General features: G+C 40.1%; 2 protein-coding genes across 2 annotated transcripts; both read left to right on the top strand.

Annotated features, from left to right (window-relative positions):
- Positions 1 to 14,392: 14,392 nt before the first annotated feature.
- Positions 14,393 to 15,757, top strand: LOC108328575 (uncharacterized). Its single transcript, XM_017562455.2, has one exon. The coding sequence runs from the start codon at positions 14,568 to 14,570 to the stop codon at positions 15,318 to 15,320; it is 753 nt and encodes a 250-aa protein (XP_017417944.1). The 5' UTR covers positions 14,393 to 14,567; the 3' UTR covers positions 15,321 to 15,757.
- Positions 15,758 to 22,749: 6,992 nt separating this feature from the next.
- LOC108327472 (phosphoglucan phosphatase LSF1, chloroplastic) lies at positions 22,750 to 54,638 on the top strand. The gene is made up of 10 exons (XM_017561168.2): positions 22,750 to 23,157; positions 23,331 to 23,437; positions 24,475 to 24,934; positions 25,031 to 25,102; positions 25,560 to 25,681; positions 44,387 to 44,602; positions 52,682 to 52,787; positions 53,103 to 53,215; positions 53,692 to 53,836; positions 54,173 to 54,638. The coding sequence occupies exons 1-10, from the start codon at positions 22,870 to 22,872 to the stop codon at positions 54,290 to 54,292; spliced, it is 1,749 nt and encodes a 582-aa protein (XP_017416657.2). The 5' UTR covers positions 22,750 to 22,869; the 3' UTR covers positions 54,293 to 54,638.
- The last annotated feature ends 5,277 nt before the right edge of the window (positions 54,639 to 59,915 follow it).

The following is a 59,915-nucleotide window of genomic DNA, read 5'->3' as shown; positions in this document are numbered from 1 at the left end:
TGAAAAGAGCTAAGTTTTAGAGTATTTTCTACATATACCATCCGAATAGCTCAAAACAATCAAAACACACAAAATAGAATATAGGAGTGATCCAAAGATCAAACATCAAGGAGTTAAGAATGTATGACCGGTCTGTAGAAATAATAATATAGAATGCAACTAATAGAAAGATTTAATAACAAATTATAATAATTACATGTGTTTAGATAAATTTTTCATATAATTTTTTTCAGTTGATAAAAACTAATAAAATGAAATTGTTTCGGATGTGAGGGGCTGTGCTGGTTCCACGTCTCCACGTCACTCTCTTCTCGCACTACAAAAAAAACATTTATTACTGACGGTCAAAATCCGTCGGAAACGTCAAAAATCCGTCGATAATGGTATTTTTTCGACGGATTACCGACGAACCTAATTTCGTCGGTAATAACGTTGTCGGTAACCGTTACCAACGGCTTTTTATGGCCGTCGGTAATTACCGAAGGATAAATTCGTCGGTAATGGCAAAAAAAATCCGTCGGTAAGTCCGTCGGTAAATATCTCGATCTGGTTCATCTTCTTCCTCTTTCCCCTTCGTCTGTTTCCTCAAATTTTTTTTTTATCAAACTTTCTTCATTCCTAAACCAAAACAACAATCCAATTCATTCCAAAACCAAAATCAAAGACTAAACTTAGGTTGTCCAATTGTTTTAGAAACCCTAAAATTTGGAAAATTCCTAAATTATTTTTTGAGCATCCATGGCAGCAGTGACGTTCTCCTAGGCAACGGTGGCGCTCTCCAACGACAGCGGTGGCGCTCTCCCACAGCAGCGGTGACGTTCCGTGTGGTTCACCAATGTGCTTTGGAAACTTGTTGGATGCTGCTTCTCACCATCTTCACATGTTGGACCATGCCTATTATGCTGCAGGCCGAGACACACTCCTGGCTGTGGTAACAGTAGCTCCATGTGCGTGCAGCTTTGCTTCTTCACCGTGCACTCCATTCCTTCTCGGTGGTGGCTCCTCTTGCCTCCAGCCGTGATACATTCAGCGTGTTGTTGTTGGATGGAAGCTGCTGGATCTTGAGCTTCTTCACGTGAGATAGTTTCACCCTTGCCGTGCTGCTGTACCGTGAGAAGGTGAAAAATGCTCTTAAAACGTAGTCTTCTTCGCACAGTGAGAGAGGAAAAATGGGCGGGAATTTTGCCGCTCTTTTTACCGACGGATATACCGACAGATTTTGATCTTCGGTAATTACCGAAGGCTTTACCGACGGATTTTGGTCGTCGGTAATTACCGAAGGCTTTACCGATGGATTTTGGCCGTCGGTAATTACCGAAGATCAAAAGCCGTCGGTAATCACTTTTTTTTTATCCGTCGATAAAATCCGTCGGTAATACATCGTTTACCGACAGAAATGGTTCCGTCGGTAAAGTTCCGTCGGTAATTCCATGTATTTTTGTAGTGTCGTATTCCGTACGTCGGGTCCTCTGTACTTACTCCTCAGTTCGCCTGTGGGAGACCTACAAAAGATTCTCTGATGCCAAAGTCAGTTGAGAGCTAAGGCGTTTTTCTCAGACAGTAATGAATGTGCAGTAAATGCAACCTATCTACCACTCACCCTGGATCTGTATTTATATTTTTTGCTATGGGCTTGGGATTAGTGAAAAGTTAATCACGGCCCAATTCAGCCCAAATAGCTTTTAAACCCTACTTACCTTAAACTAAGATGATTAGTAACACGGCCGGCCGCCCTCGCGGGTCTTATCCTCGAGACCGGCCGGTCCTGACGGGTCCACGGCCTGGGCGGCCGGCTTCGGGTGAGTCTTGAGTATGGGCGCACGGGTGTCCGCCCTGCCATACATAGCCTTTCACAATAGTGAGTCATCACGGGGCACACGGGCGTCCGCCCTTCAATACCTAACCCTTCCCAACAGTAAGTAGAAGTGTAGTTTCCTCGGTCTCATACGCTAATGTGGGCGGCCAGTCCGTTTGGTAGTCTGATGACGTGGATGTCCTTCCGTACGGCGTCCGGTCCTAGGGTCTCATACGGTGATGTGAGCGGCCGGTCCATTTAGCAGTCCAATGACGTGGATGTCCTTCCGTACGGCGTCCGGGCCTTGCTGGTACACAAGCCCCCCAAGCCCTAGTGCACGTAGTGCACGTAGGACTTTGAGTGTTGTGTGGCGTGGGCTAGCGATCCGTAGTTGGGCTGGATCTGGTGGGCTTGAGTTTGGACTTTTGGCGGGAAAACACGTGGTGCATCCACACTAGTGGAAGGGGAAACGTCTTCAAATCTGGGGCATTGGTTGCGTTGGATCTGGACAGCACGGATGCCTTCAACGGTCACCTAAATTTTTCTATAAATAGCGGATGGGAACGGTGTCATTTTCACTTCTCTCCGTTTCATTCAAGATTTGAAATTTTTTTTCCCTCAGGTAATAAATGGCCGTTGTCCATACTGAGTCTTCTGGTTCTGAGTCGTTGGGCGAAGTCCGGGGGGGGATCAGCAAGGAGCGGCGGCGATTCTCCAAGTTCGATTTCTTCTCGCTTCCTGGATGAGGCTGTCGAGTTCCCGGGGCCAGATCCGGAGGCGTCGAACACGGCGGGCGATCGGATATTCCACGGCGTGCCTCTCTTCTTGCTTCAGGGCGGCGTCCATGTAGAGGGTTCTCCTTTCGAGCCGGACGGTTATGGGATAGTGGTATCTGACTGGGCTCCTTACGTCCCCGGCCTGTATGCTTCCGCGTATGACTCCCGCAAGGATCTGGAGTGGAGGGTAAATCGTACACATATCGTCCGGGATATAGAGGACTCAAGATTGATTCGGGCGGGAGTTAGTATGAGAAACGAAAGGGTTTTCTATGAGAAGAGGTCGAGCCCGGACGATTTCTTCTACGTGTATGTGAATTTCTTTACTCATCTCTTCATCCGGGTGCCTTTTACCAAGTTTCAAATGGTCGTCCTCCGGGAGGTTAACGTGGCTCCCGCGCAACTGCATCCTAATTCTTGGGCGGCCGTGCAAGCTTTCTTGGCTATGTGTTTGGTCGTAGGCGTCACTCCCACGTCCCGTCTTCTTTCACTATTTTGAAGTCCGTCCGCCTCCCACCGACGGTTGGGTGTCCTTCACCTCCGTTCGGGAGAGGACACTCTTCCGCCCCTTCTCGGATTCATTCAAGAATTTCAAGCACCACTACTTTAAAATAATCATCGACGCCGCCGGCCACCATGAATTCCACGATGGCGAGGGGAACCCGTTGTTCCCTTTTTACTGGAGGAGGGAGCCCCGGAAAATAAAAGCGTTCCCTGTGGGAGCGTTGAGTCCATCCGACTTGGAGGCCGTACGCACCATCAATGCCCTCCCCCGCCGGATTTCCGCCCGTCACTTGGTCGAATGCCTTAGTCTTGAGGATTGTGGACAAAAGGCGTTCGGTATGGTATTATTATGTTGAGTTTGTTTGTATCTTGTACACTGATCTTTAACGTTTCTGAATTAGTTTGTTTCTTTCAGAACTTATGACGACTCCTGCTCTCCGTCAATCCAACTACATGGCTTCCCGAAAGCGAGGTGGAGCCAGCTCATCCTCAGCCCGGCCGAAGGTCACGCCGAACGCACCCCGTCCTCCGCCTTTGAGATCGTCGGGCGACCGCCTACCCCCAACTTCTGATCTTGCAGCCGTTCTTATGGATCCGTCTTCCAAGGCAGCCACTACTTCTGTCGCCCCTTTGGTGCGCAAGAGGAAGGATCCTGCGGTCGAAGGCCATAAGGACAAGGAAGGCTCTTCGTTGCGGTCAGCGTCGAAGAGAGCCCGCAAGGGCAAAGAGAAAGAGAAGGACAAGGAGAGGACCCCCGCGGTTCCACTACCGGGCGGCATATTTAGTCCAGCGTTCAGCATGAGCGACTGGACAAAATTCCATATGAGCTCCTCTCAGCGGGCACTCATTGAACCTCTTTCTGAGGTGGAACTTACCAACGCCATGCTGGAAATGTCAACCCGGGCAGCCTCCCTTGCGTGGTACTTAAAGGAGTTCGCCGACCGCCCGGGGGTGGAGGAAGTGCGTGCCGAGCTGCAGGAGGAGAAGAAGAACTCGTCCTCCCTCCAATTAGCAATGGAGCAGCTGATCCTGAATGAAGACGAGTATGACAAGAGGATCGAGCAGCTGGAGGCCGATCTCGAGAAATCAAAGAAGGAGGCCGGTGAAGCCAACGATCGTCTAGCAGTCGCCCGGGGCGATCGCGAACGGCTCTTGGAGGAATGCAGCCAACTGAAGGCCAAGGTTTCTCGCCAGCAGAACTCTGAGGCTGGACTCTAGAAGGCGAACCGGGCTCTGTCCGCCGATCTGGCGAAAGCCAACGAGAAGATCGCCGAGCTCGAGGCGACCATTATCTTCGAGCACGAGGAGGGTTTTAACAAAGCCCTCCGACAAGTGTCCCTTATGGCCGGTATTCAGGAACCGTACGCCCTAGGTTTCGACATTGAGAAGGACGTCTTTGATGGCGTCCTCGTAGATCTCAACACTGTGGACGACGAAGATCCAGCGGTCGAAGGGCCTTCCGGAGCTGTGGAAGCCGTCGAGGCCGGGCAGGCTGAGGAGGAGGTCGTTAGGGATACCTAGATTTTCTCTTTCATACTTAACTTTTTGTAACGTGTATTCTTGTGCCCGCCCGCCCAACATCTTGGGTTGTCGAGGTGTTGGCCAGGCGGTCCTTTTGTAAATGCTGGCACGTTTTGGTGCTCTTGCCAATTAGTACACAACTTTATTTTCTTTGCTTCTTTTAAGTTTTTTCGATGTACACTTATATTTCCTGTTTGAGGTAAACTAAACCAAAATGGACGTTATCCTTTCGTTAACCGCCCGCCCGATTTGACTTGGGCTTTTGAGGCGCGGACGGTCAGTGACTCTTCGGAAAAGAAATCTTCGTTGACCGTCCGGCCAAGTTGACAGTGGTTCCTGGGGAACTTCGTTCATCAACTTGGACTTTTAAGGCGCGGACGACAGTGGTTCTTCGGAAAGAACTCTCCGTTCACCGTCCGGCCAAGTTGACAGTAGTTCCTGGGGAACTCTCTGTTCATCAACTTGGACTTTTTAGGTGCGAACGGCAGTGGTTCTTTGGAAAGAACTCTGCGTTCACCATCCGGCCAAGCTGACAGTGGTTCCTGGGGAACTTCGTTCATCAACTTGGACTTTTTAAGGCGCGGACGGCAGTGGTTCTTCGGAAAGAACTCTCCGTTCACCGTCCGGCCAAGTTGACAGTGGTTCCTGGGGAACTCTCTGTTCATCAACTTGGACTTTTTAGGGCGCGGACGGCAGTGGTTCTTCGAAAAGAACTCCCCGTTCACCGTCCGGCCAAGTTGACAGTGGTTCCTGGGGAACTCTCCGTTCATCAACTTGGACTTTTTAGGGCGCGGACGACAGTGGTTCTCCGGAAAGAACTCCCCGTTCACCGTCCGGCCAAGTTGACAGTGGTTCCTGGGGAACTCTCCGTTCATCAACTTGGACTTTTGCTTTAATCTGAGACTTAATCTTGAGAGAAAACGGGCGTCCTGTCATTAAATTAATAATTGAACGATGAAAATACAAGTCATAATTCAACTGAAATAAAATTTCAAGTGTGTCGCGTTTCAGGTGTTTGGAACAGGACGTCCGTCCGGGTTTTGTAATCTGTACGCTCCATTCCCGAGCGCTTCGGTTACCCGGAAAGGTCCCTCCCATTTTGCTGCCAGCTTGCCATGCATAGCCACTCGGCGAGCTTCTCCGGCCTTTCTCCATACCAAGTCGCCTTCCTGAAAGCTTCTAGGCCGCACCTTGGAGTTGTATTTTCTTTCCACCATGCGTTTGCATGCCTCGGCTCTTAAGGCCGCCCGGTCTCGACGTTCGTCTAAGGAGTCCAACTCGATCCTTAGTTCCTGGCTATTCAGCTGCAGGCTCTCCCAGCTCAACCGGCAACATGGCATCAGTGTCGTATGTCAAGTTAAAGGGGGTCTCCCCGGTTGATCCGTGGGGCGTGCATCGATAGGCCCACAGGACTTCGGGTAGCTCGTCGACCCACGCTCCCTTTCTTTCTCCTAACCGCCGTTTCAGCTCAGCGACTATAGTCTTATTCATCGCTTATACCTGACCGCTCGTCTGAGGGTGTTCTACCGAGCTGGTGACATGTCTAATCCCCAACCCCTCAAAGAACTCGGCCAGCTTTCTATCGATGAACTGCCGGCCGTTATCCATGATGACCGTGCGCGGTAGCCCGAAGCGGCATATCAATTTCCAGCATAATTTCTGGACCTGGGCGTCCGTTATAGTCGCTAGGGGTTCAGCCTCTACCCACTTAGTGAAGTAGTCCACGGCTACCAACAGAAATTTCTTCTGGGCCCGGCCTATGGGGAACGGTCCTACGATATCCATCCCCCATTGGGCAAACGACCAAGGCGACATGATCGTGTGCAGAGTGTGAGGGTGCAGATGAGTGTTGTTGGCGTGCGCTTGGCAACTGAGGCATTTTTGGACGAACGTCTTTGTATCGGCTTCCATGGTCGGCCAATAGTAGCCGGCTCTTGTAACTCGGGCTTTTAGCGTCCGCCAACCAGTGTGAAAACCACATATGCCATTGTGGAGTTCGTCCATCACATAGCGTGCCTCTTGCTCCCCCAGGCACTTAAGAAGGGGGGTGGAGAACCCCCTCTTGTACAAACTATCCCCCACTAACAAGTAGCGTGCGATCCTCTTCGCTTCGCTGGGCTGGACAGGGCGTCCGTCGTCTTGTCGAGACATAATCTCTCTGATTTCGGATCGCCAATCCTCCTCCTCGGTAGACACCGCCAAACAGTCAATCGAGGGTTGGAACAACACTTGTCGCACGATAGTCGTTAGCTATCCCCTTTCTTTTCCTGAGCTGAGTTTGGACAACATATCCGCCCGGGTATTCTCCTCCCTTGGGATATGTTGGATGGCGATCTGGTCGAACGCCCTTGCCAGCTCTGACGCGCAGTGGAAGTATTGCATCAAGTGTTCCTCCTTCACTTGAAAGTCACCATTCATCTGGCCGACGACTAGTTGGGAGTCCGTCCGGCAGGTGATCCTTTTTGCCTCCATGTCCCTTGCCAACCCTAGGCCGGCCACCAGGGCTTCGTATTCTGCTTGATTATTGGAGGCCTTGAACTTAAATATCAAGGAGTGCTCCAACAGGAATCCGTTAGGGCCCTCCAACACGATGCTGGCCCCACAGACTAATCTGTCGGACGCCCCATCCACGTACAAATTCCACTCGTCCTGGCTGGTGGGAGGTAGCTCAACTGCGAAGTCGGCGAGGTGTTGGCCCCTGACCGACCCTCTCGGTTCGTAATGCAAGCCGAACTCAGACAGTTCTACCGCCCATGCCACCATGCGTCTCGCCAAGTCCGGCTTCCTTAGGATTTTTGAGATGGGGAAATCAGTTCTGAGGACGATTTGGTGGCTTTGGAAATATGGCCGGAGGCGTCTTGACGCATTTAATAAAGCGAGCGCCACCTTTTCCACTCGTTGGTAGCGAGTCTCTCGGTCTAGGAGCGTGCGGCTGACGAAGTACACCAGCTTTGGTTGGGGCTGTTCCTGCGTTAACACGGCGCTGATAGCCGATTCTGACACGCCCAGGAAGATATGCAAGTCCTCCCCTTGCGTCGGACGCTTCATGACGAGTGGGTTGAGCAGGATGGTTTTGACATCCTGGAACGCTCGTTCGCATTCGGCGTCCCATACCGAGCCGACCCCTTCTTCATTCTCCGTAGAACGGGTCTAACTCGTTCGACTAACTTTGGGATGAATCGAGACAATGTCGTGAGCCGTCCAACGAGTCTTTGTACTTCTTTAAGGGTGGCCGGGCTCTGCATCTGCAATACCGCTTCACACTTGTCGGGATTAGCTTCAATTCCCCTAGACGTAAGCATGAAGCCTAAGAATTTCTCGGCGGCTACCCCGAACGTACATTTGGCCGGGTTCAAGCGCATCCCGAATTTTCTGACTTGGTGAAAAACTTCCTCCAAGTCCTTTATGTGGCCACTACCGTCCGCCGATCGGACGACCATGTCATCTACATAGACGTCCATGCATCTGCCAATTTGTTCTTGGAAGATCCGGTCCATTAATCGCTGATAAGTGGCCCCGGCGTTCTTCAGGCCAAAGGGCATCACCTCGTAGCAAAAGTTTGCCCGCTCCGTCATGAAGGTCGTCTTCTCTCGGTCAGGCCCATACATTGGTATCTGGTTATACCCAAAATATGTGTCCAGGAAGCTTAGTATCCGGTGTCCGGACGCGTCGTCTACCAACGCGTCAATGCTAGGCAGGGGATGAGAGTCTTTCGGGCAGGTTTTGTTTAGATCAGTGTAGTCCGTGCACATTCGCCACTTCCCGCTGGCCTTTTTTACCATTACCACGTTGGCCAGCCAAGTGGTATAGGTGACCTCTCTGATAAAGTCAGCCGCCCTTAGTTTCCCTACCTCCTCCTCGACAGCTTTTCTTTTTTCATCTCCCAACCTTCGCTTCTTGTGTGCCATCGGACGGGCCTCCTTAAACAGTGCTAGCTTGTGAGACATGACCGATGGGTGAATCCCCGGCATATCGGTTGCCGTCCATGCGAACAGGTCCCTATTCTTCCATAGGAGCGATCTAAGCTCTTTTTCTACCTCGGGTTCCAATCCTCTCGCCATGGTAGTCGTCTGGGTGGGCTCCTTCCCTATTAGGACCGGCTGAGTTTCTCCCATAGGTTCCAGCCGGTCTTTAGTGTTCGTCCTTGGGTCAAGGTCGGCCATGGCGACTTCAGAGCCGGTCGCCCTCCTCTTCCATTGGTGGGTGTGCAGCTTCAGACCGGCAGCATAGCACTCTCGGGCCGTCTTCTGATCCGCCCGGACCGTGCATATGGTTCCCTTTTTGGAAGGGTATTTCATTGTGAGGTGGGGTGTGGACATGATCGCCCCGAACGCGTTCAAACATGGTCGGCCTAGCAACACATTGTATGAGGTGTTGGCTTCGACCAACATATATTTGACTCTCTTTTCTTCGCTAGATCGTCCGGTTCCCAACCTCGTCCTCAACTCCACATAACCGCGGGTGTCCACCCTATCTCCCACAAAACCTACAATCTGGCCATTGTAAGGGACGATGAGATCATCCGAGATATCCATCTGCTGAAAAGTTTTCTAGTAGAGGATATTCACTGAGCTCCCCTGATCTACCAAGACCTTGCTGACGCCGTAGCGGGCGATCTCGGCCGTTATCACCATTGGGTCATCCTGATCGGGATCGGGTGCATGGAAGTCTTCATCCGAGAACGTGATGGGGGGCATAGTGCGCCGGGGTCTATCTACCGAGTGCACGGAATGTAGGGCTCGTATATGGCGCTTTCGGGCGGACGAAGATGATCCTCCCCCGGCAAATCCCCCTGATATCGTGTTGATGTGCCCCCGTAGTGGACGTTCGCGACTTCTGCTGCGGCTTCGGCTTCGTCTTCGCTCGGAGCGAGGACGTTCGGTCCGGTCGTTCCTAGTTTTGTCGGACCTGTATGCTGGTCGTCTAGCAGTCCTCTCGGCGGGCGCCTGAGGACGGTCGTCCCGTATATACTTCTTCAGCTTTCCCGCCTAGATCAGCTTCTCAATTTTGTCCTTCAGGGTCACACACTCCTCGGTGGTATGACCCATGTTCTTGTGGTAGGCACAGTGTTTACTTCCGTCTGCACCGGATGGTGTGGGTCGCTTCACAGGTTCTGGGAGCAGATCCGCGCTGAGCGCCTCCCGGAGGATCTTTTCTCAGGGGGCGTTCAAAGGGGTGTACTGCTGGAAACAGGGCCCTCGGCGCGACTCCTTTTGCCTGTTGCCGCCCGGTTTTCCTACCGAACTACCGGGTTTCCCCCCGTCCGCCTTCTCGCTCCTAAGCTCCTAGCTTTCCTTTTTGTAGGATAACTTCATCTCCTCAACCCTTATCTCGTCTGCCGCGCGTTTCCTCAGCTCCTCCATAGTCTTAGGGGCTCGCCGACAGACGCTGTCTTTGAATGGTCCGGGCTTGAGGGCGGGTAGGATGTATGGAGGGCGAGCTCCGGACTTAACGCCTTCACCCGCCGTACGGTTTTCTGGTACCAGTCCATGAACGCTCTCAGTGTTTCTTCCTTCCCCTGCTTCAGGGTGACCAACTAAAACACGGTCAAGTCCTGTGTGCTGTTAGCCGCGAATTGCCGGATAAATAGTTGCTTCAGTCCGGCGAAATTTTCTATGGAATTGGGAGGCAGGTTGTTAAACCATTCAAGGGCCTCGTCTTCCAAAGACAACGAGAACGCCCAGCACCAAATGGCGTCGTTGTTCGTTCTGAATGCCATCGCGTTCGAGAAGGTTCTGATGTGGCCCTCCGGATCGATGGTTCCATCATACATTTTGAATTGGGGTGCAATGAACTGTTCAGAAATTTGAACGTCCATTATGTTTTGGGCAAAGGGGAGTAATAGCGTGGAGGAAGGCTCCGGTTTGACCACCATCCGCCTGTCCTCGGCCGTGCTCTTCGCGTGTACCGACTTGGCCTTACTTCCTTCGGCCTCGGTACCAGTCGGCCTCCAGGTCTCATCGCGTTCGGTATTCTGTTCCGAACGTTCCTTCGCGGCAGCCTTCCCCTTCTCCTTCGCCCGCTCGTCTCCGTCCTTCCTTGCAATCTCCCGGCTTATCCAGGCTTGACAATCGGCCTTAACCGCCGCCAACTCATCTTCATGACACTGTTGCATCTCGTCCATCTTCTGTTGTAGAACTCTGATCATCTCGATAGGGTCGTCTGTGCTCATATTTCTCGTGGTCACCATTGGGTATTTAAAATCACACGGTCCCACGGTGGGCGCCAAATGTTTCGGATGTGAGGGGTTGTGCTGGTCCCACGTCTCCACGTCACTCTCTTCTCGTATTCCGTACGTCGGGTCCTCTGTACTTACTCCTCAGTTCGCCGGTGGGAGACCTGCAAAAGATTCTCCGATGCCAAAGTCAGTTGAGAGCTAAGGCGTTTTTCTCAGACAATAATGAATGTGCAGTAAATGTAACCTATCTACCACTCACCCTGGATCTGTATTTATAGTTTTCGCTATGGGCTTGGGATTAGTGAAAAGTTAATCACGGCCCAATTCATCCCAAATAGCTTTTAAACCCTACTTACCTTAAACTAAGATGATTAGTAACACGGCCGGCCGCCCTCGCGGGTCTTATCCTTGAGACCGGTCGGTCCTGACTGGTCCACGGCCTGGGCGGCCGGCTTCGGGTGAGTCTTGAGTATGGGCGCACGGGTGTCCGCCCTACCATACATAGCCTTTCACAATAGTGAGTAATCACGGGGCACACGGGCGTCCGCCCTTCAATACCTAACCCTTCCCAACAGTAAGTAGAAGTGTAGTTTCCGGGGTCTCATACGCTAATGTGGGCGGCCGGTCCGTTTGGTAGTCCGATGACGTGGATATCCTTCCGTACGGCGTCCGGTCCTAGGGTCTCATACGGTGATGTGGGCGGCCGGTCCATTTGGCACTCCGTACGGCGTCCGGTCCCTGCTGGTACAGAAATTAATATTTCTAAAGTTGAAATTAGTTATAATTTAATTTGTAGAAGCTCCTCAATTTTGTTTAGATAAATTGATTTTAATTTAAAAAGATTTTTTTTTCTTATTTTAGTTTTCTTCTAGTTATTTCAGAAAAAAAATGTTCAAATATACCTTCCACTTTCCTACAAGCATACCATAGGTTTAATTTTTTTTATAGGGTGCATACAAGGGAAGCAACAAAATTCTTTTGCATAAAAGCACGATGCAATGAAACCTACACGCTATATTTGTGTTTGTAGGGCGTGCGGCAGGCATATTATTTATGTGATAAATTGTTTAATATTACTATTGCGACCACCACCAAATAATATGTACTTGGCTTAATCATCGACCCTGAAAACAATATGCTAATGCTAGATCATGTGTTGCGTTACACATACACGATGAAACCTAATCATTTTACGTTGCACCTCTTTCAACGAACGAAAAATATTAATGAGAATGATGATATTTTTATGTGAATTCTAGCATACCTGCTATTGAAGGTTAATAAGCTATCATCCAGTTTTATACAACATTGTTGAAAGTTTTTAAAAATTGCTTGCTTACGTGTAATATATATATGTATGTATGTATATTCTTTATTTGCTATGTAAGTTTGAGCCACTGTTATGTGAGTTGCTCTTACAATTTGAGTTGAATGCTATCTTGGTACTTATCTAAATAACTTGTCATCACATAGACATAAATAATATATTAATTATAAATATGATCAAATTTACCCGTGTTAAGACTTCAAGCCAAAATTTCAGTTTTACGTTGATTACAACCAAAAAATATATAATATATAAGAAAAAATATACAAGTCTTTTTTTTTTAATTTTAAGTTAAAAATTGTATGAATTTTTTTATTGAAATTTGAATAAACTTTTATTATTATTTAATTTTTCGATTTAATCCTTTTTCAAAAAATTCATCACTAAAAAAGTAAAAGAATAAAGAAAACATGATAAACTAATCCAATTTCTTTGTGTGAACATAATGCAAAACTTTATTCTCGGATAAACTAAAATACAAAATCCATCAATATATCCATATCACAGTTATTTATAAAAATTAACAGTTGTTATTTCAGGTATAGCATGGTTAGGGATCATGAAAGACAAAGATTTACTTTTGTTTATATTTTCTTTTTGGAAATTGGCCAGCCTTTAGCGGATTTCTTTATATATATGTTTCTTATTATTATTTTGTATTATATTCAATAAAATTTATTTATTTATTTATTTAATAATTTTTGTAAGACAATTACAAAAATATATGATTTTTTTTTTGTAAAAATTAATATTAAAGTCATCAAATAATAATTTATTAAATAATTAACAGAAATAAACAAATGACAAAATGAATATTTGATTTTGTTTTGCTTTTAAATAATAAATTAAATTAGTATTAATTTAGATAATAAATAAAATAATATAATGTAAATGAAAATTAATTAGTCTTGTCTAATTTTATAATATAAATTGTTATTAGTAATGACCATTGATATACAAATTTAATAAATTAAACTCAAAAGGAAAAAATATTATAATTTAATTAATTATTAAAAATATAAATAATTATTTTTAAAAATATAATTTATTTTCATACTCTGAACATTATTAATTACAGTTTATGAAAATTACGGTTTTATGCAGGGACTAAATTGCAAATTACCTGTCATGACTGGTTTTATCCTGTCATTAATTTTATTCGTTCATATATTTTACTAATATATCTAATGGTTTAATATGTTGATCACCGGTGGATCCATAAATGAGTATCCACGGTAGAATCCATGGACATTTTTAACCCATCATTGCCTGTTTGTTCCCCAATAACAAAGTAAAGCGTAATTTGTGACCCAAAAGAAAAAAAGTAAAATGCAATATGCATGATTATGCCCTTTCATGTGGATGACAATAACACCGAACATGGACATAAGGACATGCAAAAGAAAACAACATCATATCCACACGCAAACAATCTTTATTTCTTCCTTCATTTCCTCGCATGATCTTGTTCAAGTGTCAAAAGTGACAAAAAGGGAATAAAAATATAACGAAAAAACTACTGAAGGCCAAACAAAAAATTATTTACTTGAGGAATACGCAGTCACATACGCAAACATGGATGGAAAAACGTGTGAATCAAGACACGCCATAAAACAAAATCTAGTTATATATCTGAATAAGTGGAAATGTGAAAACTAAACAAAGCGTCAAATCAAAGAAGATTTTTTTTCAAAAAAAAAAAATCAACGTAGATTTAAAAGAAAATTATTGAAATTTAATTTTTATTTAGTTGATAAAGATAAAGACAATCAAACATAATTCTAAAAATATAGACATTTTTTATTTTTATGAACTCTAATTTTAAATTATATTTTAACATAAATTTTCTTATCATATAAATGACGAATAAAAAAAAGTAAACTTATATAGTAAAATATTATCTTTATATAAATAGAAATTAGTATTTTAACAAAAGTCTACTAACATTGTGCTATTGTCTCATCTTCATCGTGTACGCTGACCTTCTTCATATTCATTCCATATTAAAGATTTTTACTAGTCCGTATACAACACTAAAATTTATTACTCCTTTCCTAATGTACTAATTTTTCTTTTTCCTTCTATATTTGCTCCCACAGAAAGGTTTAAACATTAAATTAATACGGTTTAAATGAAAGTAGTTTATTTTTTTTCAAATGTTAATAATAAATTATAATTAAAAATTACAATCACAATACATTTTTCGTATGGTGACAGTAGTTACAGTTGCATCATTCCTGACGTATTTTAAAAATATAAACCTTGTATTCTTGAAATGATTATTATAATACCTTGTGAGCTTCCTGGACTTCTCCAAGTTGATTTCCATGTTCCTTTTCCATCCTATAAATACACAAAGTCCACGGCTATTCTGCCATCGTTCTCAATCTGCACGAAAAGCCAGAGATCAGAAAAACAAGTCCAAAAAGCAACGCTTTTGAGTTGTGCTCCAAATTGAAAAAAAAAATGCAGAAAGAACAAGAAAAAGAGTATTTAGATTCGATGACGTGTCCAAGCTTCAACTACTACACCACCGTTCAACTCGCTGTTGTCGATAATCAAGTCGGACAAGATCACATCAGGACTCTAAACGACGACGCGAGTTTCGAGTTTGCGGCGTTTCGAGATGAAGCCTGTTTCGACGACGCGTTTTTCCCCATTTTCAACCACAAGATACCAAGTACGCAAGGGAGCAGCATCGCCGGCGGACGCGATTCCGGCGCGGCAGTCCTCCGGTTCCCTATCACCGGAGACGATCTTCACCGGAGCGAGCACGATCTGTTACAGGTTCCGCTGTCGGATTCATCGTCTTCGTCGGAGGCGGATGAATTGGAGGGAGTCCCGGCAGCTACTTACTGCATGTGGACGCCGAATTCGCCGAGAAAATGCAAGAAGAGCAATTCGACAGGGTCGTCGTCAAAGAAGTGGAAGCTTTTTGATTTGCTTCGCCGGAGCAATAGCGAGGGGAAGGAGTCGTATCTGTTCCTGACGGCGGAGAAGAAAAGGATGAACGAGCGGTGGAGCATAGAGGTCGCTGAAAGACCGAAAGGCAATGGTTTCGCTGAGAAGAAAAAAGCGGCGGTGACAGCGCACGAGGCTTTATATGTTAAGAACAGAGAATTGAGAATGATTAATAAGAAGAAGTCCTTTTTGCCGTATAAGCCTAACTTGGTTGGGTTCTGCACAAGACGTTTTGGCAAAACATTCCCTTCATTCTGAAGATTATGTTCGATGAATATCTATTTTCAATTTTTCTTTCCAGTAAGAAAAAAAGGGATTAGAGAAGTTAGATTAGATTAAGTTTGGTCTTTCTTTTTGGCATTTTTATTTTACTAATCATGATTCATGTAAAAAAGGGTGAAATGAATCAAATGAATGATTTATTATTAAACGATCTTTGTTGAAGAAGCGGCGGAGGGTGAAGTGTCTGTTGAGTTCAAATACGGGTCTTCGCCACCAAGCTGGGCCAAGAAAGCGAATACTTTTTATTTTTGTTCAAAGAAAAGGGTTGGTAGAGAAATCATCATTGATAACAAGAAAAGGCGAAACTGAAGGAATCGTCTACTTTGAAATGAAAGGAATAATCGATCACGGAGTTTATTGGCACAAAAATTGTAGGACCGAGAGTCATTATAAAAGTATCCTCTTCAAAATTATTGGAAGGTCAAACTGCAGTTTACTTTTATTTTTTTTCTTAAGTGCTTTATGTTTAGAAATGTATGATCATAGTATTGCGGCATCTCTCTCTTAGACCTAGGGTTTATGCTTGAATTTTATATACGTATAAGTAGAACGTACTTGATTTTCTGTAGCGTGTACAGGGGTATCTAGCATCCAAAGTATTTTTCTTAGGAAAATACTTTATTTCTTTCTGAAGTTTCATTCTAGAATTTTTTAATGAGAAAAAAAGTCATTCAATTGTTTTAATTTTGCTACAGAAATTAATTTAATTTGATAAATTGTTTGTTTTTAGTTTAATGAACTCAAGTGGTTCGGTGAGACTCATCATTTTAATTCAAAATTTATATTTTACAGATGTTCTCTCTACATCTTCACGTATTCTTCCTGTACCTCCAACTTTGCCATATTATTCTTTTGACTGTCTGCAATTCTATATAGAAATCTAAAAAGAAATTAGAAGAATTGACTAATCACATTCTTTTTCAAAAATTAAAAGCAAACCCTACACCCCTACACCCCAAAGCTCATACTTTGTGCGCCTCCTCCAAAATCAAAAAGGGCTCTCTTTGTCTCTCTTGCGTCCTTCTTCAAGTCTCCCTCTCTTTGTTTCTGTTTGTGTATTTCCCTTCCTCCCTCGGTGTAGCTTTTCCACTTTGTGTCTCGGTGCGTTATTTTTTCACCGGGCTCGTGAGCAAGGGCAACCACATTTCTAACTACGGTACAACCATAACTGACATTTAAAATGTGATGGATCCTTAACCGGTGTTTGAACTGCGGTTAAGGATCGTCGGCGTTCGAATGTCGGTTAAGGTTCAGTCGTACTTTGAAGTACGATGACCCTTAATCCACGTTCGAACATCGACGATCTCTTAAGCGCATTTCGAACGCCGGTTAAGGATGTTCCACTATTCTAACCTCAAATGCGCTTGAATGTTGCTTCGATGAAAAACCGAGATCCGACTACTACTCAACCACCGGAGACCACTAACATAAGACTACATCAAGACACCGAGACTACAAACACAAGGGACCACAAATCTCCAAACAACAATCCAACACGAGAAACAAAGAAGAAGCACAATGAATAAATGAGCGAGGAGGTGGTGGGATGCAGGTGTGCACAAAATTCGTTGAGTTTCATTTAATGCAAGGAGTATTATGAAAAAACTTGAAGGAGCAAGAACCCTGAAAGTAAAAGGAAAATTACTCTTTACTTTTTATTTAATTAAATTTTTAATTTGTAATAAATTTGAATATTTTTAATTGAGTTTTAATTATATTTTTATATTAAAATTTTATATTTTTAATAGAATATTTGTTTATTTTTATTACTTGTTTTTATAATCAACTAAAGGAGTAAATCATTTAATGAATGGACAGGTAGTAGTCTACTCCAAGAGAAGATTGTCTTATTGTCCGATGTAAAGTTCAATATCGTTTACTGAATGTAAGAATAAAGTTAGTCAATTTAAAATTATCTTCAAGGAATTTAATTGTAACCTTAGTAAACCAACACTTATTAAGTTTGCAAAAAAAATATAAAATTAAAGGGAACACTAAATTAAAAGGGGTTATTTTGAAAACGGTATTAAAAGAGTGAAAAATAGATCAATTAGAGAGAAAAATTCTCTCCAAATTTATTCATAGTTGAATATTGAATATTTTATTGGTTATCCTATGATTATTATTCATTCAAATTTTGAATAGGTTTAAATTAATAAGTAAGCATAAATTAATTTAAGTACTTCACATGTCTCCAATATACGTGTGATATTTTTATTTTTTTTGCCTCTTAAATAAAACAAATAATATAGTGTTAGAATTAAACAACTAATAAGAATTCAAATTAATGAACAAAATTGAATCATCGGTTTTAAAACAATTGTAAGAGTAGATATTAGAATTAAAAAAAAAGAATAAATGGTTTAGTCTCCCTTATACAAAAGTTGAAGAGCAACACTTGAATTGCATAAAACCTTATAATTCATCATTATAAGCTCACGGCAAAATTAAGCTAGAAAGGCTTAACCTTTCGTGAAGAAAACAATAAATAGAATTACAAATTATAAAATTGAAAAACAGTGGTGAATGGTGTAAAATGTGGAATGATGAGCATTTGAGTAATGGATGTGTCGTGTGTTTGTGTTCTCCTTTATTTATAGGGTTCTCTTAGTAACTGAAATTATTTGAGATACAATCTAGGCTTCTATTAATTTGGTTCAAAGTAAAATATTCTATTGTTGATGATTCAATATGGCAAAAAATCCAATGAGATTAAAGAATAAGTTCTAATGATGGACACATCAAATGATCTAGTGGTCCATACATCAAACAATTTATTGGTCTAACACATAAGGCAATCTAATGTTCTACACATTAGATGACAAATGGTCTAGTAGTCCACACATCAGATGATATAGTGGTCGATACATCAAATGATATAGTCTATTAGACTTGTCATAAATTAGCTTACGTTTTCAATCTTCAAAAACACATTATTTATTTAGTAAGCTCATAATTTTAGGTTTACAAAGCCACTGAAATAATAAATAAATCAAATTGCTAGCATCGTCCATAGGTATAATAAACTACCTATCATTTGTATTAGCTATAGACATTGTATGAGTTTGCTTACCTTTGAACTATACACATGATAAAACATTTAAAAACAATCAATGTATTCAATATATGTCATTTATCATGTCCATTAGACCATCTAATGATGTAAGAGAGTGTTGGGATGTACATGAGTGTGTGATTGATGAGTAAGAGAGTGAAATAAGAGTATATGAAGCTTGAATGCATGCATGATACTTTGGTTATGTTTTCTCGTGATTTAGGGTTGTGTATGTTTGAATACATGCTTTTGTCCAAGATGTGTTTCGATTTGGCAATAATCGATTATCATTAGCTATAATCGATTATTTTCGTGTTGATTGTGATTATGGTTTCGGGAATAATCCATTATTTAGGATGATGATCGATTATCCTTTAATGTGTGACATTTCTAGGAATTTTACCTGATATAATGAATTGTCTTAAGTGATAATTGATTATCAGAGTGTCTTTTTGTGTAAATATGAACCTTTTTGGGAATAATCGATTACCACTTATGATAATTGATTATCCTAGTGCATTTTGGTTAAAAATGACGAATTTGAGGAAGAATGGATGTGGACCAAGCTTGAGGAGCTGTGGAACATGATGATAATCAGAGAATGAAATTAGTGGATATGTTTAGGGTCAAGTTTGACTTGTGGTTGAGATTGGAGCATGAATGAGTGTTGGGATGTACCTGAGTATGTGTACTTGTTGTACTTGGGAAATCCTGGTGCTATCTGCGGATAGGTGCTTCATTTTGTCTTGTGTACACAGGAAGGGTTGTTCGGATATTGAACCTTCCTTTTGTGGGGGTGAAGGTGTCTTCCTTGTCCTTGTATGGCAAGATTACATGTTCCTTAGCTGGATTATGAGACTACTCGAGTGTATTTGTATGGAAAATCTACATATTAGGCTGTAGGAGTAGCTACTGCTAGTGAGGTAGGGTACAAGAGTGTGACTGATTCTTTCCATTATGGTGTTTATGGTACGATGATGCTTATGGTGTTGTTCATGATTAGGATAGTCATGATGATGATGTATCTATGATGATGATCATGGTATTTGAGATGCTCCATATGCTGCTATGTTGATAGTGGTGTTACTATAATGGTTATAGTAAATAGTTAGCATAAGTGTTAATGAGTGGATAAACTAATGGTTTATATGTGAGATGTTATGGATGACATCAAGGGTTGAAGATCAAGAATCAAGAATTGAGTAATTCATTATTATTAAGTTGTTATGTTAGAGGATTAGGAATATTGTTGTTATTACTGTTGGGTATGAGGTGTTTATGGTTGATATATTCAATATGTTTATATCTTATTATTATTATGATTGTTTTATTGGTAGCTTACCCCATACGTATTTGTGTTTGTATGTTGTGAATGATATTATCGATGACGATCATATAATGTTATACGTGAGTAGATGATACTACAAATGATGTTAAGGCATGATATATTCGAGAGATGACGGAGGACAAACTTGTGATCTTTTATTTAAAGTTATTACGTTTTAACTTTAAGACAATGTAATTGGAGTGATTTTATTTCCTTTGTTATTTCGATTAGACTAGTGTTTTAGAACTACTACATTTTAAATAAATTATACATGTTTAAATGTTGAGTTTTTTAAAATACATTTCCGCGTTATGATAAAGTTTTGAATTTCAAGGAATGTCTCTTATATGCCCGCTCTTTTTGTATGCTCAACATAGTTGCTTTACGAGAACGCAACATAGCTTCTAACTCTTCCTTAAAGGCTACATCTCTAGAAGAAAGTCAAAAGTTCTAAGTGATGGGGAAAAGGCCAAAAAATATAACAACTTAGAAAAAGTAATAACGTAGTGGAAATTCAATCCCCCTTCTTGCGAGAATCTGTGAGGAGCACCAAACAAATAGAACAAAAATAGAATCCAAAGCACAAAGAGATATCAACAATTTTTAACGTGGAAAACCCCTCAATGCAAGGGTAAAAACCACGAGTCGTCCAGACCAAAGAAAAATCCACTATAATCAATAATAGAGTACAAAAGAGTCTCCAATAATAACACCAAATGATGTGATTAATAAGCCAATTAAAATAAGCACAAATGCTTACCAATGAGAATAAAGAAGATGAAAATTCTCCAAAATAAGGCTGCTGGTGCGGGATCGATTTCTCCTAATCTAGATCTTCGATTGACAATCCGAACGGTCAAAATGAAGAACCATATGTCTGGAACCTACTGTCAAAAAATTAGCTCGATCCAACAGTGAACGACTTCACAACGACGAAAATACCAGTGCAAGTTTAGGGTTATGCGGGAATGACTTTCTCTCTTTCTTTTTCTCTCACTTGACTTTTGTCTCTCTTCAAATGACTCTAATGTGCCCTACTAATCTGATCCATCTCAATTTAACCTAGTGAGACCTAATGATCCACATTATTTGGGCCTATTCTCCACATAGGAAGGGAGCTCAATAACCCAACACTAAGTAAGAGATCTTTTTCAAAGAAGTCTATATAAAGCAGTTTGCATGAAGAAAAGAGAAGAACTTTCACTATCAAGAATATTTATACGCTATCTACTATCTCTAATTAAAACTCTTAAGACTTTTCTTGAAAATATCTTTTTACAAGTTTTCAAAAGTTCTTTGTATTGATTTTATACCCTCTCTAAGAGAGTTATCTTCTATCTTGTAAGATTTTAAAAATACATTTGTTGTATTAGATTCAGAAGTGAATTCAAATACTTATAAAGTTTAACTTAACAAAGTTAAACATTTAAGACAGTTGGTCAGTTGGTCTAGTGTTGATATCAAGAGTGGTGAAACTCGTCTAACTAGTTTGATTAGTTTGTAAATCAAAAATGGTTAAACTCATTTTTAGTGAAACTCCTTAAAGATTTTTAAGAGAAAAGTGAACGTACAGTTTGAATGAATCACTATAAAATCAAATATGCTTTTATATCTTTATGTTTAAACAAGTTTTCTATTCAACATTTTCTTTAAACCTAAGTGTTTAACTATTATTACATACCGCTTAATCCCTACAAGATAATATTAAACATTATTTGAAAAAAAAATTTAAAATACATATTTTTCTTGTGTTTTATGAAATATTACTTTCGAAATTATTAAATTTGAGATAACCATAAATAAATATCGAATAAGGAAAAAAATATAAATGATATCCATTTTGATTTAAAATCTTTCTAATTTTAACTTTTTGCAATCATACCTTATTTATTGATATATCTTCGTGTCATTTTACTTTACTTAACTCTTTCTTATTCTTCTATAACTATTTAGATTTTTCCGTTATTATGGAGTTGAAGTACCTTCAACCAATTTATGAAACCTACCTTTTGATTGATTTGATTATTCTGATATTTTTTAAATCATGATAAAAATATGTATTTGAATTTAATTTTTTAATACACATGACTAATGATAAGTTAATTTATTTATTTATTCTTAAAATTGAAATTCCATCGTCCTTACTCGACATGTTCAATAATAAATTTGTTTACTAAACAATATATATTGAAAATATTTATTGTTTAAATGATATAAAATATATATTAAATAATTTTATTGTTTAAATTATAGAAATTTATAATTTTACACAATTTTTATAATTTGTAATGTTTGTGACTATTTATATAATCTGTGATTATTTTAATCAATTTATTTTAAATAGTAATTTTCCTTTTTCATATTTATGTATATTTTTTAAATGAACGTTGTTAATCAGTTATGAAAAAAATAATGTGACGTTAAATGATTTCTCACATATGCATATACAAAGTCTGTGTGAAAAATAGGAAAAGAGTTATTTAAAACATTATTTTTTATTGGAGAATGTATAATTTATTTATAGCATTTATGAGAAGAATTACTGGTCTTGTGATGGATACATTTGAAAGTGTGAAATTGTGCATTGGGATCAAATAAGAAAACTAAGAATTCATCTTATTAAATATCAGTCAGGTTTAATATGAAGGAAACTAGTTATATAGTTTTTATTTCTAAATGATATAAAATATATTTATTATTTAAATGATATAAAATATATTTATTATTTAAATGATATAAAATACATATTAAATAATTTTATTGTTTAATTAAATATGATCTTCAGAAGGAAGTAGATTCCTTGGATAATGTTTTTGTAGTGGAAGGTGCGAGAAAATCAAGAAAATATCTTCAACAGCGGCACCGTCAATTTAGAGAGGCGCCAAAAATCTTAGAAGAGAGATATAGTTGGATTCCTCCGTGGCATGTAAAGTTTAGAAAGTGTGTCCCACGCAATCGCCACGTGCACCTCCCATTCTCTTACCCTGACCCGTGCCCTCTTCAGCAATACGTTCTAAATTCTCAAACAATAACAATAATAATAGGAAGAGAAAAACGCACTTACTTCACATGCTCTGCTTCCGTAACCATAAACCAATCATACCTTCAATTCAAGCTTCTCCGCCATAGCCACAACCTCAACCATGCTTGCACTGCAATTTGGCACGCGCCCTCACTACCCTCCTTCGATGTTCCTGAGCAGTTCCAACGTTTGTTCATCCTCTCGCATCCTCTACAGCAACAGAAACAACCAGGGGTACCTTGTTCGCTCCAACGTTGGAACCCTCAACCTTAGAGTTTTCGCTGCGTCTGGCAACTCCTCATATAAGATGAACCTCAACGAGTACCTCGTCACTCTCGAGAAGCCCCTCGGCATTCGGTTCGCGCTAACCGCCGATGGCAAAATCATCGTCCACTCTCTCACCAAAGGGGTACCCTCTGTTCATTCTTACCTCGCTCTGTCCCAATCACGTTAAGATCTGTTTCAAAAAAACATTGTATTTTTTGGATTAAATAAGTTTTTTTTACCTCTAAAATTTGGAAGATATATCCTAAAATCATTTAACCTATATGTACATTTATTTGTTTATTTTTCTGATGGTAGGGTAATGCAGAGAGGTCCAGGATAATTATGGTAGGTGATACTTTGAAGAAAGCTGGCGATTCGTCTCAGAACACTCTCGTTGAGATTAAAGACGTTGGAAATACACAGTATGCCTCCTGATTTTGCTCTAGCACATGTTTGGAAACCGTTAAATTCAGATAACTGTAATTATAATATTACAATAATGTGACTGTAAAACTAAAAGTGTAATGCATGCCGATAAAATTTCACGCAGTAATATCTTTTCATAATGTAGGAAAGTGTTAACTTCGATAAAACTTTCCCTTCCTTTCATTTTCTGTTTTGTTTTTATCCAACAAGAACAATTTCATTCGATTCCAGGTATTGGAGTAAAGGCACGGACACCTTAAGTGTTTTTCAGATTGCACACCATACTCCTCTTTTCTTTATCTGTACACAAATACCTTTCATTGCTTGAACAACAGTACACTGCCCCCACTTTTACATTGCTCGAATTCCTTAATTGTTGGAAAAATATTACATTGTGTATGGTTTGGTGTACCTGTAAGAGACACATTATTGTAAATATTAAAGAAGCAATAGAGTTGTGTGCATTCTCAAAAAAACCTTAGCGATGCCAATGTGATTTATTCTACGAATAACTTAGGTTTGAAATTGTGGATGCAGTTACATAGTTTCCTTGCAATCTGTTGTGATCCTTGAAACTCTGGGAAATTGTAGACAAATGTAATTTGTGTGTAGTCGCGATGATTCCAAAATCCATGACACTGGCCAAAATCATGGTTGCGGAAAGTTTCTGAAAACCTTGATATAACCATTCAGGAGAATTCACTTGATAACCCAAGTGGTGGTTCGTGACACCGAAGTGCTTACTGGTGGTCAATAGGATTGAGAAAAGACAGAAGATTGGCATTATGTCATGGATGCTTTAGTTTCAGTGTTTCAGCTTCTGCTTGATTATATTTTTTTCTATTAATTTAAAAGAGAAAATTTTCAATTCTATCTCAACATGGTATTATTACTTCTGTACCCTTTTACTCTACTAGAAATCAGTTCAAAAATCGCTTAAAACGGAGTGAAGATACTTTTTCATGGACCATCACAATGTATTATGTTCATCAGTGTGTTGTTTTTATTTTTTTCAGTCTTTTGGTTTCCTCAGGAAGGTGCTAAATGAGCAAACAAGTTCTTTTAGTTTGGTTCTTGAGAGGCCCACATCTCCTTTTCCTATTCAAGTACTGCACAAGATGAATGATCTCGAGATAGTCTTTAATAGAGGGCGAGTTCCTATTGTCACATGGAACAAGACCCTATTGGCATCAAATTTACAATCATCTAGTGAGAGCAGTGCGAATTCTGGATTTTTGATGTTCAACTCAAAGTTTCTCAAACCAAACGCAAACAAGTTATTGGGCAACCAAAATCAACGTACCATCACCCATGGTGAGAGAAACTTCTTTGCTGAACACACACCACAAATTGCTTGTGTTTTTACTGAAGAAGTGTGTGGAGATGGAGATTGGGGTCATGGAAGTTTCCCACTCGAGGAGTATATTCAGGCTCTAGATCGTTCCAAGGATGAGATGTATTATAACCACTCTCTTGGTATGCGTTATAGTAAGGTATAGCATTCATTTCAATGTCTTTATTACAATTTTTTGTTTAATAGCACACTTTTTATAATACTTATAAGATATTGATTTGTTATATATAATTAGATTACAGAGCAAATATATGTGGGATCCTGTATACAAACAGAAGATGATGGAGAGACGTTGTCAAAAGTTGAGGTATGGACATTGCCACCTTGATTTCATAAAAGCCTCCCTAATCCTTGTTTAATGCCTTATAGTCAATGTGCAAATGAATTGCTTAATTCAATCTTCAGTTCTGAAACTGGAATGTGTTTAATATGAAAACATTTCTGTAGCTGTCAAATATCAACCAATATTTGGCATTTAATTCACTGCAGTAGTTTGCTAACAAAAATAACTTCCGCCCTGAAGTATTTTTAGTCAAAGGTATGTTGTGGCATGAAAAGTTTTTGGATTCTGAATGTGCACAGTTCTTTCTGTTTTTAGTTAGTTACTATTAGCATCTCCTAAGCTAACAGCGAGTCCTATCTTTTTATGTTCTTAATTACCCTAAAAGTTGTTTCTTTCGTACTATAATAACTTCTATACGAAGTTTTCCTTTTATATCAAGCATTATATCCTCGTCATTATAGTAGGAATATTTCTGCTGCAGGGAATTACTGCTGTTCTGAACTTCCAAAGTGGAACTGAAGCCGAAAATTGGGGAATCAATGCAAAATCAATCAATGAATCTTGTCAAAGGAATAATATTCTCATGATCAACTATCCTATTCGGTAATATTGGGTCCAGAACATGCTAGTTTATTTAAATTTTGCAGAGTTTATGTAATAATGATAATTTGTCTTCTTTTAGGACATCTTCATCAAATAACTTAATTAAGTACTTTGTGAACACTTACTTATGATGTAAGTGTATTTTTTTCTATATTAAAAAAACAAATTGCTATAAGTTAATTCTTTTTTTTTTCATATAAGATTTAAGCTATTTCATGATTGGAATTAATGAAAATAGCATATGGACATATCATAAACTACTTTTGTAATCTCTGTTCCAAATGTCTAGACAAGTACTTATATCAACAAGATAAGTCCAAATAGGCTGTAGATAAGTTCTTCCAAATGTACTCAAAGTACTTTTTGAAAAAGAGGAATATAAAACATGAGACAAGGATTGAATTATGTTTTTTTTTGTTTTTGTTTTTAAAGAGATTTTTAATAGAATAATGGATTTTATTTAGAAAACCTTTAATGTACTATGCAAAGAAAGGTTAGTTTTACAATAAAAAATTATCATATTAGGGCTAAGGCGATACATTAGAAAGAACTCTCAAGAATCTGTTTTCTGTAAATTTTACAAATTAAACCCTACTTATATTAGAAAAAAAAAGAAGATAAATTGATGTAAGGTAGATGTAATGAGTAGCATTAGGGGGCCTGTTAGCAAAGTTAATTTTCATATTATTTCTAAAATATATAGTAGTCATTCGTTGCCAATTTGTTGATCAGCTTAAAATAAGAAGCTAGTGGATTTTTTGGGACCTAGGAGAAGCTAATGGATTTTTGGGGACCTAGGTTTATAAATGTCAGAAACCGTGATTGGCGTGATAGAGATTGGCATGGTGTATTTTAGGAAGTTTTATATTTGATGTGCTGTATTTTTTGTAACTGCCTTTATTAGGTTCATTTATGTTTGATTGATCCGGTAATCACAGGGATCTATCCTTAGAATTAGCAGTTCATATTTCCTAAAATATGCTGCAAACTTATGTATTTATATAGGGGTTAATAACCTCTTAATTAAATAAGAAAGAATTCTATTCCTTCTAAATTTGAGATGGTATCAGAGCTCCCGATCCTTGGGAGTCTCTGACCGTGCCGTTAAACCTAAACCGCAGCCTTCATTGCTGCGCAACCTTTAACCTAAATTGCAACCTTCATTGCTGCGCCACCTTTAGGCCTTGTTACAAGCCTTCATTGCAGCGCAACCCTCTCTACCTTGATCCCACCTAGGTATGGTTGAAGTTGTGAATTTGGAGATGGGGGATAGACTCTAGACTGCTGGAGAATTGCAGAATGTTCATTCCGCTTATCGGTTAAATGGGAAGAACTACCTCAAATGGTCTCAAATCATTAAGACCATCTTGAAAGGGAAAGGGAAGATCGGTGATGCACCTGATGAGACTGATCCCAAATTCAAATCATGGGATGAAGAAGACTCCACGATCATGGTGTGGCTGTGGAATTCAATGGTCCCAGAAATCAGTGATACCTGCATGTTTCTGAAATCAGCAAAGGAAATTTGGGAGGCAGTCAAACAAACTTACTCTAAGGCCAAGGATGCTGCCCAAATTTATGATGTAAAAGTGAAAACCATGGCTCCCAAACAGGGAAACAAATCCATTACAGAATATGCCAATCAACTCAAGTCTCTATGGATGGAATTGGATCACTATCGAGTTATAAAAGCAAAGTGTTCAGAAGAATCAGCAATTCTAAAAGAGTATATTGAACAAGATAGGGTCTATGATTTTTTGGTAGGCCTAAATCCTGAGTATGACCAGGTCCGAATTCAAATCCTGGGAAAAGAGAAAGTCCCAGGGCTTAATAAAGTGGTAGCCATTATCCGGAGTGAAGAAAGCAGAAGAGGGCTGATGCTGGAGACTTCAACCACCGAAAGCTCTTCAATGATAGCTGAAGGAGGAACAATCATGGTTGCCAACCAGAGGAAAAACTGGGTTCCCAATATGGAGAAAAAACATGAAGAGATTTGGTGTACCCATTGTAACAAGCCGCGCCACACAAGGGAAAAGTGCTGGAAATTATATGGAAAGCCCCCAAGCCGAGAATAGGGGCTGAAAGATGGAAAGACCTCAAGTAGAGAATGGGGCTCGAGAGGAGAAGATGGGAAAACCCCAAGCCGAGAATAATAGGGGCCGAAAAACCCAAGCCGAGAATGGGGACCGAAAGGAGGTCCACAGAAGAAAGAAGGGCAAGGGCAAGCATACATTGCTAATGGACAAGGTGAAGAAGTTGTCCAATTGAATCATGAAGAGATAGAACGAGTAAGATCCATTCTTAGTAAATTGGAGAAGCCCACAGGTACATGCTCCTTGACATATTCTGGTAAGTTTCCACTTTTGTTTGGGCTCAATGTTTCAGATACACCATTTACACATTACTGGATATTAGACTCTAGAGCCACTGACCATATGACCCCTCTACCCAAATACTTCTCCACATATTCCCCATGTCCTAGCAACAAGAAAATTTCCACAGCAGATGGAACCCTCATAACTCCAGCCGGACAAGGAGACGTCCAAATAAGTCCATCTATGACTTTAAAAAATGTCCTTCATGTCCCTAAACTATCTACCAACCTGATTTCTATACAAAAACTCATCAAAGATCTTTCATGAAATGTTGTTTTTCATAGCAACACTTGTATATTGCAGGACAAGAACTCAGGGAGGACGATTGGACATGCTAGAGAATGGAATGGCCTATATTACATGGAGAATCCTAATCTGCCTAACAAGAGTCTCATCTCTAAATCCACCATGAACAATAAAGAGAAAGCTCAACTTTATCATTGCCGGCTAGGACATCCGTCATTTCGAGTTATAAAATTGCTTTTCCCTTGTTTAAAAATTTAATTGTGGAGAGTCTCCATTGTGAGGTGTGTGAGTTTGCGAAACACAAACGTGTACCTTTTCCCATTAGCAACATGATGAGTCCTTTCCCATTTTCCCTTGTTCACACTGATGTATGGGGTCCTGCATATGTTCCTAATATTTTTGGTGCAAAATGGTTTTTAACATTCATTGATGATTGTACCCGAGTGACTTGGGTTTTTTTACTGAAACAAAAATCTGAAGTTAGCTATGTGTTTGTCCAGTTTGTCTCAATGATTAAAAATCAATTTGGGGTCCGTATCAAAAGAATTAGGTCCGACAATGCCAAGGACTACTTTAATCTTGTACTAAACTCTTTTTGCCAAAAGGAAGGGATAATCCATGAGTCCTCATGTGTGAAAACACCCCAACAGAATAGGATTGCAGAAAAGGAAAAATGGTCACCTTTTAGATCAAGGGATTGCAGAAAGGAAAAATGGTCACCTTTTAGATCAAGGGATTGCAGAAAGGAAAAATGGTCACCTTTTAGATCAAACTAGAGCTCTATTTTTTCAAAATCATGTTCCTAAGAGATTTTCGGGGAAGCCCTTCTTACTACCACCTACCTAATCAATAGGTTACCTACTAAAGTTTTAAACTCAAAAAGTCCCATGGAAGTTTTATCCTCATTCTATCCACACGTAGACCCTACAAATAAACTCCAACCTAGAATATTTGGGTGTGTATCCTTTGTACATGTTCATAGTAATGAAAGGGGAAAATTGGACCCTAGGGCTGTCAAATGTGTTTTCTTAGGGTACTCTACCACACAAAAGGGGTACAAATGTTTTCAACCCTTTTCCAAAAAATTCTGTGTCAAGAGATGTCACCTTCAACGAACAAGAGAGCTACTTTAAACAGCCTCATCTTCAGGGGGAGAATGTAAGAGAGGAAGATGAGACTCTCATGTTCCCAAACATGACGTTTGGACCTGAAATTGGACAAATGGCATTGTTGTTCCTGAAATTGAGGGAAGAATTGAACCTGCACCTGAACCAGCGATGATGGCGGCGGAAAATTTGGGAAAAATCTAGTATATTCAAGGAGAGAAAAGGCCATTCTAGAACCTGGCAATGTTCAAGAATCCAACCCACCATCACTGCATGAGGTAACACCTTCAAATCCTATAAATTCCAATGATTCTAATGAATTTGTTTCTAAAAATCTAGAACCGCAGGTGGACCAAACTCTGGACCTACCCGTTGCCCTTAGAAAGGGAACTAGAACATGCACCCAACAACCATGTTACCCATTATCAAATTTCTTATCCTTTGAAAAATTCTCACCTACTCATAAAACTTTTCTCACTAACCTCAACTCCACACACACACCTTCCTCTGTATCTGAAGCATTATCTAACAGGAAATGGAAACATGCCATGGATGTGGAAATGGAGGCGTTAAACAAAAATAGGACATGGGAACTTGTCACCCTACCTCCTGGAAAAAAACCAATAGGGTGTAATTGGGTATATGCAATAAAGTATAGGGCGGATGGGACCATCAAACGTTACAAGGCAAGGTTGGTGGCCAAAGGCTTCACTCAAACCTATGGAGTTGATTACTTGGAGACATTTGCCCCGGTTGCTAAGATGAACACGGTCAGAGTAATATTGTCACTAGCAACAAATAATGATTGGGATCTGCATCAGTTTGATGTGAAGAATGCTTTTCTACATGGAAACCTTGAAGAAGAAATATACATGGAGTTGCCCCTTGGTTACAATGGACAGGTTGCTGCTGGAACTATTTGCAAATTAAGAAAGCCCTATATGGACTGAAACAATCCCCTAAGAGCACAGTTTGGAAGATTTACCAAAGTTACCAAAGTTATGCATGTCTGGGCTACAAACAAAGCCAATGGGATCACACATTATTTATCAAACATTCAGTTTCAGGGGGAGTAACAATTCTATTAGTATATGTAGAAGACATTATAGTGAGTGGAGATGACAAAAAGGAACAGCAAGTGTTAAGCGAATGCCTTGCCACTGAATTTGAGATCAAGACACTAGGGAGGCTTAAATATTTTTTAGGAATTGAAGTGGCTCATTCCAAGAAAGGAATCTTCATATCTCAACAAAAGTATATTACTGACTTGCTTAAAGAAATAGGGAAGATAGGCTGCAGACCAGTAAGCACCCCAGTTGATCCAGTGGACAAGGAAATGTATCAAAGACTTGTGGGCATGCTTATTTACTTATCTTACACTAGACCAGACATTGCGTTTGTTGTGAGTCTAGTCAGCCATTTTATGCACCAACCAAAGGAAGCACATTTACAAGCTGCCCTTAGAATTGTCCAGTACTTGAAAGGGACCTTCGGAAGAGGGATTTTGTTCAAACGAAACAGGAGTGTAAGTCTTGAAGCATATACAGATGCAGACTATGCAGGGTCAGTGGTAGATAGGAGATCAACCACGGGATATTGCACCTTCCTTGGTAGAAACTTAGTGACTTGGAAGAGTAAAAAACAGAGTGTAGTGGCTAGATCAAGTGTTGAAGCAGAATTTCGAGCAATGGCTCACGAAATATGTGAACTTGCTGAAGATTATATTAGAAGACTTGAGGATAAAGTGGGATGAACCTATGAGGTTATATTGTGACAATAAATCTGCAATTAGCATAGCCCACAACCCGGTGCAGCATGCTAGAACTAAACATATTGAAGTTGATAGACACTTTATCAAGGAAAAACTAGACAGTGGCATGATTTGCACACCATATGTATCCACCCAGTGGCATGATTTGCACACCATATGTATCCACCCAGAACCAACTTGCAGACATACTCACCAAGGGGCTGAACTGCATTAACTTTGAAGGATCATATCCAAGCTGGGAATGGAAAACACCTATTCACCAGCTTGAGGGGGAGTGTCAGAAACCGTGATTGGCGTCATGGAGATTGACATGGTGTATTTTGGGAAGTTTTATATTTGATGTGCTGTATTTTTTGTAACAGTTATGTGCTGCCTTTATTAGGTTCATTTATGTTTGATTGATCCCGTAATCACATGGATCTATCCCTTAGAATTAGCAGTCCATATTTCCTAAAATATGCTGCAGACTTATGTATTGATATAGGGGTTAATAACCTCTTAATTAAATAAGAAAGAATTCTATTCCTTCTAAATTTGAGAATAAATAAACACCCTTTTGTAGTTGGGGTGCAAGGGATCAAAATTACAATTTTAAGAGTTGTTTTCCGTTGAAGCTTGTTAGCTAAGAGGGAGTGTAGTTACCGTTATTACAATTGGTATCAATTTTGTTGGGTTAAAATCGTATGGATTCTTATGAGAAGAACCTCTCTAGTCTTCAAGAATCAGTGTGACACTCATGGGAGACGGTGTAGAAGTCTACTGAAGGCCTCACAATGGCGATAACATCGTTTACATTTGAACATGTACCACAAGAGGAAGAACCTCACTAGGAATAGTCTTAAATGGTTCCTTTGGTGGTTGAATGGGTGAAAATTCCATTTCCTTCCTTTGATGGTTCCAACTTTCATTACTAAAAAGAGAAGGAAAACAAATTCTTTGAACTGGAGAGATCTTCCGAAGAACAACAATGTCAGATCTTTCAAGATGTAGGGATCCAATTTGATATTGGGGCTAATAGATCTTTCAAGATGTAGGGATCCAATTTGATATTGGGGCATTTGATGATTCAATAGCTGAAATGCAAGATTGTGACAAAAATGGCCTTTACTTGACTATCTTGAAAACATTAAAACACTTATTTGAGCAACCTCCAAAAACATTGATGTAGAATTGGGGACTAGAGAAACTTATGGGGTTGGACTTCAGCATCAAGTATAAGAAAGGCAAAGACAATGTGAGTGTAAGAAAGGCAAAGCCATTGAAAGGCAAAGTCAATGTGAGTGTAAGAAAGGCAAAGCCAATTTAGTGGCGGATGTGTTGTCACGACAACAAGAAGGTAGTTTAGCTGCATTACATATCTGTTGCTAATGGAGGCCTTAGATTCATGGAGATCTGATCCAAAATTGCAGAAGATAGTAGATAAGGAGTAGTTGTTAGTTAGGTTGTAGATAAGGAGTAGTTGTTAGTTAGGTTGTAGATAAGGAGTAGTTGTTAGTTAGGTTGTTAAGGTGAGTGAAGTTTCCTTGATATAGTTGGGGTCCTGGTATGCTAAGTACTTTTGGATAATTTTGTAGATTGAGCTTTAGCTCTTTGTGAAGGGAAACCCTTAGAGGATGCAATGCTCTCCTATTTTTTTGTGTTCTTTTCAGTCTATACAATAAAGAATATTACTCTTCTTCCTCTTTTCATTTCATTTATGGGTTTGTAACAAATTGGTCTGACCTGCCGAATATAAGAAAAAGGGAAAGATATGGAGGGAAGAATCAACACAATTGAGAGGTTGGTCAGCAAGAAGGGGAGGGCGATTAAGGAGCTAAGAGAGGGGCAGCAAGAACTCAAGAAAATGCTTGGAGTTCTTATGAAAAACTCCAAGAAGTGAGATAGAAGTTCAGAGGATAGCCAAGGGTATGTGAATGAGGTAAAGATGGGTATGGCGGTTGAGAAAAATAGTCTGCAAGACATCAAGAAACCCTTAGATGGAGGAGAAAAGAGAAGAGGATACCATTAACAATAATGGAACTAGGAAGGGTGAGGAAGAACCACTTTTCTCATGGGTTGAAGGAGTGGAGTTCTCCACATTTGAAGGGAAGGACACCCAAAGTCAAACAACAAGGGCAACAAACGTTTTTGAAGTTCAGAAAATCAAAGGATCAACAAGGGTATACCCAACCAACGTTTTTGAAGTTCAGAAAATCAAAGGATCAACAAGGGTATACCCAACCCTCAATAACATAGAGGAAAATGCAGTCCAAGGGTTCAAGACCTGGCAACAAAAATCCAAGAACCTTTCTTGGGAAGATCTTTCTAAAGCCCTCTGTAGGAGTTGATGGGGCAGAGAATGCAACATCATTTTTGAAATCAAGAATTTGAAGTGGGAAACAACAAGGGTGAATTTTGTTTTGCTATTGATGTGCCGCCTAGTAATAATACGCAACATGATGGTTTATGGGACATGGATATTCTTTATATCCATAAAGATATTGGCATTCTTGAGGAGGGTGGGTTTGATTTCTTGGCACCAATGGTGGTGGAAATGCACGGAGAGTTTTACTTGAGAGTTTGGCAGCAGTAACATGGATTGGGAGTGGGGAAAAATTCATCCAAGAATTCAAGATATTGGTGTCACAAGCAGATAAAACACCATAAGATCAATGGCAAGGATATTTCTTTGTAGGGCTGCAATCTAACATTCACAATGGGTGCCCACCCACAACAGCATCTAAAGGACTTAATTAGAGATATGCAGGTTGCTCAGTTGTGGAAGAAAGGCCAGCAATGAAGAATCACACCCTCTGTACGGAAGAAAAAACCAAAACAAAAGGGAAATTTGTAACAGAAAAACATAGTATGATGGAGGAGGAAGGGGATGCAACAATAAAGTGGGGATGCAACCAAGCAACAATTTTTCCCAAAATCAAATTTATGTAATATGAATAAGAATTCATGGTTGAACTTAGATATAATAATGATTGGAACATCAATGCCATTGGAATTTTGGGATTCCAAATTACTAGGTTCAGAATCTAGAATCTGGTATACTGGTATAGCATTAAAGGTTTATGAAAGGAGAAAGAAAATAGCGGGAAAGGTGGTTGGTGATTAGGAGCACTTTCTTAGTTTATTAGAAAGGGGAAGAAACTATAAATAAGGGTTCAAATTGTAGTTTTTTGACTTGTATAGTGTGAATTGAAAGTATTGATATACTTCTTGATAAAGAAGTCTATCATATACAAAAACCACTCTCATATCAACCACCACCCAAGCCTCCAGATCTGAAATTCTGAAATTGTAGGCAGTAGCCTGTGGGTTCCCTTTTGACAATAAGACAATATCACACTACCATGGGATCAAGCTTCACACTTCCCATGGAAGTGATCTGAACTTTTTCCTCCACCATTGGAGCCTTCATCATTAACTCAACAAGGCTCTTGGGCTCATACAACTTAACCTCCACCCTTATTTTGTCCTTCAATCCATTCAGCTAAATGCTAGTCAAATAATCTTGCCTTATACCTTTCAAGAACCCGCATATTCCTCAAATTGTTCAATCTACTCTCCCACCCGCCCAATTTGTCTAAGCCCAATCAAAACTTCAAAAAGATTTTGAAGCATTGCTGGTTGGAATCGTTGAACAACAGCCTCTTTGAAAGCCTCCTATGTGGAATTTGGATAGCAAGTCTCCCACCACTAGAACCAATTCAGGACTTTTCCTTCCCAAGCCACCATAACAACCCTCATCCTCTCCTCCTCATTGACTTCTTTCAACCGGAAATATCTCTCCAACCTCTCCAACCTGTTAGTCCAGCCATAAGTATCTTTTCCTACAAAAGTAGGAATATCTAGCTTTCTCCATTTTTTCCAATCACTCCTGAACGTCCACTTGCATTCCCTCTGTCATTACTCTCTGTCCTTAACAACAGAAGCACTATCGTTTATCAGAGGATGTGAAACGTTCCACCAACCTTGTCAGCCCTATAATCATTTCCTTCAACTTGTGGAACCTTCTTTGTTTTTCATGTTTCTGTTTTTACACTAGGCGCTCTGATAGGTTCCTGAACTGGGAACCTAAGCAAGAACTCACTTCTCACCGCAAAACACAAAGAAAAGAATGAAACTGAGTATTATTCACAGAAAGAATGTTCTATACAATCTGGATACAGAGGCTTAACCCTCTTCACAGGTCAAAACCTGTCAACAATGATCTCTCGAAACGTCTCCTCCCTAGACAACCATTTCTGTTAGAGATCCAGGTAAGAATTCTAACACACTCGCACTCTTGCTCTCACGGAAACCAACACCAAAGAATATGGAATGAGAGATGGTATGTATTCACAACAAAAGAAACTAGTATACAGAGCATTCCACGAGCTTAACCTCCTTCACCAGTGGCTATGACCGGTCAACAATTCACAAATGTCTAAAAAGCTCCCTACTGATACAACAAAGAGGTCCTTATAAAGGCCTCTTTCCCCAAATCCCATTACAGTTAAACCCCAACTGACTTAACTGTCTCAGTTAAGTCCAACTCACTTAACGGTCTCACCGTTACGTCCTCTGTTTCTCCTTTCTTCTCTCATAAACCCTCCATTCTCTAACATTACTCCCCTCCTAACAATCGACCTTGTCCCCAAGGTCAAACTCGGGGAACTGTTCCTGCATCAAACTCCGATCCTCCCACGTTGCACTGTCTGCCCCTCCATCTTGCCATTCGACCAAAACCTGTTCACGTTGTTCCCCCTCATGCTGCTGGACCCTTCTATTCAACACCTTAGTTGGCCAGCATGTATATCCCCCTACTTGCAAGTCTGCTGGCAGCTCAGCTTCCACCTGCTTTGTCCCAATCGCCAACTTCAGCTGAGACACATGGAAAACCGGGTGAATCCTGGCGGTCGCTGGTAATTCTAATCTGAACGCCACCTCCCCTATCTTCTGGATCACTTTGAACGGCCCATAGTATCTAGCCGTTAACTTCGGATGCAATTTTACCGCCATAGATGTTTGTCGGTGGGGCCTTATCTTTAAAAATACCCAATCTTCTACCTTAATGGTTATCGGCCTCCTCTTACGATTTGCTTGCTTTACCATCGCGTCTTGTGCCTTCGACAAATGATATCGCAGCTGCTGCAATGCTTCATCTCTTGTTTGTAGTTCTTGAGCCACTGCTTCCATCATTGTTTCCCCCGGAATGAACCTTGACAGCGACGGGGGTGCCCTCCCATATACCACTTCAAATGGCGTGCATTTGGCAGCTCCTTGGTAACTGGTGTTGTACCAGTATTCTGCCCATGGAAGGACCACGGTCCATGTCTTAGGCTGCTCGGAACAGAAGCATCGTAAGTATCCCTCCAACACCCTATTTAGCACCTCTGTTTGGCCGTCCGTCTCCGGATGGTATGCTGTGCTCATCCGGAGATGGGTTCCCTGCATCTTAAACATCTCTCTCCAAAAGGCACTGAGAAATAAGGGGTCACGATCACTCACTATGGTCTTGGGAATCCCATGAAGCTTCACTACCTCTCTTACAAAAACTTCCGCGACCGTTCGGGCAGTATAGGGATGTCTGAGCGGTATGAAGTGCCCGTATTTACTCAGTCGGTCGACAACTACCAATATAGCGTCCTGGCCCTTGGATTTTGGGAGTCGCACAATAAAGTCCATGCTGATGTCCTCCCATATAGCTTGTGGAATAGGCAGTGGTTGCAATAATCCCTGTGGGGACGCCGTCATGTATTTGTGCTGTTGGCACACCAAACAGCGACTGACATACTCCGTCACGGATTTCTTCATCCCTTCCCAGTGCAGCGACTGTGCCAATCTCCGGTAAGTTCTATAGACCCCCGAATGGCCCCCCGTCGGGGTGGTATGAAACTCGGCCAACAATTTTTGTACCCACTCAGACTGTGCCAGAATAACCAGCCTCCCCTTGTAGTGCAATCGTCCGTTCTCAAGGGTGTATGTCGGGTATTTGTTGGGATCCTGGATGACTCTTTCTTGGATTTTATTCAAGTTATCATCTTCCTCCACTTCTCGCATCACGTCCGGGAAATCTTTCCAATACGGTCTCATTATCCCCATCAATTCACCACCCCTGTCGTCCCCTTCAATCTCAGCCTTGTTCTCCAACTCCTCGCTACCTTTCCGTGATAGCGCGTCCGCCACCCGGTTACTGGCGCCCGGTTTATACACTATGTCGAAATCGTAGCCGAGCAGTTTGGCTATCCAGTGTTGCTGCGCTTGGGTCATCACCCTCTGTTCCAACAAAAACTTTAGACTTCTCTGATCCGTATACACCACGAATTTGTGGCCCAACAAATACGGACGCCAATGTTGCACCGCTAGGGCCACTGCCATCTACTCTTTCTCTTAGATCGACTTGCCCAACATCACTTCCGATAATGCTTTGCTAAAATAAGCGATCGGTCTCCTTTTCTGGGTGAGCACCGCCCCAAGTCCCGTGCCCGACGCGTCGCATTCTACCTGGAAGGGTTGCGAGAAATCCGGCAACGCCAACACTGGTGCTGTGGTCACCGCTGTTTTCAATCTTCCCATCGCTTCCCGGGCAGTCTCCGTCCACACAAAATTCCCCTTTTTCAACATCTCGGTCAGGGGCTTGGCTATCTTCCCATAGTCTCGGATGAATCGCCGGTAATATCCGGTGAGACCCAAGAATCCCCTCAACGCCTTCAGAGTTTTTGGCTCCTCCCACGCGATTACCCCCTCTATCTTTTCCTGATCCATCTGGACCCCTTCTCCTGATATGACGTGCCCTAAAATCTGATCGCCTTCTTCCCGAACTCACTCTTCTTCTGATTGGCCACCCAGTGATTTTGCTGTAAGCAGCTCAACACTTGCTCCACGTGTCGTAAATGCTCCCCCCATGTCGCACTGTAGATGAGTATGTCGTCAAAAAAGACGAGCGCGAATCTTCGCAAGAATGGTCCAAGGAGATCGTTCATGGCGCTCTGGAAAGTGGATGGGGCATTTGTGAGGCCGAACGGCATCACAAGGAACTCGTAATGTCCCAAGTGAGTGCGGAACGCCGTTTTTTGCACGTCATCCTCATTCATCCTAATCTGGTGATACCCAGCCTTGAGGTCCACCTTTGAGAAATACCGAGCGCCATGGAGCTCGTCCAGCAGCTCTTCAATTACGGGGATCGGAAACTTGTTGGGAATAGTGGCGCGGTTGAGCGCTCGGTAGTCTATACAGAACCGCCAACTCCCATCCTTCTTCTTGACGAGGATGATCGGGCTTGAATATGGACTTATACTCGGTCATATAATCCCTGCATGCAGCATGTCTGTCACCTGTCGCTCGATCTCTTCCTTCATGACGTGCGGGTAACGATATGGACTTACGTTCACGGGGTCGGTGCCTTCTTTTAACGTAATCCGATGCTTCTCTTTTTTATTAGGTGGCAAACCTGTGGGTTCCTGAAATACCCCTGCATGTCGTGTTAAAATGTTCTCCAAGTCCCCGTTCGGTTTTTCAACCCACTCTTCTCTCTCTACTTCCTTCTCGCTCCCCTTCGCACCCTCCAAACTCCAGACGATCGCCCAAACCTCCACCTCACTCAACTTCATCAACTTCTCTGGTCCGACCACCCTTTTATCCAACTTCGGATCACCCTTAACAACCACCCCTTTCCCTGCATGCTCGAACGCCATGGTCGATTCCCGCCAGTTGAGGGTAATCTCTCCCAGCTTGGCCAGCCACTCCACGCCTAGGATCATGTCGACACCCCCCAGGTCGAACAAGTAAAATCTTTCCCGATCGCAACTCCCCCTATGTCGACCACTACCTTCGGGCAACATCCACGCGTCCGTTTCTTACGTCCGTCTCCCAAACTCACCTGGTAGGGAGGGGTATCCTCCTGTGCCAACTACAATTCCTCCACCAATCGTCTACTCACAAAGTTGTGGCTGGCACCACTGTCAACCAATATTAGCACGTCTTTTCCTCCCACTTTCCCTTGCAACTTTAATGTTTTAGGTTGCGTCAACCCACCTGCCGAGAACGCCGATAACTCCATGCCAGGGGGTTCTAACTCTACATCTTCCCCTTCAATATCCTCTTCTTCATCTTCGGCCAGTATCACCACCCGTAAACTCTTCTCCGGGAACTGGTGCCCTGGGCTAAATGGCCCCCCACATCGGAAACACCTTCCTTCTTTTCTGCGTTTCAGAAACTCCGGGTAGGGCAGGTTTCTTGAGCTTCTTCCACGACTATCACTTCCTCCTTGCATTCCGCCTCTCACCAAATCGCCTCCAGCAGCACGGTCACGTCTGACGGACCCGACACTCTCGGTCGGGGTCGTTCGCATCGATTGGCTCCTCGGTGGTTCGTTTCTTACCACCCCCGATCCTCCTCCTGTCGTTCGTTCCCATGATGGCGGATTCTTGGATGACGTCCATCCCAGCATACCTATCCCGCATAGCGCCTCTTCGATGTCCCTCGCCAGCTTCATCGCCGTCATCAAGTTTCGTGGGTCATGGGGTCTCACCTGACATCGCAATTCCTCCTGTAAGCCCGCCAGGAAGTATCCCAACAACTGGTCGTCCGAGAACGCCTTCGTCTGTCCGGCCAGAGCTTCAAATTCTCTCACATATTCCTCCACAGTGGCTGTTTGCTTGATCGCCGCCATCCTCTCAAAAATGCCGCCCGGTATCGACTCTCGAATCTGATCAACAACGCTTCTTTGAGCCCCTCCCATGATCGGTCGCTCGCCTTTTCCTTCCAAAATTTAAACCAATAACCGGCGCTTCCCTCCATACTGATGTGAGCCAGTTCGATCTTCTCCGCCTCCGCCACCTTCTGTATCTCAAAGAATTTTTCGGCCCTATTAATCCAGTTCAACGGATCGGCTCCTTCAAACGTGGGTAACTCCACCCGTCGCCTCCAATTGGGTTGATTCTCTGATCGTTCCCCTTCTCTTTCTCCTTCGGCTTCCTCTCGCCGGCCACCCCCATTATCATTGACTGAACCATGGCTCTCGTCAGAACTCTCCCCGTTTGGCTTGCTTCGCACTCCCATCGTAACAGTTCTTGGATGTCTTTACGCATCGCTATCGAGTCTTGCCGGTTGGCCGTTGATTCCGCCTTCAACCCGTCTACTGCCATCTCCAGGTGTTCCATTCGTCCTTCAACGACGTTCATTTTTCCTTCAATTCTGTTCTCCAAAGCATGTAGCTTCCCCTCCATCGCGTTCTCTCTTCGATTTCGATCCGACAGGTCGGACCACTTTGTTAGAGATCCAGGTAAGAATTCTAACACACTCGCACTCTTGCTCTCACGGAAACCAACACCACAAAATATGGAATGAGAGATGGTATGTATTCACAACAAAAGAAACTAGTATACAGAGCATTCCAGGAGCTTAACCTCCTCCACCAGTGGCTATGACTGGTCAACAATTCACAAATGTCTAAAAAGCTCCCTACTGATACAACAAAGAGGTCCTTATAAAGGCCTCTTTCCCCAAATCCCATTACAGTTAAACCCCAACTGACTTAACTGTCTCACAGTTAAGTCCAACTCACTTAACGGTCTCACCGTTACGTCCTCTGTTTCTCCTTTCTTCTCTCATAAACCCTTCATTCTCTAACAATTTCCCTATTTAAAGACTCCTCCTAAACTGAACATAACACCCCACCAGGACAGTTATCCTATCCCCTGCTTCCTAACTGTCCTAACAGACCCCTCAACCCCTCTAAGAACTATATTTTATTATTGTCTTCCCTTCCTAACTGTCCTACCAAGACTTCAAACTCTCTGACATTGTCCTCAACCGCCCGCACCTGCTTGATGGTCGATAGCCTTTCATATACCGTTCCCCGTGTTCCTCTTCCGAACCTTATCCCCAAAGCTCTCTTCAACCCTTCCCAAGAATGGTTCTTGGTTTTCTCCATCCAAAGTCTAAACCAACTTCCCGCATAACCCTCCATGCTAATGAAAGCTACTTGTAACTTCTCCTCCTCCTCTACCTTCTGCACCTCGAAAATTTTTTCTGCCCTACTAATCCAATTCTAGGTTCACCTCCTTCGAATACGGGTAGCTCCACTCATTTTCGCCAATTAGTAAGCCCTTCTTGATTCCCTTCTCTTCTTCTTTCTCTATCTCCGTCGGGTCCGCCACCGTTGTCATTCACCGACGATTCACTGCCCCCTTGGCGGTGGCCGTTTGGGTCGCGATATCGATCCCTTAACATCTTCAGGATCGCCTGAATATCCTGACGCATTGCTTCGTAGTTCTGCCTTAAGGCTCCTGTTTCACGTCGGAGGTACGCCGTGTTAGTTTTCATCTTCGCCACTGCGATTTCCACCGCCTCCAACTGACCCTCCACCGCTACTACTCTTCCCTCCAATAGGGATCCGGCAGGTCGGACCAATTGATAGGTTCCTGAACTGGGAACCTAAGCAAGAACTCACTTCTCATTGCAAAACACAAAGAAAAGAATGAAACTGAGTATTATTCACAAAAAGAATGTTCTATACAATCTGGATACAGAGGCTTAACCCTCTTCACAGGTCAAAACCTGCCAACAATGATCTCTCAAAACGTCCCCTCCCTAGACAACCATTTCCCTATTTAAAGACTTCTCCTAAACTGAACATAACACCCCACCAGGACAATTATCCTATCCCCTGCTTCCTAACTGTCCTAACAGACCCCTCAACCCCTCTAAGAACTATATTTTATTATTGTCTTCCCTTCCTTCTAAGGCCCACATTGATATCCTATCACGCTCCAAACCATCCAATTTTGCCTCCATTCTCGTATTGACCATGCCGCACAATCACCATAGCATCAGGAAAGTGTCTCTGAATAGGTATTGCAGACTTATAAGAATGAACTTGGCTAAACTCTAAAATATTATATAGATTTTATTGCATTTCCTCTAAACAGAGGACCCAGCACAACATACAACTTTCTGGTTATTAGTTATTAGAGAGAACCAGACTCTCCCTCTCAAGTTACAAAATAAAGTTGGAAACTGCTAAAACTGTCAATTCTGACTTTATAGAAGATGTAAGTAACTAGGGATAAATAACTACCTTACAGCTAGTTAACTGTCTGTCATACAATAAACTAAATTATACAGTTTTTCTTATGCTGTAAACCTTCCCTTTGTACCTATTAGTGCGAGCAATGTTTCACGAGATATTGATTTCTTGACTAAAGAAATCTATCGTAGAGACTTTTGGATAATTTTGTAGATTGAGCTTTAGCTCTTTGTGAAGGGAAACCTTTGGAGGAGAGAGTGCTCTCCTATTTTTTTTTTTTTGTGTTCTTTTCTGTATATTAAAGAATATTACTCTTCTTCCTCTTTTCATTTATGGGGTTGTAACATATAAGCACTACACATTTGATGGATTAATTTTAAGAAGGTAAAGTGGTAATTGGTGAAGATCAGAACATGAAAAGAAAAATACTGCAATATTTTCATGACATGGTGATGGGTGGACATTCAGGAGGCAACCTGACTTACAATAGAATAAAAAGATATTGGAAAGGGTTGTAGAAAGAAGTTAAACAATGGGTACAAGAGTGTATAATGCTTGCTAGGTTACTTCAGCCACTTTCTATTCCTGATAGAGCTTGGAAATCCTTTTCAATGTATTTTATTGTGGTTCTTCCTAAGTGTAATGGCATGACAAAGTATGCTCATGTCACACTAATAGCTCATCCTTTTTGGAGCAGCTAAAGTTGGACAGGTATTTTTCGATACTGTTGTTAAATTACATGGTTGGCCATATGAGATAATTGCTGAAAGACATACTCTTTTTATGAGTGCATTCTAGACTAAATTGATCAAGCAACAGAAGGTCTAATTCTTTCGTTCCACAGCCTTCCACCCTCAAACAGAGGGGCAAATTAAAGCTTTAAAATTTAAGATGTGTAGCTGGTGACTTACCAAAGAGGTGGATAGAGCATCTTTCTTCAGTAGAGCTATGGTACAATGCTAAAATCCACACGGCAACCAAAATGCCCCCATTTGAAGCTTTATAAGGCAATCCTCCATTAATGCCTAATGTTGCAATGCACAAAGTTCCATTAGTCAAAGCAGTGGCTTATACAGTGAGAACAAAGCAGATTGCCAAACTTTTGCAAGAAAATTTATACAAAGCCCAAGAGAGAATGAAAAGGTTTTCTGATCTCATGTGGGCAGACAAGGAGTTTCAATACAGAGACTTAGTTTATTTTGAAGGTACAACCTTATAAGCAATACAGTTTGGAAAATACATCATTCCACAAGTTTGCTGCCAGATTTTGTGGCCATTTTAGTACATTGGAGAGAGCTAGCAAGAGGCTTAGAAACTTGAGCTACCTGTTGTCACAAGAATACATGGTGTTTTTCATGTGTCATTGCTGAAGAAACATTATGGTAATCATTCCAAATTGCAAGAGCTTCTAGTAGTATCAATGAAGGTGGTGAGATGCAGCTGTAGCAATTGGCGGTTTTAGATAGAAAAATGAAGAAAAAGGGCATTCGAGCGGTTATTGAGATGCTCATTCAATGGCAGCATACCAACCCCAAAGATGCATTTTGGTAGGAACTACACACTATGCTACACCAATTTCCATATTTTCATTCTAGTGCTACAAGGCCTTGAGGACAAGTCCTTTTGGGTGGGAGGAACAACTGTAATAAGTAGTATTAGGGGTCTGTTAGCAAAGTTAGTTTTCGTATTATTTCTAAAAATAATAGTAGTGGTTAGTTGCCAATTTGTTGATCAGCTTCTTAAGAAGCTAGGGGCTTTCTGGGAATCAATGGTTCTAAATAAACACCCTTGTCTAATTTGAGGGATCAAAATTACAATTTTAAGAGTTGTTTTCATCTGTAGTTACCTTTACTATAGTAAAGTAAGATCAACATGTAGTAGTATTGATATTGGCTAACCCTACAGCGATAGGGACTATGTTTCCCTAATTAACATAAAACGTAATATATCTAACAAGCTTCATTTTCCATTTTTTTTCACTTCATTTGTCCCCTTTTCCCCTTTGATTGTTACTTTATGCAGTGAGTTACCAAAAGTTGAATATAACGAGCATTATTTGTCTTTTATTATAGTGATCCTAAAGTCAATTGAAGAAAATTAAGTTTCATCGGGAAAAGACATTCAAAGTACTGATGACTCTAGTTTGGCTTCCTATTAGACTATGATTTCTGGTTTTATTTGAGCCTTCTTTAATTCTGTTTGTAGGGAGGGAGATTCTTATGATATGAGGAAAAAACTCCCATTTTGTGTGGGGCTTCTACTACGTTTGCTAAGGAAGAATCTTCGTGTTTTTGTTACTTGCACTTCTGGATTTGATCGATCTCCTGCATGTGTGATTGCCTACCTACATTGGATGACGGATGTTTCCCTTCATGCAGCATATACTTGGGTAACTGGGATGCACAATTGCAGACCTGACAGGTTCACCTTGACAAACTTCAAACACTTTTAGCATCATATATTTACTGTTCATTTGATTCTGTTAAAGAGGACACTAGATCATGGGATGCATTCATGTAAAAACGTTTATATTTTATATGCAATCTATAAACAAAGGGTAATTATGCAAAGTTTCTTTTTCTTTTGGGGCATGGGACATAATTATCTGAGTTCTGTTTGAGACTGAATAATTTAAATTAATTATTAGCTTTCAGCTGAGTTCCTTGGGAAGCTTATATGTAATCCAGTATTTTCTATGATTTGTATGTACTTTTCTAATATTAGTGAATTTCTTCTGGAGATATCTCAGAATATCTTTATGTTTTCATAACGGTCTATTTTATTCATTTTTGGTTTCTTTCACTGGCCACTATTTGTGTGGACTGGAAAAAGATAACAAGGCAGTTTTAAAATGGGATGGAACATGACATACGGCTCTTGTTTGCTTTTTGTTCTTTAGAAGAGAAAAAGACAAAACATAATTCTACAGAAGTGTTGGGAAGGGAAATATTGAGAGAGAGAGGAATGTGTATTATAGAAGGGAATTTAGAAATAAAAAAGGTTTATGCAGTTAATTGTTTTGGGGGAGAGATTTTCTCATAAAGTTTATAAATAGTTTCCTTTTGGAGGTGTTAGGGGTCTTTCTTTTAGTTTTGAAAGTCTTTGACTTTTGGTGACAGGGAATACCCTGTGGGAAACGAAGTTGTTCCTTTGTAAATATTGTTCTTTTACAGCTAATAGTGAATAAGTATAACTAATAGTGAAAAAGTACACTTGTGGGTTTATCTTTGGTACTTTTCTATCTTGTTCTTTCATCACTCTTTCTAGGTGCCTAACAATTTGGTCCGACCTGCTGGACCAAATCAAGGGATCATCATCTTGGAGAGTTGGATAAGCACTTCGGAGAAATGGGCCAGTGAACAAGAAAGAATGTTAGCAGAATTAAAAATGGATATGCCCATTGTTAAAGACAGTTTGTAAAAAATGAAAGAGATTCTTCGAGAAATCAAGAAAGGAAAGAAAGGAGAGAAAAAGTTTGAAGAAGGAGAAAACTCGGTCAATGGAGATGATAGGAGGGAGGAAAGATTTCTACAGGGGAACAGATAGAATGAAGAGGGTGCTGAAACATTGAGACATTGGACAAAGAGGGTGGAACTACCCACTTTTGAAGGTAAAGATCCTCTGGGATGGATAGTTTGAGCAGATAAGTATTTTGAAGTGTAGAGTGTCAATCAAGAGGAAAAACTACAATTGGCTCTTATCAGTATGAAAGGCAATGCTCACCATTGGTATAAGTTTTGGCGTCAGAAGAACAAGAACCCATCTTTAGAGGCAAAGAACACAACAATGTTTATGAAAAATTAGCAGTTGTACACAAACATGAAAAGGTTGAAGACTACATACAAGAATTCAAATTATTAACCAAATGTTCAGAATCAGATTCACAGTCCTAAGGATTTGATAAGGGAGATCACTCATGATATCGAAAAAGCTATGCAAAAGTGATGTCCGATTGGAGACCTTCTGATGGCAATCTCCTAGCTAGGTTGGGCCAAAACTAGAAGGAAAGTCATGGTGATGGTTGAAGGTTGGGGTGGTTGTGGAAATATGGTGGAAAAGAGACTAAGGCTCTTGGTCATGGGTTGTTTTATGGTGATGGAGGTGGTATTTGTGATGCTATAAGAGAGGTTAGGCCAACTCTTGGAGGAAGGTGGCTAGAGGAGGCCACTTGGGTTGCTTTAGCCTAGAGTGACCTATTAGAGTAGTATGGCTCAAATTTGGTAGCATAACAATTTGGCAGCATTACATGAGGGGAGACACCTCTATTTATAGGCTAAGGTGTCTCCAAATGGGCAGAAACTTAGACCTAAAAGAGTCACCTTGGTTAGCTTGGAGAGCAAGGAGAAATCCTCTCCATTAGGAGAAGGACAAGTTGCAAAATTCCTCTCCAATGAGAGGGGACATGTGGCCACTACCTATGTAGAATCTTTCCCATTCCTAGAGTGACATGTAGCCACTAACTAGGAAGAAAAACTCCCCAAAGGGAGGGTAACACATGGCATGGACAGCCCACCAAGCTGATGATGAGATTCAACTTGCTCAACAATCAATGTTAGAAGACGTGTACAGGGGGAGACTGGAAGCACAAAAGTCACCTCAACAAGGGTTAGTTTAATAGCAAGAGGGCATCTCCGAAGTGGTCATATGGGAAAACACTTCTGCCATTCAAGTTCAATTTTTAGAATTCAACCTTGAGGAAAATGTTGTTCAGGCAGCGGTGGGTATTGTTATGAAGGGAAATATACTGAGAGAGGAATGTGTATTATAGAAGAGAATTTAGAAATAAAAGGGGGTTATGCGACTTTCTCATAAAGTCTATAAACAGTTTCCCTTTGGGAGGTGTTAGGGGTCTTTTTAGTGTTTTGAAAGTCTGATTTTGGTGACGGGCAATATCATGTGGGAAGTGAAGTTTTTCCTTTGTAAACATTGTTCTTTTACAGCTAATAGTGAATAGGTGCAATTGTGGGTTTATCTTTTGTTCTATTCTGTCTTGTTCTTTCATCACTAGTTCTAAGTGCCTAACAAAAAGTGGTACATTTTGGTTTCACCTTTTAGGAGAATGAAATCAGTTAAATTGTTCTGATCTATTCTGTTTGCTTGCCAAAGGCTTATGGGTTATTGTTAGACCATTAAAAGTGTATATGAGGAGGAATAAAAGAAGAGAGAGTTAGTGGCGGGAGAGTATAAATAACAAATAGTTTGAGAGAGGTAGGGGATTAGAAATTTGGAATTAAGACTGGACCTCTTGGCCAGTGGAGGAAGGGAGGCTTCCTTGGGGGAGATTGAGATACCGATATTCATCTTTTCTTGTCATTACAGAGGAAATATCAATACATATACATACATATTTCTTATACTGTTGAGTGTGTGAGTATTATTTGCTGCTGTTCGGTTCCTTGCATAAAGGAACCTAACAGATTTGGTCCGACTTGCCGGATCATTTCGGAGGGAAGAGGAGTGCGCGTGATCGGAGAAGAATGGAGGGGCGAATGGTGGTTGTGGAGTCGACGATGGAGGAGTTGAAGGCAGAAATGCGAGCTATGACTCTCGAGTTTCGACGAGCCCTCGGAAGACGTTCTGGAACCCACGATAGGAGTTCTGAGGGGAGTCGAAATTCCGTCCATGGTGATCGAGAATGAAGGTCGACAGAGAGATCTGATGAAGAATCAGAGGAGGACCGGAACGACGTACAACGCAGTTGGATGAAGCGAGTTGAGCTTCCAACTTTTGAAGGAACTGATCCAACGGGATGGATAGCGAAGGCTGAGAAATTTTTTGACATCCAAGGAGTGACGGAGAAAGAGAAGATGAAGTTAGTGTATATCTGCATGGACGGAAGCGCTAACTACTGGTTCCGCTTCTGGCGGAAGAAAACCCGACATCCAACATCGAAGGCGTTCACGGAGGCGTTGACGAGGAGGTTCGGCGGATTAATTAGGGGAACCGTCTTTGAGAAGTTGGCCGCGGTGCGACAGAGAGAGGGCGTCGATGAGTATATCCAGGAGTTCAAGGTACTCGTGGCGCAGGCGACCGGAGTAACCGAAGACCAATTGCTGGGATATTTTTTCGCGGGTTTGCAGGAGGGATTATGAAACGCTGTGAGACCGCATGACCCACGCGATTTGTTGACGGTGATGGAGAGAGCTAGGGACATCGATCAAGTGGGATGGACGTCGCGAGGAAGTAGTGGAGTGGGAGGAAGAGGCGGAACGACGTGGGGAAGATATTTCGCGAGTTCAGGAACGGTGGCGAGGACAGAAACTTTTCGCGGACCGTCAGAGGGATCGGTGAATGGCGGCGGAGGGCAAGGAATGAAGAAGGACGTTAATGCGAATACTATGGCTTCGAAGGCTGGTAACAGTGGAGGAGGAACCGCAGGACGAGGCATTCGGACCCTGCCTTATCAAGAATACATGAAGCGGCGAGAAGAAGGACGTTGTTTCCACTGCGGCGGACCTTACAGTCCAGGTCATCGTTGCGCTGAACGGAGCATGCGGGTGATGATATTGGCGGAGGAGGATGAAGATGAAGAAGCGGAGGCAAGTGTAGAAGTAGAACAGCAGGCTATGGAGTTGTCGGGATTATCCGCGAGTGGCCTCTCGCAATCGAACACGATGAAGTTGCAAGGTTGGGTGCAGGGGAAGAGAGTTTTGGTGCTTATTGACAGTGGAGCTACCCATAGTTTTATATCCACCCGATTGGTGGAAGAGCTGGGTCTGGAGTGCACCGACACACGCCCTTATAAAGTGTGTTTAGGGGATGGACAAAGGAAAGAAACCAGCGGGTATTGCACAGGAGTCTCGGTGTTATTAGAAAACTTAGAAGTTAGAGATAAGTTATATCTCTTTGAATTAGGTGGTGTGGACATAATATTGGGAATGACCTGGTTATCCTCCCTAGGAGAGATCAAAGTAGATTGGGGACAGCTCATCATGAAGGTGGCGCATGGAGGAAGAGAAGTGGAGGTAAAGGGGGATCCATCACTGACACGTAGGGTAGTGACTCCTGAAGCTCTTATAAAAGAAAAAGGGATTGAAATGCTGTCTTTAGTATGGAGCTTAAGCCAAACATAATTGGTGGATGAGAAGACGGAAGAGAGTGGCTTAATGCAAGAGGAGGAGGTAGAGCTGGAACAAATTCTGAGTGCTTTTGAAGGGGTATTCCGAGACCCCCAAGGCCTCCCACCCGAGAGGAGAGTGGATCACAGAATCCCTTTAAAAGAGGGTAGTGAGGCCGTCAATGTGAGGCCATACAGGTACCCTTATGGAATGAAAGCTGAGATAGAGCGTCAGGTGGAAGAGATGTTGAATTTGGGCATTATCAGGCCCAGTAACAGTCCCTACTCTAGTCCTGTAATATTGGTGAAAAAGAAGGATGGAAGTTGGAGGTTTTGTGTGGATTATAGGGCATTGAACAGAGTAACAGTGGCTGATAAATATCCCATTCCAGTCATTGAGGAGCTGTTGGATGAACTTCAAGGTGCATCATATTTTTCTAAAATTGATTTAAAGGCTAGGTATCATCAAATAAGAATGAAGAGGGAAGACATTCCAAAAACTGCTTTTCGGACACATCAAGGGCATTATGAATTCCTTGTGATGCCCTTCGGATTAACAAATGCACCAGCCACATTCCAGGACATGATGAATTCAATTTTAAGGCCGCTATTGAGGAGGTTCATGTTAGTATTTTTTGACGATATACTTATCTATAGCAAGACTTGGGAGGAGCATTCTCAACACCTCACTCAAGTCTTAAAAGTCTTGGCTGAACATGAACTTTTTGCAAACAAAAAAAAGTGTGAATTTGGGAGAAGACAAGTGAGATATTTGGGGCACAAGATATCGGCAGCAGGGGTGGAGATGGACAGGGAGAAGGTGGCAGCTGTCTTGGAATGGCTAGAACCCAGAAACATCAAGGAGTTAAGAGGGTTCCTTGGGTTAACTGGGTATTATCGTAGGTTCATTAGAGATTATGGGAAAATGGCTAAACCCCTCACTGATTTGTTGAAAAAAGGAATGTTTAAATGGTCTAAAGAGGGGGCCATGGCACTGCAGAAGCTTAAAGAGGCAGTGACTACAGCTCCAGTGTTGATTCTCCCTGATTTTGAGCAACCCTTTGTTGTAGAATGTGATGCTTCGGGTACAGGCGTTGGGGCTGTTTTGTCCCAGAAAAACAGACCCATAGCCTTCTTTAGTAAGGCGTTATCTGAGTCTTCCTTAACCAAGTCCATTTATGAGAAGGAATTAATGGCACTGGTGCTTGCTATACAACATTGGAGGCCGTATCTAGTGGGTCAGAAGTTTGTTGTCTTTACTGACCAGAAGAGTTTGCATTATTTACTAGAACAACGCATTACAACTCAAAGTCAACAAAATTGGCTAGCTAAACTTTTGGGGTACGAATTTGAAATCAAATATAGGACAGGTGCTTCCAATCATGTGGCGGATGGGTTATCCAGAAAAGGCATGGAGGAGGAGGAAACAGATAAGATGCTACGGATGATATCATGACCATATTGGCTTGAATTTCAAGAGATCATGGAGGAGGTGGAAAAAGATGAGAGTTTGCAGAAAGTGTTGGAGGAATTAAGGGTAGACCCTAACTCTCATCCAGCTTATACGTTGGAGCATGGAAGATTACATTACAAGGGGAGACTTGTTTTATCAGCAAAATCTGTTTGGATCCCTCGCTTGTTGGCTGAATTCCATAGTAGTGTCACGGGAGGGCATTCTGGGATTTACAGAACCTATAGACGGGTGGCCCAATCTTTGCATTGGATAAGAATGAAGAAAACTGTTACAGATTTTGTGGCTGCATGTCTAGTATGCCAACAACATAAATACTTGGCAGCTTCTCCCCAAGGATTGTTGCAGCCTTTGCCAATACCCAAAGCCATTTGGGAGGAGATTAGTATGGATTTTATTGTAAAATTACCCAAATCTCATGGGTTTGATACTATATTGGTGGTGGTGGACAGACTTAGTAAATATGGCCATTTCATCCCAATCAAACACCCTTATACAGCCAGATCCATCGCTGCATTGTTGGTGAAGGAAGTGATTCGGCTTCACGGGATACCCATGACCATTGTAAGTGATCGCGACTCAACATTCATGAGTGTTTTTTGGCAGGAGATTTTCCGCCTGCAGGGAACTCAGTTGAACATGAGTACTGCTTATCATCCAGAGTCAGATGGCCAAACGGAGGTGCTGAATAGGGTGCTGGGAACGTATTTGCGTTGTTTTAGTTCTGAACAACCAAAAAATTGGAGTACAGTCTTGCCTTGGGCGGAATATTGGTACAATACTAGTTACCAAGGAGCTTCCAAATGCACACCTTTTGAAACTGTGTATGGAAGACCTCCTCCAACTCTCACACGTTTCATTCCTGGAGAAACAGTGGTGGAAGCCGTTGCACAAGACTTACAAACAAGAGATGAGGCTTTGGCACAACTTAAATATCATCTGGCCAGAGCTCAAGATCAGATGACCCACTATGCCAACAGGAAGAGAATGGACACCAAGATCAAGGAGGGAGATTGGGTATTCTTGAAAATCCGGCCTCATAGACAAACTTTTATGCCCACACGCTTACACCCAAAACTTTCTGCACGGTATTATGGACCATTTTTGGTGGAGAAACAATTAGGACCAGTTGTTTTTCGCTTGCAGTTACCTACAACATCAAGAATCCACCCTGTTTTTCATGTTTCCCAATTGAAGCTAGCTATAGGGGATCATTCGGTGGAAGGGCATCTTCCCACTGAACTGCAGGTTGACAACCCTATGTACACACCTCTAAAGGTATTAGAGCGCAGGAACCCGCTCCAACAAGGAGAGGAAATTCCCCAAGTTCTAATACAATGGCAAGACAGTGGGTTGGATGGAGCTACTTGGGAAGAGGAACAATACATTCGACAGCAGTTCCCTGATTTCAACCTTGAGGACAAGGTTGATCTTGGGGAGGAGGGTAATTTAGACCATTAAAAGTGTATATGAGGAGGAATAAAAGAAGAGAGAGTTAGTGGCGGGTAGAGGGGAAATCAGTTAGAGGAGAGAGGGTGATGTTTGTTAGAAGAGAGAGAGAGTATAAATAACAAATAGTTTGAGAGAGGTAGGGGATTAGAAATTTGGAATTAAGACTGGACCTCTTGGCCAGTGGAGGAAGGGAGGCTTCCTTGGGGGAGATTGAGATACCGATATTCATCTTTTCTTGTCATTACAGAGGAAATATCAATACATATACATACATATTTCTTATACTGTTGAGTGTGTGAGTATTATTTGCTGCTGTTCGGTTTCTTGCATAAAGGAACCTAACAGTTATTTGTGAAGATATTAAAGATTGTGAATTTTTAGTGATGGTAGTAGTTTTTTAGCAAATTGAGTATGTTGTAGGAAATGCTAGGTAAACTGTTATGCTTTTTAGTTTGAAATAGAAATTTGGTTTGATATAATTTCTCACTTAGAAAAAGCATTTCATCGAGATGTAATGCAGGCCGGCAATTGCATGGGCTACTTGGGATCTTATAGCCATGGTTGAAAATGCCAAACATGATGGACCTCCTACACATTCTGTCACATTTGTGTGGAATGGTCATGAGGTATGAAGTTATATTTCCATTGCTTTTTTGTAGCTTAATTTATCTTTTTGATTCTTGGGTTAGAAATTTTTTTTTGTTATACTAGTAAAATTGATCATTGGTAGTTAATTTTAATCCTTTCTGTTCTATATTCCTGTATTTAAGTGGAATGTTCATCCCATGAGGGCATAAACTTGTAATATAGCTTTCAATGTGGCTCTCGGCTAATTTATCTGTTGATTCTTAAACAGGTTCGAGATATTAAATCATCACCATTGTTATTCAGAATTATCATAGTTTCAACGTTAAATTGTCCTTTTGGTTTTAATGTTTCAGGGTGAGGATGTAACTTTGGTTGGAGACTTTACCGGAAATTGGAAAGAACCACTAAAGGCAAAGTTCCAAGGTGGATCAAGACATGAAGTAGAAGTTAAACTTCCACAAGGAAAGTATGTGCTAATTTTTCTATTTTTTTCTTGAGCGGTGATACTTTCACAAACCTTTAACAACTCTTTATAATAATATTTTATTCAACAATTTAATTTTTATTTTAGTTTAAAATTTAATTTATTTTTTTGTCATTTATCACAGTTAAATAAACGTATTTTTAAAACGTGGAGTCAAAATAATTTTTTCCTTTTTCTTTCTGTAGATTAAGTATATCCTTTTTCTTTACTTTCTCAACATGATGACCAAATTGGCCAAGACTCCTCGCGAGTAAATTTTTAATAGTCTAACCAATGCCATTTGTTTACTTTTTTTGTTGTATGATTTTTTTTATCACAAGCATAAAACTGTTCCCACTACCCCCTGCTTCTTCACCATTCACCCAAAACAATTCCAGACAATTTAACGATGTATCCTAGCTTTTTGACGATTTAATGATTTTGTTGCACCTGAATGTTTCATGATTCGTTTCTATCAGGTATTACTACAAGTTCATTGTAAATGGGCAATGGAAGCATTCAACTGCTTCACCAGCAGAAAGGGATGACAGGGGAAACGTTAACAATATAATTGTGATTGGTGAAACTGCCAATGTTCGGCCTTCTATTCAGCACCAGCTGAAAGTATGTTTCCAATTAATATTTGTGTTTTGCATTTTGATTTATCTACAATATATGATATGATACGCTTCCTATAGTACAATTTTTCTTGTGCAATTATTTAGGCACTGGAAACTGCAGCTTAGCTGATCTAAAGAAATTATTTTGGATTAAAAATTTGATTTCTGATTTTGCTTATTACTTCTAATACTTGATTGCGAGAGCAGTCTGCATTTCCTATATTTCTTGACGGTTGCTGCATTTGTGTGTTAAGTAAAAGCTTAGGTAGAATTCGTATGTCATGTATTTCTTACAACAAAAATTAATCTTTTAATCACTGCCTGATCTTTAATGTTCTAGGATGCTAACGTTGTCAAGGTGATTGAGAGGCCTTTGAATGAAAAGGAGCGGTTTATGCTGGCAAAAGCAGCTCGTTGTATTGCTTTCTCTATCAGTCCGATCACTTTGGCCCCCAAATAGTTTCACGCAAATACTATAATGTACAGAATTGCAGTTGTTGCACTTGTTACTGAGGCCAAAAAAAAATTTGGTCACAGCAAAGAGTAATCACACGCTGGGTATGTCTTGGCATATTTAGTGCACACTACCAAACTTGCCTATGTTTCTGCAGGCCTACCCTTTTTCTTCATTCTGTTATTCGTATTAAAAATCGTAGTCATAGTATAAATTCACATTTATGTTGTACTGGCTTTCAAATGTTGGCCCAAGTAATTTGCTTAAATGGATTACGGATGGGTGTCTTCATAAATAATTTCAGTTCATAGCATTTTATGTAATGTTCTTATAGTTGTGAAGTTGTTTCTAATGCTATTTTTAATTCCGTAAATCAGCATTCTTTGTCCTTTCATTTTTAGCATTTAAATATTTCATTCTGGAGCATATATATTCCGTAGTTTGCTATTTTTCCTTGTTTATCCGGACAGTATACATTCTTATTATTCTTACGTGACGGTTTCTTCATGTATCATTACCTAAAACGGTATAAATGTTGAGGAGAATATTGATGAAAGTAATAAGTTAAATCCCTTTAGTTGTCTCTATTTACATATATTTACATAGGTTTTTTTAGTTTGATTCCCTTTTTTTTAAATTTCCAATTGAGTTCTAAATAGTGTTAATTTGAATCAATTGAATCCCTGCCATTAATTTGGTTTAACGGGGTTAAGTTTTTGCTGAGGTTGAAGATTGACGTGTCAATCTTTTTAAACGTGGTATGTTGAGAGTTGAATACGTGGAATTTGGTAATTAAAAAATCTGAGAGGAATGTGCTTGTGAGAGTCTTGTGAACCTTGCGCGAGACTAGGTGATGTTGTTCTTCTTCCTTGCAGTGCACAAAGGTGGACATTGATGAAGAAAGGAGATATTGCGATTTGGATTTTCGTTTGATGATTATGAGGTGCAGTGCGATGAAGATGATTGTGGCTGTTGGTCCGATTTCGCCCAATCTTCATTAGGATTTTTCTGTGATTGGGTTTTCCTTTGCAGGTTGAGGAAGATGGTGATGGCTCGTGCAGGAGGAGGGAGAATTGCGGTTGATGCGATTCGCGATTCGATGCTTCTGCAATGGAGAAGTTTCTGCATTTTTGCGATTTTTGGCTCTCTGGGTTTGATGATGAACGCGAGAATGAAGATGCTTCCATGGTTGACGTCTTGCCCTTGTGGTGGTGGTTTAAACGACGCTGCTGCGGCACGAAAAGGAAGCTCTGGGTGGCGGCAGTCGCAATGACTTGCAGTGTTGGATGGTGTTTGAATGACGGTGAGGGAGGTTGATGAAGATGTTCACGGACTGACGAAGAAATCAAACTCGGGACGGCGTTGCGATTCGCGTTCGAGGGTTCTGTTGGAGAAGATGAAGATGGTTGCTGGAATGGTGTAAATTGATTGCGCGACGGCGGCGCAAGGTGGTCTTGCGGCGGTGACGCTAGTGTTGGGTGATGGCGAGGTGGCTGACGACGGCCTAGGGTTGTCCATGGTGCTGATAGCGGCACAAGCACATTCCTCTCAGCATGTCACGTTTAAAAAAATTGACATGTAAACCTCCAACCTCAACAAAAACTTAAGTTAAGCCAAATTAACAGATTCAATTGATTCAAATTAACACTATTTAGAACTCAATTCGGAATTTAAAAAAAATGGAGATCAAACTTGGAAAAACATACATAAATAGGGATAAATAAAGATGTTTAACCAAAGTAATATATTGATAATTTCTGATTTTTTTTTTATTGATGAAAATACTAAGGTAAGGAGTTTAAATCTAACTCATTTCAGACCAGTTGGAGGAAATTTATTTTTTACTTTTATAGGATAATTTAATTTTAAATGTGGGATAATAAAAAGATTATAAATAATAGATAAGTTTATAATTTGATTTTATCTTTGTCGAGGATCTTAAAAAAAACTTTATAAATATAACTGAAAAAAACGATAAATATGACGATCTTAAAAAAAATCTTTATAAATATAACTGAAAAAAACTATAAATATAAGTTAAAAGTTGTATTTAATAAAAACTACAAATATAAGTTAAAAAAATTATATATAAAAAATAAATTAAAAGTTGTATTGATAAATATGATATTGTATATTATTACAGAATAATGATATAAACTAAGTATGGGCATGTATAATAATAATAAAAAATATAAAATAAATAATTGTTTTTATTTCTTTATATATCTATAATTTTGAACTTAATAATATTATAAAATTGGTACTTTTTAGGAATTTTTTTATAGATAATATACACTACAAAAAATTAGATTTTTATTGGAAGTTATTTTTTTCGTTTTTGGCCATTTTAACTTATGGAAAATACGAAAAGATTGAAAAAATTGCGCCATTAATAATTATTGTCGATTTTTTGAGAAATTGCCTCATTTTTTAGAAATTTTGAGAAAATTGTCTGAATTAACAGGATTTTTGTTGAAACTGTCAGAGTTAGTAGGGATTTTGTTGTAATCACCGAAACTAATTGAGATTAAATAAAACCATCGATAGAAACTAACCAGGGTTTGTTAAGATTGCTGGTACTAAAGGAAGTTTTTAAAATCGTCCCTATCTAACTTGGATTCTAAAACTGTCACAAATGTGTACAATTTTTTTTTTAAGTTTTTTATTGTAATAAAATATGTTTTATTAACCAAGACAATAAAAAAAATATTAACTAAAACCGAATATTATATATAAAATAAACTATATTATTCAACATATTAATATATTCATATAATTAAAAAGAAAGATGTTTAATACTAAATTAAAATACTAAAGATATGACTAAGATGTTCATTACATTACTAAAAAAGAAACAATGTCTAATTTTATTCTTTTTCGTTATTTTCATTGTTTGACATGTTCGCTTGATGAGATACACACAATACAACAACAAATAGTTAATGAGTAATATATTTAATAAAAAGAATCATACAAATGAATTTAGCAATTATTGTCGCTAATGATTGAAACATGACAAACTGTGAAGGCAATGGACCGTGATGATTTTACAACAAAAATGTCATCATTGCCTTCATTTCATTGACTTGTGTTGTCAACGAAGATACCTATAACAAAAGAAATTATTTAAAAAGTAAAAAAAATAATACCTTACAAATTAATCATAAAAGTAAAAAACCAATTAAATATTGATAAAATCAAATTAAGTGACACAGAGAATAAAAAAAATACTAAAGCCAAATCATTTCTAAATAACCCAAAATACTACATAAGATTCTAAACAGATACCTATCAACAATCTCAACTTTCTTTCTAATTTCAGATGACAATAGTACATGGTTGACGTATTTTGGAAGTGAGCTTTGTAGTTGTTGCTTCTCCATAAACCATTTCTCATTTTCAACACATTCATTACGACCTACGCTATACCCATTATATTATCAACACGTTGCTAAAAAACAGATACCTTAGCAAACATGTCATGATCCACTCACCACATTGGAAGTTACATCATTGTAAATTTGAAACCAGAAAACCTTTAAAATACCTTGAGTACTGATGTGTGACCCACAAGTGATGAAACATTTTCAATCATATCCTGTAACATATTATACATATACTTAAGATGCTTAACAGAGAACAGACAAATAGAAATGGATTAGAATATCGATAATAATCAATGAAGATTAGGCTTTTGTAAGTGTTCTCTTAGAAAAAAAAATATGGTTAGAAGTGGATTTTAAGCCTAACTCAACCTCACAAAACTGGTTTGTAGGATGAGGTTTGCATTCACATATAAAATGTGAATTGGCCTTATCTCTAGTCGATGTGAAACTTCCAACAATTATAATAAATTAGCAAATATTATAATTAGAAAAAATGGAAGGACACACTTCTAAATGGAAAATTGAAAATTTATTTAATTGAAAATTTATTTATGCTTTTCAGAAGAAATTTCAGTTTTCATTTCTTAAATACATAATGTAATTCAAAACAAACAAATTATTGGTATAACATGGTACCAATGACATGATCTAGAGAAAGAAGTGGAGTTAAATTTCATAGAATGCTAACATGTGGAATAACATGGTGGTTGGACACTTTTTATATTTGATAAGCATCACGTTTGAGCGAATGAGACATGATTAACCAAGAAAAAATGAGATTATTAATACGATGGAGAGAAATGAAAAAAAAATTGTATGTGCAGCGATTATAAATAATATAGTTAATGTGTCAAAAAATTGTAAGAGTATAAAAAAAAGAAAAAAATAATTTATATACAACTATTATAATAAATAATGCTAAACATAAAAAAATGTTTTTAAGAATGTTTTTTTTATAATTAACTTTTATATTTATAAAAAAGAAATTATTAAAGAATAAAATAATAAATGTAAAATGTGCATAAAAGTTTATTGGGGTTGAAGTACTTTTTGCATTAACAGCACATGTCTTTTTCTTTCTCCATAATCTGTTTTAGTAATCAATCTTATGCCCCAAAAGACTCGTGAAAAAACCAGTGACATAATATAATAAGTGAAGGTGTTAAAATAGGGGCAAATGATTCTCTAATGTATAATTTAGGTTGAAATTCAAAATTATATTGATTAAGCTGATATTAGTTGATTTGAGCACTTGTTTACTTCCCTTTCTTGTGAATGAAGGCAAAAGTACAGGGCATTGCAATGCAAAAGAGGCATTAAGTATGCTCCATCTCCTCCATGCTACAACCTTTGCAAAACCAAAAATACAAATTAAAACCAAAACTTTACTTTACTCTCTTTCTTTTTAGAATTTGGTCCACACCTATTCAATCTTAAATCATCCAACACATCATATTAATAATAACACACCACACAAATCATCCAAATAAATATGTTCCACTTAATAAATAACAATGTTAATTAATAAACATATTAATTATAATTCTATAAAACATCTAATCATTAAACACCAATTACGAAACAAAAACGTCAAAGTCTCATAACCACATTATTTCCTAATAACCACATTATTTCCTAATTACTACATCTTCCTAGGGTTACAATACCTACATTACCTGCAAACTCAAATCTATATGTAAATATTGCTAAATAAGACACATTTTTTTTAAAGTGTTTAAACCTCTCTTTAAACCTAGAACAACAAGAACAACTTACTATTCTAAGTGTGAATGAAATAATTAACTATTATCAAAGAAATGAAAGCCAACATCCATAATTAAAGAAACGAAAATTTATCTAACTAATAGTAATATGTTATCAAGATAAAATTTGCTATGTGAATTAAAACAAGAAATCAAGACAAAGATATACTCTAGAATTAACAAAGATATAAGATTTCTAAGTTTAAAACAATAATACAATTTACAAACTAATATAATCTATTCAAAATGTAAAATCATTATAAACTTTGCACTTTCCAATTAACCGCTAAAAATTCCTACAACTATCAAGTCTACGAAAATCCTTTGAAGAATATTACTCTAAACAAACCGGTAAAATTATTTCAAAAAATCAGAATTAGATTAGAAGGATTAAAACTCAAAACTAAATTCAACCTCTATTTCTGTAATTTAAAAATCTAAGCTAGGAATCATAAAACTGAGAAGATTAAAGAACAAAGC

This window comes from Vigna angularis, chromosome 2, assembly GCF_016808095.1.
Source record: "Vigna angularis cultivar LongXiaoDou No.4 chromosome 2, ASM1680809v1, whole genome shotgun sequence".
Taxonomy (NCBI): Eukaryota; Viridiplantae; Streptophyta; class Magnoliopsida; order Fabales; family Fabaceae; genus Vigna; species Vigna angularis.
The sequence above is the reverse complement of the archived record's forward strand: the minus strand, read 5'-3'. Positions and strand labels throughout refer to the sequence as shown.

Coding starts and splice junctions, on each gene's coding strand:
- LOC108328575 (XM_017562455.2), top strand. CDS start 14,568: ATGCAGAAAGAACAAGAAAAAGAGTATTTAGATTCGATGACGTGTCCA.
- LOC108327472 (XM_017561168.2), top strand. CDS start 22,870: ATGCTTGCACTGCAATTTGGCACGCGCCCTCACTACCCTCCTTCGATG. Junction 25,103..25,559: donor AGACGTTGTCAAAAGTTGAG/GTATGGACATTG, acceptor TTTCTGCTGCAG/GGAATTACTGCTGTTCTGAA. Junction 44,603..52,681: donor CACAATTGCAGACCTGACAG/GTTCACCTTGAC, acceptor GATGTAATGCAG/GCCGGCAATTGCATGGGCTA.